At 43.7% G+C, this 71705-nt stretch overlaps 4 protein-coding genes across 14 annotated transcripts; 2 read left to right on the top strand and 2 right to left on the bottom strand.

Moving 5' to 3' along the window:
- Nucleotides 1–2379: 2379 nt before the first annotated feature.
- Nucleotides 2380–12420, bottom strand: LOC130203632 (heparan sulfate glucosamine 3-O-sulfotransferase 2-like). The gene is made up of 2 exons (XM_056429971.1): nt 11927–12420; nt 2380–2998 (listed from the first exon to the last, which is right to left on the bottom strand). Exons 1-2 carry the CDS (start codon nt 12418–12420, stop codon nt 2380–2382), a joined length of 1113 nt encoding a protein of 370 aa, XP_056285946.1.
- A 12275-nt stretch (nt 12421–24695) lies between these two features.
- Nucleotides 24696–28463, top strand: lrrc4bb (leucine rich repeat containing 4Bb). Of its 3 annotated transcripts, none has more exons than XM_056430063.1 (3): nt 24696–24938; nt 25054–26851; nt 26888–28463. In XM_056430063.1, exons 1-3 carry the CDS (start codon nt 24696–24698, stop codon nt 27028–27030), a joined length of 2184 nt encoding a protein of 727 aa, XP_056286038.1. In that variant the 3' UTR covers nt 27031–28463. The 3 variants fall into 3 exon arrangements, with proteins under 3 accessions (XP_056286038.1, XP_056286039.1, XP_056286037.1); XM_056430064.1 differs by having other exon boundaries at nt 25054–26811; nt 26941–28463; XM_056430062.1 differs by having other exon boundaries at nt 25054–28463.
- An 11587-nt stretch (nt 28464–40050) lies between these two features.
- Nucleotides 40051–46960, top strand: LOC130203916 (testicular acid phosphatase homolog). The gene is made up of 11 exons (XM_056430376.1): nt 40051–40140; nt 40957–41052; nt 41627–41713; nt 42701–42856; nt 43093–43191; nt 43285–43332; nt 44639–44734; nt 45078–45210; nt 45465–45547; nt 45682–45788; nt 46328–46960. The coding sequence occupies exons 1-11, from the start codon at nt 40051–40053 to the stop codon at nt 46533–46535; spliced, it is 1203 nt and encodes a 400-aa protein (XP_056286351.1). The 3' UTR covers nt 46536–46960.
- Nucleotides 46961–47064: 104 nt separating this feature from the next.
- mybpc2b (myosin binding protein Cb) lies at nt 47065–68751 on the bottom strand. Of its 9 annotated transcripts, XM_056429567.1 has the most exons (32): nt 68623–68751; nt 63450–63467; nt 63006–63023; nt 62071–62091; nt 61349–61369; nt 58435–58458; nt 56535–56603; nt 56234–56382; nt 55699–55816; nt 55559–55607; nt 55290–55349; nt 55000–55163; nt 54738–54870; nt 53364–53488; nt 53119–53224; nt 52564–52733; nt 52118–52283; nt 51897–52003; nt 51770–51799; nt 51534–51676; nt 50685–50844; nt 50435–50539; nt 50159–50347; nt 49911–50045; nt 49541–49708; nt 49342–49430; nt 48560–48755; nt 48316–48455; nt 48071–48230; nt 47755–47891; nt 47422–47608; nt 47065–47191 (listed from the first exon to the last, which is right to left on the bottom strand). In XM_056429567.1, the coding sequence occupies exons 1-32, from the start codon at nt 68642–68644 to the stop codon at nt 47166–47168; spliced, it is 3405 nt and encodes a 1134-aa protein (XP_056285542.1). In that variant the 5' UTR covers nt 68645–68751; the 3' UTR covers nt 47065–47165. The 9 variants fall into 9 exon arrangements, with proteins under 9 accessions (XP_056285542.1, XP_056285543.1, XP_056285544.1 ...); XM_056429568.1 differs by lacking the exon at nt 63006–63023; XM_056429569.1 differs by lacking the exon at nt 61349–61369.
- Between the last annotated feature and the right edge of the window lie 2954 nt (nt 68752–71705).

Genomic DNA, 71705 nt, shown 5'->3' on the forward strand with positions numbered 1-71705 from the left:
AAAGCTGAGTGTGTGTGTGTGTGTGTGTGTGTGTGTGGGAGAGCGAGAAAGAGAGCGAGGGAGGGAGAAAAAAAAAGATTGAGAGAGAGTTTTGACCTGCACAGAATCTCCAGAGAGCTGCTCACTGCAGAGTCTAATCCGGCTCTGACTGGTGCTTCTTCTTCTCGGGATGGCTCCTCTCCAGCCCCTCGGCCTAATGGGGACCCGTGTGGACGAGACGCAGAGCTGCAGCTCTCGGCGACGACTGCATACGAGCTCACCTGTGTGTGCTCAGAGAGCCAGAGAAACGAGCTGCAGAGAGCGTGATGACAAGACGCTGCCCAGACGCCCCACCTGTGACTTTAATGAAGGCTCGGAGGTGGAGAGAGGCGGCAGCTGAAAAAGGGGGAGGGAGAGAGAGAGAGAGAGAGAGAGAGAGAGAGAGACATCTGGGTGGAGCGAGGCTCCCAGAGAATGGGGCATGATCTTTCTGAGCAAATGATGCAGAGAATGAGGCGAGAGTCTCAACATATAGAGGAGTAAAAACAAAAGCAGATGTTGTGGCTTTCCGAGCTCTCTTTATTCGGATGTCAAACACCGAGACATCTTTAAAGTATTACATGTCAGTGGTGCTTCAGGTGAAGTTCTATTAAAAACAGATAAAAGTACCAGACTTGTGAGGTGTGTCGATAACACAGAGGACCGTCGTGTCCTACATTTCACTGGGAGAGAAATCATTATTGTTAGAAACAGATTCTCAGAGTCTATTACTCTGATATTAAAAGATGAGAAGCAGTGAGTTTGCTGCTGTTTTGTGTGTCTGTACTTTGAGTGAACCCTCTATGCTCCGTCAATACGGCTGCTTAAAATATAATGATACTGATATGATCATTGCTGAAATGCTCGCCGATTATGTAACAGGGAAGAAGTAGAGGGAGTAATTAGGTCATACATTAGCATTCAGAGCGGACGTAGAACTAGTGCACTTCATACATCGGCTGCACTAGAACTGACGTCGGGAGCAGAAGCAAAGACTAAACTATTAACATGTTCTCTTTACTTAAATAGGCACTGGTATAGTACATAATAACACTTTAATTTCAAGCGTAAATTTAAAGTGCAATCTAAAGCCTTACCTGTCCCGTCATGATGTGGAAAATCAAGTGCTGAATCTTTCATAACACACTGCTTAAGATAATAAAGAGCATCTCTTATATCCTTGTTTGTGTGTCACAAAGTAGTTTTTTAGTATTTGTAGTACAGTATTTTATCAGCTTTATTTAGTATTCATATAGCATGTTGCCAAATCCAAACTCATAGTCTCATACCCTGCAATCATGCGACATGCAGTCCCAGATTCTGTTTGATAAACTGCCTCGACGAGGTGTTCCCCGCTTTGTCTCTGAAAGCGATTGAAACTCCTTCCTCCTCCACGGAGGCACACGACTCGGCGCCGAGCGCGATACACTTCAAAAAGGTGTTTTCAGCAGCAACACTGGAAGAACCGTCAGTTGTCTAATCTGTTGAAAACAATCTTACCGGCTGGATCTGAAAAGGGAGGTTTATCGGAGAATCAACCATGTTCCAGGAGGCTCTCATTCCAGGACTGGAACGTCAAGGTCAAAGTTTCAGATAAGACAAAATAAGATGTGTGCTTCCGTTTCATTTGATGAAGCTCACGGAGAAGCATTGTGGCAAACGGACCGATTAAATAGTTTTCTAACAAATATATCAACATGTTTTTTTGTTGCAAAGAAAGCACAGAGCAAAGTGAAGCGCTGCATGTCACAGCGAAGACTAACGTACCCGATTCATGCAGGAAAGAACGACAGAAAATCTTCCACCCTGTCTAGAAACTGATGAGACCGACAGTGTGTGATATTAGGTGGTTCACACTTTGCTTCATGGCTTTACATTTCAGATTTACCACCACAGCGCTGCAGCTTAATTCTGCTCTCCTTGAAGACGTCACTGACATTTTCCAAGGTCTCGCTTTTCAAGCCCTGCCGTGATTAGTGCAGCAGGTTTGAAAGAGGAACTAATCCCATTTCCCTGGATTTTCCCGTTTCTTTCCTTTATAAACCAGTCAGCAAATGGGGAATCTAGTCAGCAATAACACACACAGGAAAAGAAATCATGTGATCCTGAGGCTGAAATGACGTCTGTATCCAGCAACAAACAGGATGCTGATGCTGGCCGATCGTTACCACGGAGAATGTTCATTAGTGTCAAAGAAATAATACCGCTTTTGCAATTTCACTCAAAAACATGTGTCTGGGGACGGCTGATAGTTGAACCGTGTCATATTAATGCAGGCAAAACGCTTTTTGAGTTTCGTGGAATACATAAATCTTTCTTTTTGCCGTTATCTTTGCCATTTAAAAAATATCTCTCAAAGCTCTACTCCCACTTGAAGTCGTGACCCACCATTTCATAGAACTTGACATTGTAAGGTCGATAGAAGTCTCGCAGCCGCTCGACGGCGTCTCGGTCGATCTGCACGTGAGTTCTGCCCTTGGACTTGCCCAGGCAGCGAGGCGAGCCGCTGCTCTCCGGCTTCTTAAGGCAGGGGAAGCCCTTGGTGCGGTTGAAATAGAAGTGTTTGTCTGTGACGATGCGCTTCAGCCCGAGGAAGTCTTGCACCCGAGCCAACTCCCCCGCCGGGTCCGTGATGAGCCGCTCGCCGCTCACAAAGTGAATCTGAGCCAGGGGGAAGTAGCGCAGCCAGTTCTCAAGGTGCAGAGCGTACAGGCCGATCCGGATGGCGTTCCAGGACACGTCCACAATGCCCAGGCTCTGGTTTCTAAAGGCCAGATCCTGGAAGCTCGGCAGGTCGGGGGTTTTGGATAAAGTCTGGGTGTAATCAGATATAGCACGGGTGACGGGGTCACGCACCACCACAATGAGCTTGGTATCTCGGGACATGGCAGAGATCCGTTGCGGCGTCTCTTTTGTCACAAAGTAGCTCGGCGTCTTCTCCATCGTGAGTTGGCTTTCAAGAGTCCTTGGCATTAAGCCTCTGATTGAAAGAAACACAAAGTTGTCAGTACATTTCAGTCAGAGAGAGGTTTCTCATTTACATTTCACATTTCTTAAAGTGTATTCTTATGCCATTTTCTTGCCGGTTTGAATTTCTCACATCAGCACAAAGGCCAACAGATTCAGAGGCAGAGGACACCACGTCCTTGCAGTCACTCCGTCGAAAAGAAAACGTGTGTATTAGATGTCTATTTAGAGCAGGGTTACAAAAGTTAGTTTTCAAAAAGGCACAAAACCACCGTGTATAACGGAGAAGCTCGAGTTTGGAGAGAAACCCAGTTTCTGGGTGTAAATAGTGGTCCGTTGTCACAGGAGACTTGTCTCGCAGACAGCCCTCCGCTGCGTCCGCCCGGCATGGTTCAGGAGTAATAAATCACGATGAAAGCATGAAGAACACATATAGCAGAGAGGCTCTGCTCGGCTACCTCTGGGTCTGCAAACTAGGTCAGTGTCGTCTTTGAAACAAACTAATTGATCAGGTGTGCCTTCAGAGTAAAAGTGGGAAGTATCATTGGAAACCATGACCAAGGACAGAGTTCAAAAAGAGCTACGAGTAGATTCAAAATTGAATAATAATGACTAAGCAGGATATATATTTGGTCTATATATAATAAGAAAGCAGAAACCTAAATATACTACATTTTCTATGTTGTTAAGACAAGGAAAAGGCAGACGATCACATTTCAGAAACTTAAGAGAATGTTTGGCTTTTGTAAAATTACTTCTTTAAATTTCCAAATACTTTTTTTTGTCGATCGACTAATTGATTAATCAACTAATCGTTCTACACGTAAATTAAAGCTCCTGCTCTTTTATAGCATCTAGGATTCTGATGGTTTTGGTTTGAAGAAAAAACAAAATACAGGTGCAGTCCGTGTGTCGTGTTCATTCCCATTGCCTCGATACCGATACGAGAAACGTCAAATTTGTGAATTTGAATGATGGAAAATGGAAACGAGCGGCTCGCGTCATGTTGTGTGTAAACGAGCTGGTTGGTCTTCTCCTCCTGCGTCTGTTTCCCACCCGTGTGATTGTTGGCCCCGCCCTCATTAGTTTCACCTGGTGCTCGTCAGCGCTGCTGTCACCTGTCTCTCGTTAGTGCCCTCTTTAGCTCGTTAGTGCCTCTTTAGCTCGTTAGTGCCTCTTTAGCTCGTTAGTGCCTTTCCTCCTGTTCTTCTGTGTCAGTTCCCCTTTCTGTATGTTGTGTTGCCGTGTGGAGTTGTGTTGGCCTGTTATCCGGCTGCCGTTTCCTGCCTTCATCTCAGACTCTCAGTGTGTGGAAGCCTTTTGTTTAATAAATCATGTAACTGCGCCAGTCTGCCTCCTTCTGTCTCTGCCTCTCCTGCAACCTGAACAATGTGCCAGTATGAAGACGTTTGAAAAAAAATGAATACTGGAGCCTCCGAATGGGAACAGATTCCTTGTGCTTACATTCTTGAAAGGCTTGTTGTACCCAAAAGAACCTGTGAAATATTTATTTTTGTTCTCCACTGGAGTGCCCATTCCAGTCTTCAGCACTGCCAACTCTGAGTCATTATTGCATTTATAATCATATGCATATGGAGAATAAGACTGCAAAACAATAGTTTGGTCTTTATTGATAGTTCAGAGAAATGATTCTTGAGAAGCAACTGTTTGTTTTCAAAGCAATCCTCAAAAGTCAAGCGAGTTAGGAGTTGACCTTTTCTCAGCAGCTTTGACAGCTGACAGTCAAACTCCACGGTAATGGGCGAGGGTTCTCAGATAAAAAGGGCTTCACCTCCCTGAAAAGAACCAATTAGTGTGGATTCTTTCAGTATATACTTGTGCAGTGATACTGATACCTACACATCCCTCATGTTAGCTGAACGGCAGCCAATTATCAGCATGAGTGAGTGTGTGTGAGTTGTATGTTCGGTTGTCTGCAGAACATTTCTGATCTCAATATCTAAATAAAGAGTGTGTGGCACAAAGTTAAAGATGCTTCATGTGGGGCTTTAGAAATCCTTTACTTTTACATTCATTTTAAGTTTAGTTTAATTACCATATAGAGACGAGACAGTAGCTGAGGGGCCCGCATGCTGCAGTTTATACCGTTTGCCTCGAGAGGTCGGATTTGATGACACATCTGGTGGATTGCTCGACAGAACATCGAAGCTCGAGGGGCACTTCTCTGCCGATGTAAACAGAGCTCAGGCCTCCAAATCAGAATCAGAATCAGAATCAGAAACAGGTTTATTGCCAAAGAATGAATGTTTTCACAAACAAACGAGGAATTTTTTTTGGTGGAAGGTGCAACATTTGGACATGACAAACAACAATCAACGCAAGGAGGGAGGAGGAGTGGGAGGAAGAGGGAGGAGGAGGAAGAGGAAGGAGCGGGAAGAAGGAGGAGAGAGGAAGGTGGAAGAAGAGGTGGTAGTCCTGGGGTGACAGTCAGTCAGTCCCGGGGTCCATTGATGAGCCCGACCGCCGGGAAAAGCTATTGGTGTGGCGGGAGGTCGTGGTCATGATGGACGCAGCCTCCTCCCGAGGGAGGGACTCGAACAGGGAGTGTCCAGGGTGGGAGGGTCGGCGACAATCTTTCTGGCCCGCTTCAGTGACCTGGAAGTGAACAGGACCTGGAGGAAGGCAGATTGCAACCGATAACCCTCTCGGCCGAGCGGATGATGCTCTGCAGCCTGCGCTTGTCTTTGGCTGTGGCTGCAGGGTGCCAGACGGTGATGGAGGAGCAGATGATGGACTCAACGATGGCCGTGTAGAACTGTACCATCATCTTCCTGGCAGGTTGAATTTCCTCAGCTGCCTCAGGAAGAACATCCTCTGCTGGGCCTTCTTGGTGATGGAGCCGATGTTCAGCTCCCACTTGAGGTCCTGGGAGATGATGGAGCCCAGGAAGCGGTAGGACTCCACAGCGTCGACGGGAGTCACACAGGATGAGAGGCGGGTGGGGCTGCATTCCTCCTGAAACCCACAACCATCTCCACTGTCTTCAGAGCGTTGAGCTCCAGGTTGTTCTGGCTGCACCAGGTCACCAGGTGGTCAGTCTCCCACCTGTAGGCGGTCTCGTCCCGCCAGAGATGAGTCCAATGAGGGTGGTGTCATCCGCGAACTTTAGGAGCTTGACGGACTGGTGACTGGAGGTGCAGCTGTTGGTGTACAGGGAGAACAGCAGAGGGGAGAGAACACAGCCTTGGGGGGAACCCGTGCTGGTGGTCCGGGAGCCTGAGACGTGTTTCCCCAGCCTCACGTGCTGCTTCCTGTCGGTCAGGAAGTCTGTGATCCACCTGCAGGTGGAGTCGGGCACGTGCAGCTGGGAGAGCTTGTCCTGCAGCAGGGACGGGATGATTGTATTGAAGGCAGAGCTGAAGTCCACAAACAGGATCCTGGCGTAGGTTCCTCGGGAGTCCAGATGCTGGAGGATGTAGTGAAGGGCCATGTTGACTGCATCGTCTGCAGACCTGTTGGCTCTGTAGGCGAACTGCAGGGGGTCCAGGAGTGGGTCGGTGATGGTCTTGAGGTGTGACAGGACCAAGCGTTCAAAGGACTTCATGACCACAGAGGTCAGGCGATGGGCCTGTAGTCATTGAGTCCTGTGATCTTGGGTTTTTGGGACGGGATGATGGTGGAGGCCTTGAAGCAGGCTGGAACGTGGCATGTCTCCAGGGAGGTGTTGAAGATGTCGGTGAACACCGGAGACAGCTGGTCAGCACAGTGCTTCAGGGTGGAGGGGGAGACGGAGTCCGGGCCCGCTGCTTTGGGGGTTCTGCTTTTAAACAGCCTGTTGACGGCTCTCTCCAGGATGACGAGGCGTCGCTGAGTTGATGGAGGGTGCTCAGAGGTGTGAGCCCCTGATGGGCTGGGGAAGGGTGGGCTGATGGTCTGTGGCTTGTTGGTGGGGCTGTGGGGGATTGTCTCAGGACTGCTCCATTGTCTTTCAAAGCGGCAGTAGAACTCATTTAGCTCATCTGCCAGAAGCACATTGTTCATGGAGTGGGGTGATTTGGGCTTGTAGTTGGTGATCTGCCTGAGCCCTCTCCAGACAGAAGCAGAGTCGTTTGCTGAGAGCTGCTGTTGCAGTTTCTCAGAGTACAGTCGTTTAGCATCTCTCACCGCCTTGCTAAACCTGTATTTGGACTCTGTGTACAGGTCCTTGTCCCCACTCCTGAATGCCTGGTCCTTCTGCAGTCTTAGCTTCCTGAGCTCCGCTGTGAACCAGGGTTTGTCGTTGTTATAACTCACCCTGGAGCTGGATGGAATACAGCTGTCCTCACAGAAGCTGATGTAGGAAGTTACAGCCTCTGTGTACTCATCCAGGCTGTTGGTAGCAGTCCTGAAGACATCCCAGTCAGTACAGTCAAAGCACGCCCGTAGATCCTCCAGAGCCTCACTGGTCCACTTCTTGAACTTCCTCACCACAGGTTTGCAGAGCTTTAGTCTCTGCCTGTATGAGGGAATCAGATGAACCATGACGTGGTCAGAGTTTCCCAGTGCAGCTCGAGGGACGGCGTGATAGGCCCTGCTGATTGTTGTGTAGCAGTGGTCCAGAATGCTCTTCTCTCTGGTAGGGCATTTAATTAACTGTCTATATTTAGGAGTTCGTGGCTGAGGTTTCCTTTGTTAAAATCCCGAGTACAATAACTAAAGAGTCCGGGAAGGTCCGCCCACACACCGTATCTGTTCGGCGAGGTCCGCTGTGCCTCGTGCACGTTCGCGGCGGCATGTAAACTCCGCCAGGATGAATGAAGCGAACTCACGTGGGGAGTAGAAGGGTTTGCAGTGGATGATAAAGATTCCAGGTCCGGCGAACAGTGCTGTAGAATCACCGTTACGTCGTTGCACCAGCCGTTGTTGAGGTAAAAGCAGATTCCTCCACCCTGTTTTACCGGAGAGCTCCGTGGCCCGGTCCGCTCGGAACAGCTGGAAGCCAGCGAGCTGGAGCGCAGAGTCTGGTATCGAGCCACTAAGCCATGATTCCGTGAAACACAGAACGGAGGATGAGGAGAAGTCTCTGTCTCTCCCCACCAGCAGCTGGAGTTCGTCCAGTTTGTTGCACAGTGAGCGGACGTTGGAGAGAAATATGCCCGGCAGCGCTGTACGAGATCCCCGTTTCCGTAGCCGTACAAGCGCTCCCGAACGTTTCCCTCTCCGCCGGCGTTTCACCACGTGGGCGAAGGTGAGCACACCTTTTACTAAAATGTCCAGTAACTCCACAGAAGTTAAAAACGTTGGAAGTAAATCCGCTGGAGTTGTTCCCCTGATGTTCAAGAGTTCTTCTCTGGTGAAAGAGCTCTGGGAATCCCAGCAGAAAACAGTATTTAAAACGAAAACAATAAAAAACATCGCGCACCAACACACCGAGGCGACCTTTCGCGGCGCCATCAGGAAACAATAGTTTCCTTCATTAAGAATGTGAAATGTGAGAATGCAGAAAGAAAAAAACCACATCCAGCTTGTTGATCCTCCTCAAAGATAAAGTACACAGAGAAGCTCCGAGGGGAGAAGGCAGTCACATTGTTGACAGTAATCAGATGATTTAATGTGATTTTCAGACTCCTGGAACTGGCAGAAGGCAGAGGCCACCATTTGTCTTTTAATTACCTTAAGTGTTCGCCTGGGAACACCCTCAGAAATAGCTTGTAAAGCCTTTTTTATTTTAAAAGAAGAAAACTACCAAGTGCCAATTACAATGAACTCCCTTTACATTTAACATATAAAAAAAATATTTAATTAGATATCCGTATTGGCCAAACATCGTCCTCATCTTCATGATCATTTTACATTATTTTAAATCATCATTTTATATCCCCATGCACATAAAATGAATACAAAAAATAATTCATGCTCCTAATTACTATTTACTACTAAATTACTTTTTACTGCAAAACAGTCACGTGGTGTAATTGAGTTTTAACTGTCTGAGAGTACAAACGTTTATAATTCCTCTCGGGTTTCTTGGCACATTATAACGGCACACGTTCTGCCATTTGCAGGTCCTCCACCATACTGCGGTCAACTCAGCCGACACTCGGATCTCCTTGGTCAACTCAGCCGACACTTAAATTTCTGTGCACCTATAGACTGATGTTCACGGTAAACGCATTCGATCGGGAGCGCGCAAGGGTTTTGATAAAGTTAGCGGCAGGATTCACGTGACACAACATCCGGTTTTACAAAGTTAGCGGATAGAACTACGTGAAACAACATCCGGTTTTCAAAATAAGATGTCGACAAATCATACACTAGCATATACACGTAAACAATTAACTGATTTTGAATCTTTCTAGATCGTTTCTGAGATTTAGCTTAAATTATGCTAACATTAAAACGTTTTATTGTACCAAGGAAGAGTTTATAAAAATAAAACTCAGACTTTGTATGATAAAAAATTCCTGTTTAAAGAAATCGGTCATTTCTTTCATGTTTGAAGTGCTTTATATATGTTTTTCCTCATAATGCCCGGCATTGACTGATGCAGCTGTGTTTAGGACAATCCAGACTTCCATTATCCTGGGAATCAGACATATTTACTGTCGCAATTGGGAGATATCTCAAATTAAAAGTCCAAAATGTTTAGAGAAATCGGTCATTTCTTTTATGTTTAAAGAAATCGGTCATTTCTTTCATGTTTGTAGTGCTTTATCTATGTTATTCCCCATAATGCCCGGCATTGACTGATGCAGCTGTGTTCAGGATAATCCAGACTTCCATTATCCTGGGAATCAGACATATTTACTGTCCCAATTTGGAGATATTTCAAATTAAAAGTCCAAAATGTTTAAAGAAATCGGTCATTTCTTACATGTTTGATGTGCTTTATTTATGTTTTTCCCCATAATGCCCGGCATTGACTGATGCAGCTGTATTCAGGACAATCCGGACTTCCATTATCCTGGGAATCAGACATATTTACTGTCGCAATTGGGAGATATCTCAAATTAAAAGTTCAAAATGTTTAGAGAAATCGGTCATTTCTTTCATGTTTAAAGAAATCGGTCATTTCTTTCATGTTTGAAGTGCTTTATCTATGTTTTTCCTCATAACCCCAGGAAATGACTGAGGCAGATGTGTTCAGGACGTCGTTTTTTATTCGACTAATCGTGTAAAAATTAGGGACACAGACAGCAGTTCCAGTTGGAATTTGCTGCTTCCTGAAGTGTTTGTGTGTTCATTCCAACGCACTGGCTGTGGAACCAGCGGGACCTTTAATTTGAAATATCTCCAAATTGGGACAGTAAATATGTCTGATTCCCAGGATAATGGATGTCTGGATTGTCCTGAACACAGCTGCATCAGTCAATGCCGGGCATTATGGGGAATAACATAGATAAAGCACTTCAAACATGAAAGAAATGACCGATTTCTCTAAACATTTTGGACTTTTAATTTGAAATATCTCCCAATTGCGACAGTAAATATGTCTGATTCCCAGGATAATGGAAGTCCGGATTGTCCTGAACACAGCTGCATCAGTCAATGCCGGGCATTACGGGGAATAATATAGATAAAGCACTTCAAACATGAAAGAAATGACCGATTTCTCTAAACATTTAGAACTTTTAATTTGAGATATCTCCCAATTGCGACAGTAAATATGTCTGATTCCCAGGATAATGGAAGTCCGGATTGTCCTGAATACAGCTGCATCAGTCAATGCCGGGCATTATGGGGAAAAACATATATAAAGCACTTCAAACATGTAAGAAATGACCGATTTCTTTAAACATTTTGGACTTTTAATTTGAAATATCTCCAAATTGGGACAGTAAATATGTCTGATTCCCAGGATAATGGATGTCTGGATTGTCCTGAATACAGCTGCACCAGTCAATGCCGGGCATTATGGGGAAAAACATAAATATAGCACTTCAAACATGAAAGAAATGACCGATTTCTTTAAACATGAAAGAAATGACCGATTTCTCTAAACATTTTGGACTTTTAATTTGAGATATCTCCCAATTGCGACAGTAAATATGTCTGATTCCCAGGATAATGGATGTCTGGATTGTCCTGAATACAGCTGCATCAGTCAATGCCGGGCATTATGGGGAAAAACATAAATAAAGCACTTCAAACATGAAAGAAATGACCGATTTCTTTAAACATTTTGGACTTTTAATTTGAAATATCTCCAAATTGGGACAGTAAATATGTCTGATTCCCAGGATAATGAAAGTCTGGATTATCCTGAACACAGCTGCATCAGTCAATGCCGGGCATTATGGGGAATAACATAGATAAAGCACTTCAAACATGAAAGAAATGACCGATTTCTTTAAACATAAAAGAAATGACCGATTTCTCTAAACATTTTGGACTTTTAATTTGAGATATCTCCCAATTGCGACAGTAAATATGTCTGATTCCCAGGATAATGGAAGTCTCGATTGTCCTAAACACAGCTGCATCAGTCAATGCCGGGCATTATGAGGAAAAACATATATAAAGCACTTCAAACATGAAAGAAATGACCGATTTCTTTAAACAGGAATTTTTTATCATACAAAGTCTGAGTTTTATTTTTATAAACTCTTCCTTGGTACAATAAAACGTTTTAATGTTAGCATAATTCAAGCTAAATCTCAGAAACGATCTAGAAAGATTCAAAATCAGTTAATTGTTTACGTGTATATGCTAGTGTATGATTTGTCGACATCTTATTTTGAAAACCGGATGTTGTTTCACGTAGTTCTATCCGCTAACTTTGTAAAACCGGATGTTGTGTCACGTGAATCCTGCCGCTAACTTTATCAAAACCCTTGCGCGCTCCCGATCGAATGCGTTTACCGTGAACATCAGTCTATAGGTGCACAGAAATTTAAGTGTCGGCTGAGTTGACCAAGGAGATCCGAGTGTCGGCTGAGTTGACCGCAGTTCCACCATTGCATTACGCGTGTACAGCTGTGCAGGTGAGGCTTGTGTTTACCTGTACCACTCCAGGCCTCGGCCATAGTTCCGGTCGAAGAAGTGCGTCTCTGTGCCAGCCGCGCGCACCTCCGGATGAATCCGGATGAACTCCAACACCGCTCTGGTGCCTCCCTTCTTCACCCCCACGATGATGGCGTTCGGTAACTTTTTATTGCCGAACTTTAAGTTCCCCATCGGAGGACTGGGCGTGTCGACGTGGAGAGTCGAAGGAGGTCTTTGGTCGGATTTCAACCGAGATGCCTCACTGCTGCTCGGTCTGGCGTCCAACGGCAACGCGCACGACGGTGGTTTCTGAACGCGCCTTTTGGCTCCATCGGCCGGCGCGCGCTGACAGCCGGGCGTCGGATCACCTGCCTTCTGCATGATGCTGTCGGCCGGGAACAGTGTACAGTAGCACAGGTAACACAGGAACATCGACAGGAAGCAAATGGATGTCCGCGTGAGCCGGTGCGAGAAGGGAGGGATTCGACTGAAGAGGAGCACGCATGCCATCTCTCCATGGGTCTGAGCAGCGCATGGTTTTCTAATGGATTTGTGCGTTCCGTCCTTTCTGATTGCTCAAGTCGTCAAAGTGGCGGAAGTGCCCACTGTCTCCAGAGCAGGAAGAAATAAGACAACTTGTGCGTCTTGCCAGTTGGGAGTCACATTGACACCCTCCATCCCTCCAGCGCTGTGGTTGAACCGCATCCTTCCGCTGCGCACTGACGTTGGAAACGACATCCAGCTGTAAAACGCACGGACGTCTCCATGGGCACCACGCGCCAGTGGGAAGCAGTGGGAGTGCTCTCTCTCTCTCTCTCTCTCTCTCTCTCTCTCTCTCTCTCTCTCTCTCTCTCTCTCTCTCTCTCTCTCTCTCTCTCTCTCTCTCTCTGAGTCTGACAAGCTCCGAACCAGCCGAGCGGCACACGAATAATTCAACAGGGTGACGTCACAGCATCTTTGCATAAAAGTATTCGGCTCCTTCCTCATTCATCGGACTGCACAGGAACTTTCCATCGTGCGGGTTCTACTCTTCTCGGTACTTTATGGAGGCTGCTGCAGTAAACATGGCAGCTTTGGGTTATTTTCCAGTTAAATGCACCATATGTGCATTTCAGCGTGATGAGATTGCGCGCGCAATTTGAATATGTGTAATGTTGCAGAGTAACACACATCAGAGTTGTGACATTTGATTAAGGATTTAACACATTTACACCAAATGTCATGTGAGAACCCAAAGATTCAGGATGAAAAACATTCCTAAACATTCATAACTGAACATGTTGCATAACCTGCATCAACCCAGAGGGGCATCCGGTGTTTCCTCTTTTCTGTTTATGTTAATAATCTGAATATTGAACTTCATCAATTAGCTGTCAGTTGAGTTTTACTTGATGTATTTCGCAGCTTGAAATATGTCCTCAAAGTGCTAAAAAAACCTGATATCTTGAACATCAGCAATTCAACATCAATAATTCAACAACTGGGTGAACTCCATCTGCGGATGAAGATCATGAAATGTGATCAAAAGCGTGAGAATGTCCACAACAACAGAAGAATGGTGAGATGGGTTTAAAAAATAATAAATAAAGCTTGGACCTCAGGTTGTCATTTTATTAGAGCTTAAACAATAAGATAACCAACAAGTAATCTCCATCTATTCTAAGTGGAAGTGATTAATTATTGAAGTTATATTTTAAGCATAAAAATGCCCAGAAATTCCCAGATTCAATTTTAAAATGATAACATTTCAAGTTTTTTTGACAAATAATTCAACAAACCATGATATTTTTCACGACTGTCTGACATGTTATCACACAAAACGAATGCATTTCCACTTGATACCACGGCGTGAGAGAAAAAGCACTCGAACCTCAACAGGAAGATAACAAACAACGACAAGGCAAGTGTTCCCACATGTTTCCATGTCAGATGAACTTCCTGTGACGAAGGTTTTGATTCATTAACACCTATTGTCCTCAAGCGAGAAAATTAATTGTTGCCTCACTTGAGTTTGCAGATAACAAGAACAAACTCTCAGAGTGGTCCACCGTCTAGTGATTCATTTCGTCATAGCAAAAGAATTTACAGGAATTTCTTGGAGGCCCGCTCCCCCCATTTCGGAAACCAAAGCATGGCCGGATTACCTTGGGGGACCTTGGAGCATAACATGGCCCCCATCACCCCCCTGTTCCTCCCACTCGAACCTGTGATCTCGTCCCGGGTCTCCTGGAAGTGTTCGGGGGGCTCAGAGTGCACGGCGATCATCACTCTTAGTTTCCTCCTGACCGATACACATGCAGACAAGCCCGGGGAGGAGGAGACAGAAGAGGATCCGAACTCCCCGGACTCAGAGACGCACACGGGAGGAGTCGAGGTGTCACAGCGGCGCTCCCGCGGGTGTCAGAGGCCTCTGATTAAAAAATGATTTATGGGGGCCGGTCGCAGAGGCCCGCTCGGCAATCCGTCTCGTGAATGAGATATATATTTTTTTTCCTCAGGAAGAGGACGGGTAAATCAAACCTCGGGGCGAGAAGCCGGCAAAAGCTTTGGCGATAGTGCTCGGTGATTAAATGTTATAATCACCTCTGCTGACTGCGGCTTGGTCACGTCGCTTATTTTTTTTTATTGGTGTTGCTCAAATCCGCTTAAACGTAGTTTAATTTACGGCACATATGTCTTGTTTTAGGTTATTACAGAATAGAGTCGTCGTTTTTAGACTGATGCACTGGGACACAGGAACATTGAGAACCCATTTATTTCGACGTATACACAGATCGTAGCGGAAAGGGCACACAGCCCCCGTAGAACACCATTAATGATGAGGCAATTACACTCTAAAGAGAACCAATGTGTACGCCCTTTGCAGATAAGGTATTAACCAACTAAGCAATATTACATTTAGAAGAAAAGAAAGTTGTTTTTTACAACAAGGAAGTCTTGCTCTGACATGAAGTGGGTTTTATGGAAAACTATGTCCGTGAAAGCTTAACATCCTGAATATTGCTGCTCGTCTTTTGCAGATGAAGGCCGTGGTCGGCCCGCTGACCGCTCCATCAGCACCACCCACCGCTCATCCGTCAGAGGGAAGTGACGCCTGAGGATGGAGCGGCAGCGCGTCCCGACACAATCAGCGCGGATACACACGACCCAGACAACTTCACACTGCAGACGTGTGAAGGATCACCCTCTCTGCACACTGCACTGCTTTTGTTTAGTGACAGTCACAGTGATGTGTGTGTGTGTGTGTGTGTGTGTGTGTGTGTCCGTGGTATGATGGGAATGCAGCTTGAAAAGAGACTACTCAAATGAAAGATTTATTCCTGACCGCAGGCAGTCAAGTGGTTTAGTCGTACAGATACTGAGAATATGAACATAATAATTAATAATTAATCTTAATAATGCTGAAGCCAGACATACATATAGTGCATTTGGTATCTGCAGTGGAAGATTGTAGGTCCTGTAATAATCAGAGATATAGAGAGCTGCTATGTGTCACCACACGTTATGTTTTAATTAAGAAGACACCTCTTAAAATATGCTATGATATAGGTCTTTATTTCTGAATTGGATATAGGCTTGGGCTACTGTTTCGGTCAAATAACTACATCCCAACAACCCTACTACACTGACACCTGCTGGGCAGATCGCAGCACTGCAGCTCTGTTTCAAATCTTCTCGGAAGTGAAAGTGAACATAATAGTTTTTCCTGTACACTTCAGAGCCGGTGGGTCCAGAAAAACAACAATTCGATTATGAAACAGTAAGTTGACTCGACTGAATTATTAAAGATACGATGCATGCTCCAGAGAGAAGTCTTGGTCAAGTGGTCATCAACAAATGAGAACATAGATGGTGATTTTGGTGCATCTACTTATTTCATTGCCTTTTGTGAAAAACAACAACTTTCAAACCTTTTATGTCGCTGTGTTATTGAAAGAGTTGATGATGATGTGGAGAATACGACTAGAACTTTACCTCCTCATTGTTTGGGCTCTCTCACTGCTGTTAGATTAACAAAATATAGTATATCCAAAGAACTGACGTGGTAACGGTAATTTGGCAAAATGGTATTGCTCAAAATAAGGAAATATTTCATGTTTTATTTTCTATTATATCTACGAACAAATATAATAAACATTAATTCATTATTTCATGAACTCATTCACAGGCAGATACATGTACTGCACATTATCCTGCGTAGTTAGCACATCCAGTGTCTTTGAGGGAAGTCATGAACACACTAGAGCTGCAGCACACATCTGGAGCATGTGACCACATCTGCAGCTCGGCTCTTTTCTGGAGCAGATGTTAGAGACATGACATCAGTGTTTGTTAGAAATTCTCATCAAATTAAGGAAAGTAGTCTAATACAATTATATTTAGCATTGTATTTTGACAAGTTAAAGAGAATCCTGTTTGAATTTTGCCATGAATCCCACACGGGATGTTTGTAATTTTAAAATATACTTGTGCAAGTCAAGAAAGTCGCCGTTTGTCATAGATTTGTCGTTGCCGATCATCTCTCGGCTCTATCCATGCGTCACGTTATCTCACCTGATCCAGGGACTAACCCGACTATTTTTTTATTGTGAAAAATTGTGTTTTATATTAAACTGGGCCTAGTGCCATGTATAAACACACCTTGATATTGTGCATTCATATTTGTATTTTGAAAATAAACATGAGGTACAGTGAGTATGGTCGTACCACTGCCATTTATAACATTTATAGACACAAATGCCAACGTCAACATTGTCTGTCCATTGCATAATGATCATGCATACACGCCATTCAGAATGCCTATTAGTGCCAGTGCCGTGCATAAACACCGATTCATGTGTCTGTTAAACAGCAATCTTCAATCTTCAAGCCGTGTGCACGGCACACTAAAGGCCCAGTCCCACATTTAGTGAGAGGCGTGGCCCCGGTGAGTAGCACACTACTTATGTATCCTCGTTGCCAGGCAGAGGGTCCTATCAGCCCCAGGCTGGCCTCGCTGTGAGTGAGCTGGGGCCCGGCTCCAGAGCGTCTGCGTGCATCTGAAAGATAACATCTTCTGCCTCCACTTATCCATTCGCTAAAATATTTTGGATTCATCAATAATGTGTATTTAAAGACATTTACATTTGTGAGAAGAAGAAAAAACAGTCGGAAAAAAAGAATATTCCAAATATATTAACCAAAAATGTCACGACCCCCCCTGCAGTACCTCCGCGGACCCCCTAGGGGTTGTAGACTCCCTGTTGAAGACCTCTGCTTTAGAGGCAAATACTATGGGGCCGTTGTGTTGTTGTTAAAATAACACTCAGCTTTACATGCGCCCATGTGCCGTGACCTTTCAGGAAAAGGTCACGACAGAAAAGGTCTTGAAGAAATTATCATATTTGCTGCTTTATAAACCGCTGGCAGCACCCGGTGCCTCCTAACAGAGCGAGGCGGGTCCATCACACACAGTACGTCAGTATATATTATAATAATATTCAACAACATCTATGATGCTTGTCTCATAAAAATAACATGATCAGTGGAGAGAGGGTTCATTTCTGGTTGCACTTCACTCCTCTGCTCACAAGGTGGCAGTTGAAGATGACAATTTCAACAGACAGTATGGCTCCTCCATCACCGCTGTTATTAAAACCATTTTCTAAAATGATAATTCAATTAAATAACAAACGGACGTAAAAGTATTTAAGAGTGGAAATCAATGGCAGGAACACTTTTGTGGAAGAAAATAACAGACGTTGTAGTTTTTTTATTGACTTCAAATAGAGCGACATTTTTGCGTTGCGTTCAAGAATGTCTTGGTGCAATGTCTTGGTGCATTGGTGCACACACAGGCACATCTGCATATGAACATGGACACAGGCCAACACTCTCTCACACACACACACACGCACACGCAAACACATGGCCGTATGCTCATAAGCACAAACACACCGTCCCAAAGTAAGTTCTCTCAGACAGGAAATGATGTCAGCTCTTGTCTCCAAGGAGATGGAGGCAGTTGCTAAGATACTGTGACACCAGGATTTTTCTCTCTATTTTCTGTCCCTCTCTGTCTCTCGAACACACACAGAAACACACACAGACGCACACACACATGCAGAGATGTCACCATGAATAAATGGAAACTCTCCCTTGCATCTCTTTATTCTCCTGCACGGATGGCAATGAGCACAATGTTTCAAATATTTCTCAAAATAACCATCAGAAAACCTTCACTTTGTTCACAACTCTCACCGGACGCCCGGGGCCCTTCAACAGGTCAACTAATGCTCGTCACCCAAATCAGCGCTACTGCTTCAGAAATTATCCACGTTTTTAATCTTGGCTTTGAACTCTGTGCAATTACTCAACTACCCACTTCCAGAGCGGCGAGGCCCGCAGCTCTGGTATCCCGACACGATGGAAGTGATGGATGTGTGAGCTGCACCTCTCTGGCGCTATCAGCATGCCACATATGTCTCTGCACTAGCATGTTGCTGCCAAATGCTCGTCGCCCTCCCCCTCCTCTCCCCCGTGGCTCCTCACACGGCATTAAGAGTTTATGGGGTTTGGGTTGTATTGGAAATGCCACGCACTCGTCCTCTGGATGGAGGGATTAGCTCTCTCTCTCTCTCTCCGCTGTATTTCTCCTCCAAGGGTCTGTACTGATGACACAAGCAATACAGTGATGCGTGTTTGTTCATTTGCTGTGCACAGACACATGTCTCTCTACCGCCCTCCACTCCAGCACTCTCTCACACACTCAAGGGTGCCAGCACACACACACACACACACACACACTCACACACAGACACACACACTATACATGCATCCGGGGAATATCAGATTCAATGTACAATGACACAGTGAGGACATAGAGGAAGAGGGGGAGGAGGAGGAGGAAGGAGAGCCGACGCACAGGGCGGCGGGGAATCATTTTATGTGGCGCGGGGGTTGGATGGCAAAAAGATGGACAGGGAGAGGAGACGGCGAGCGGCGAGCGGCGCTGAAAGGCAGCCAGGGTCGGGGCGAGAGACGGGTTGTGGGCTAAGATTCCAGAGCGAGTGAAAGGGAACGAGGGAAGAGCGAGAAAGAGAGGGGAAAGGAGGAATATCCTCTGCACCACTGTGTGACTGGAAATTTAATAGAGGCGGCGAGATAGAGGGAGAAGGAGAGGGAAGGAGAGAGAGAGGTAGACGGGTGAGAGAGAGAGAGGTAGGGGAGGGGAGGGGGAGGGGAGAGGAAGAGCGAGGCGAAAGGCACAGAGACCTCATTACTGTGCAGCTTTCAGCAAAAGCTAGTGGTCGTGAACAATGCTCACTACGGCATTCACGGAGAGGGAGGGGAGGAGCGAGGGAGGGAGAGAGAGAGAGAGTATATATCTTGGGGGTCTTTCTGAAGCATAACTGGCCTTCTCTGTCCTTTGACCTTTAGTGTGAGCTGAGACGGAGCAAAGATGTACTGGGATTTATTTATACCGACAAAGCCTTTGGTGGCAGACACAAGGCAACAAGAGATGCCTCTCTTCTTCTTCTGCGCTGAATTAAATGTCTGTGAAGGGCAAATGATGATATAGGAGCTCAAGCACTTGCCACATGTGGACCTACACATGACACATGCAGATCAATATGCCACTTAGGGAGAAAGACTCACTCGGGCTTTCTTTAATGACTCGCTGGCCTTCGTTAACATCCACTTCCACACCCCTTCGCTGCTGATCTCCGCAACACCAAATACATCATATGGACATTTAGGCTTTTGTGAAATGTTTGTGGAAACCTCCCAGAGTGTTTTGCTCTCGACGTCTAGATCGTGATTCGCGAAGGAAAAGGTGTCGGCAGCTTCCTTATGTACAGCTTTAAATCCATGGCTGAGAACTACTTTAGGGAGCCACTTCACCTGCGTTAAAGCTCAATGGAGCAGCAACGTGTGCTGCTGCAGATGTTTATGCCTGTTGCTTCAACAGTGAACAGGTGTCTCATCATGACCGAACCCTGAAGAGGGACACACATGCACGAGATGTCAAAGAAACACACTCTGACTCAATTCACCCAATCAGTGCTGCTGAGCCTATACTGAATATGTGCCATGCATAGAGCCCATGCTGCACCAGAGAAACACCTCCAACAAAACAAAAAACACCTCTAAAACCAAACCAGACTGCAATGCAACATGCAGAGTTTAACACGTTTAAATCATCTCCATCCATAAGTGGTCGGTGCATCTATTTCCTCTCGTGCTCCCTGAGTGGGATTCAGACTGGAACATACGGAATGTGCGTAAAGAGGCTCTGATGCTGGACGCACAATGCTCTGCCCACCGGGCGCCGTGCGTTGCTGCCTCTCCAAGGATGATAAGGCGCGCGGATGCGCTCGCCCCAGACCTCGTTCTCTAAACGCGATCATACTAACATCGTGTTCTCCGGCGATCCTTAACCCGATCTCTGTTTATTCTTCTTCTCCATCTTCTTCTTCTTCCGTCTGTGTGTGTACGTGTGTGTGTGTGTGTGTGTGTTCATCTTTAACCTGCCATCACTGTAGCCCCCCGCGTTGCGTTGGCGCTGCGGAATAGCCTATACAAGAACAAGAGCCAGCTCACAGCCGAGGAAACAAGCGAATCAATTTAGAGAAAGGGGAGAGATAGACAGCGAGGTTGGAAAAGCTGGCGACCGGGAGAAGGGACGAGTGGAGAGAAAACATCGAGCTGAAGGTACGTGTGTGTATATATAAATATATTGTACAGATAGAAATAAGGACTGACATGGTCGGCGTAATTATTGCATATGTTACCTAATCTGCGCGCATGCTGCAATAAATCACCAGACGACAAAGATTGGATAACGAATTGGGATAACGGCTGCACGGATTTATAATAACGTAAAGTAAATAAATAAATAATAAGATACGGTCGATGTCAGTGGAATAAAGCTGCGGTAGGACTTGCAATTGTATTGAAATAGGATGCTTCCTTATGGAAACCTGCGTGTTTCACATGTCCACCAAGAAAACCACAACAACACCAACACCTTAATCTATGGATTGTTTTTTTTTGGGTGCAGTCGTGTTGTCATTAGGCTGAAGAGAGAATGGATGCAAGCCATTTTGTAATGCAGCATGTGCAGAATTAGGCCTATTCAGAATTTCAATTGCGTCCCCAAGAAGGTGCGCCGTGAGCGCAGCTGCACAGATGAATAAGGCCATTCTGTTGAATTGTAGGAGATATAATGCAAGAGGCTATAAAATGAGCAGAGATGGCAGATTAGAGGTTGCGACTGTCAGAGGAATGGTCAAGTTATGGCTGTTTTTTCTCTCTCCTCCATATCAGAGAAATTGGAGAATAAAACTGTCGTCAGATGGAAATGTATATGAGAAGAGTACGAGAACATATTTGCCATGAAGCTGAAATGTTCCTCTCTTCAAAGTGCCAGTTGTTACTGGTAAAAATAAAGTGTCTCATTCTATCCTGATTCCCACGTCCTGAATCAATCTAGTGTTGTCATAGTTACAGCAGATGATGTTGGCCCTGCTGCACCTGTGTGGCTTTGTGTGCATCTCGACCATCTGTAAATGCATGAGGTCTAATTGGGCCTTGTGTCGGCATACAGGAGGCGTCCCACAGCCCTGAGCCTCGGTGTTTATTGAAAAGCACACCACAGTCGTTGCCTCTTCATAAACCTTGATGACTCTGTTGGGGGAGAGCAAGGCATTGATACAATCAGGTGCTTATGATGTGATTGGTTTGTAGCAATTGGTCAGCAGCTTGCAGCTAATTTGTCTTTTCACGACTGAGCGCTTTCTCAGGCCTGATTGAATAATCAATATCTACATGGTTGCAATCGGCTCTTGACAGGGGGGGGGGGGAAACGACTGAGATCAATAAAGAGAAATACCTCGGAGTGAAATTGGTTTGAATAAATACAACGTAGCCAACGTCTCGACCACGCCATTAACCTCGAGGAAAGAGATGCGATGAGGATGAAGGCCTCTGGCGAAGGAACTGGCCCTCAGATAAGGTGTGATAATCTAAATTAAAATATAGCTGTTGTATGCTATTATTCTTAGAGAACTTGACGATAGGAGGCCAAGGCAACAGGAGATTTAAGGTCCGTCACTCGATATAATTTCTTATTTCCATAGATTATTTGGACTATTTCGCCCCTGTGTCTTTTGCAGCATTATGCAAAGAAAAGGTGACGCTCAATTCCTTCAATTTTTGTTCAAAACATACACACAACTCAACTCCCAACGGCTTCTGTTCAATATGATGCAATGGAGTAAACCATTTTTTATTTGTGCAGCATCAGATGCATCGTTGCTGAATACAACTAATCATCTCTTATATTTACATATAGGGAAAACAAACATTTCAGGAATGGTGGAAGTAGCACAATAAATTAGGGAATAGCTTTCTTGAAATCACATTCACCTGCTGAGACAGCCCCATCTGACATAAAATCTAACAGTGTAAATAATGAATTTCCAGTGAAAAACCAATACTGTTCTGAGAACACTGCATAATCAATTCTTGCAGCTAGACATTAGTGACGTTGTGTTTTGATGCTCCCATGAATCATTTTCTGTCGAGCTAAATGTTTTAGCGATCAGACCGTCATACGATTGTGACGTCTATCGAGAAAACATTTGATTTTCAATTTAGTCAGATTATTGAAATCCCTAAAAACCTGCTGGATGAAAAGACTCTTCAGGGACTGATGGCAGTGTAAAGAACACCATAATGAGGAGCGCTGCATGGGGCTGCATCCAGCAACACTTAGGTTTTACATTTATATTCATGAAAGTACATTTTGTCATTGGAGTTTGGTAATATGTTGTTATTTCTCAGTGGCAGATACAGATACAGAGAAAGAGAGAGAGAGAGAGAGAGAGAGAGAGAGAGAGAGAGTCTGTGGGATGAACAGAGCATCTACAATTTCTATTTTTAGCATACTCTCACATTTGAGCTTATTTATTAGTTGCTTTCAAAGTTATCAGAGCTATGTATTTCATAAAAATGTATGTAATTCTAAACCTTAGACCTTGTAGATATTGAAATTCATGGCAAATGTATTCCTTCTGTTGTGATATTGAAGGCCAAGGTTCAAATGTTTGCGTTTTTACGTCCCCCTTCCCTTTTGTGAATATAATTTATTCACCCCTCTAAATAAAGGTATCCATCGAGTAAACAACAGTTTATTTTACATCTAGTCTAACACCGAGTGTCGTGAATAATCCCTCACACTTGAAGTCAAATGAAAGCTGATTAGGACCACAGAAGTGCTGCTGATCACTTCTGAACAGCAACTGTTCATCCGGCTCTGCTAAACACAGTAATGTGGAATAGGGCACTGGACAGTAAAAACACAAGATGGTGAGGGAGCAGGTTGCCACAGCAACCGTGTTTCTAGGAGCGCGTGCATCGTCGCTGCAAAGGAGAGGCAATGCTGAGGACTGCCATGGAGCCTTTTTGGAAAAAACAACCTGTTTATTAAGAGTAAAATAATTTGAAATAATGTATCCCAGAGTTATATTATGTACAAAATCAATAAGGGTAACGCAGCGGTCATATAAGTGACAGGTAACAGAGATATCGTTTATCATTTGTATAACAGACAGCACTGCGAGAGTCGAACATAACCATCTTTGAAAACAATCAACACTCTTTTCCTTGTCTAATCGTTGAAAAAGAAACAGCCCAACCGTTTCCCTAAATTTAGTGAGTCTGCTGATGCTTGCAGCCATTTCTGTGCGACACCTTCTTAACCGAAGACACACACATACTCATTTAGCTTCAACAGAAGCCAGGAAAGAATAAATCTTCACCATACTTTTTTCATTTTTCACAATCTACATTTTTGGTTCGTCAACTTTATAGTTGCTGGGGATCTCGTGTTGTTTGTTGCACCCGGCATGTGCATTGCAGTCACATTTCAGGAGTCAATGAGCATTCCTTCATATCTTAATTGCTAGATTACTGCTGCTGCCTCATGATGGATTGCAAACATGTTTGCATTAACCTTCGGTCTGGATGAATCCCAACAGCAGTTGTAATTGCGCTCAACATCTTGGCCTAATTTTACCTAGGAGACTCTACTTGTATGTATCCGACTAGAAGCATACCCGCATCATAAAGTGGACGATGAGCCTCATCCTAACGGGCCTGCCTCAGCACTTCTGACCCAGCTTGTGGCCATTTCAGACAATGACCCAGATGTCAACCTATGAAGAAAATGGCAGCTGACTCACCAGTTAGTCTACAGGCCACAATTTGAGAGGCACCTCTTTGGAAAAACAATCCAGACCCAGCTCGTCACACACTGGTGATAGGGCATTGTCATATTTCGAGGCTTAAATTCAATTCTGGTATTACATGCATGTATGTGTTCTAATATTTTAAAGCTACTGCACCGTGTACTTACGTGACCTCCTTCCTGTCTCTCCTTTTCTTTCTTTCCCCTACAGTGAGAAGCAACAACATCCACAGAGACAACATATCCAAGAGCAATCCCTCCCCACGATTGGATTTCTATTCTACTAATTGTCATGGGAATAGACGCTACAGAGTTCACGAAAATGAGTTGTTGAAAAGAACAAGGAGTTTGATAGTCAAAAAAGCATGAGCAGAGTGAAATAAGAATATATTAATGATAAGTGTTTAATATAACATTTCACTTTTCCCTCTCTATTTTTAAAGGGAAAGAGAATCCGAGCATAAAATATGAATATAAAGATAAGCACTTAAATTCCCTCGTTTGGAGGAGACTTATCAACATACTTATAGGGGTGGGTCATGACTCAGTTGCCATGCATGTTGTCATGGTGACCAGCCCCTGTACCCCTTCCCCCCTCCTCTGGTTGGTCCAGCTGTTGTTGTGGTTTCACAACCATGGACCACAGCTGACAGAGGCAGCATCCCCATGCCCCACCCCCTGTAGCTGCTCCAATCAGGCGAGCCGTGTCATCTGTACGAGGAAGACTTTAGAACAAGTCCCAGACAGCATTTCAGAAAACACAAGATACCTCAATCTTCAAGAGAACACAATCCAGGTACATGTGACTTTGTCTTCAAACCCATAATGCAGTCAGACTGAATGCAAATGTGTTGACAGCAGTGGTTCTGATGTTGTTCCAACATGCCTCCATGTTTTTGTTTCCACACCAGGTGATCAAGTCTGATACATTCAAACACCTGCGGCATCTGGAAATCCTCCAGCTCTCCAAGAACCACATCCGGCAAATTGAGGTGGGAGCTTTCAATGGCCTTCCCAACCTCAACACGCTGGAGCTTTTTGACAACCGTCTTACGGTGGTCCCGTCACAAGCCTTCGAGTACCTCAGCAAGCTAAGGGAACTATGGCTACGGAACAACCCCATCGAGACACTGCCGGCGTTTGCCTTTCACCGCATTCCCTCATTACGCCGTCTCGATCTAGGGGAACTCAGGAAGCTGGATTTCATCTCGGAGGCTGCTTTCGAAGGTCTGGTCAACTTGCGCTTCTTGAATCTCGGCATGTGCAGCTTGAAGGACATCCCCAACCTCAGCCCGCTCGTACGATTAGAGGAGTTGGAGCTGTCAGGGAACCAGCTGGGGATAATCAGGCCTGGATCCTTCCAGGGCCTAGTGTCGCTCCGCAAGCTGTGGCTCATGCACTCCAGGGTGTCAGTCATTGAACGCAATGCTTTTGATGACCTCAAAAATTTGGAGGAGCTCAACCTCTCCCACAACTCCCTGCATTCCCTGCCCCATGACCTTTTCACCCCTTTGCACCAGTTGGAGAGGGTACATCTGAACCACAACCCTTGGGTGTGCAACTGTGATGTTCTGTGGCTCAGCTGGTGGCTGAAAGAAACGGTTCCCAGCAACACCACGTGCTGTGCTCGATGCCACGCGCCACCAGGTATAAAGGGAAAATACATCGGGGAACTCGACCAGAGCCACTTCACCTGCTATGCCCCAGTGATTGTTGAGCCACCCACGGACCTCAATGTCACCGAGGGCATGGCTGCCGAGCTGAAATGTCGTACTGGAACCTCGATGACCTCTGTGAATTGGTTTACTCCGAATGGCACTCTGATGACCCACGGATCTTACCGAGTTAGGATCTCAGTGCTTCACGACGGAACGCTGAACTTCACAAACGTGACCGTGCAGGACACAGGGCAGTACACTTGCATGGTATCCAACTCCGCGGGAAACACCACTGCGACCGCCGTGCTCAATGTGTCCGCTTCAGACCCCAGCAACAGCTACAGCTATTTCACCACCGTCACTGTGGAAACAGTGGACACGGTGAGAGGAGATGAGGAAAACTCAGCACGACAGTTCATTAACGAAACCTTCATAGAGTTTCCTAATCCTACCGTTCAAAGAGGAGTAATAGAGGGCCGACCTGGCATCACTATATCACCGTCTCTATCCTCTCTTTCCTCATTGTCCCCACGAGCTGAAAATGCAGTGACTGTGTCCATAATGGATGTAACTAACATTCCTGGCCTAGATGATGTCATGAAAACAACTAAGATCATCATAGGTTGCTTCGTGGCCATTACCTTTATGGCAGCTGTAATGTTGGTTGCATTCTATAAACTGCGTAAGCAGCATCAGCTACACAAGCACCACGGCCCGGCCAGAGCCATCGAGATTGTCAACGTGGAAGATGAGATTGGAGCCGGGAGTGGCATCTCAGGCGGTTCAACGATGAATTCTGGCAGCGGAGAAGGAACCCTGAGGATGCATCATCCAGAAATGGTCAACCTCCCCAACATCGGTCGTACAGATACTCTCAACCATTACTACAAGACCCACCATTTCAACAACAACGTGATGGGCCTCAATATCGGCTCCGACGGGATGGGACCGGGAATGATGCTCAATAGCAAGAACCAGCAAATGCACGACATGCCCATCTCCTGTACCTCAGTTCCGATCTCTACGTCTAATATGCTCTCCTCATCCGGCAATGGAACCAACCACAACCCCTGTTCTATGTCCCCACCGCTGCCGATGTCTCTCCCCATGCCCACCATGGGCTTACACGGATCGATCAAGGGTTTCATGGGCCAACACCAGAATCCCCAAATGGAGCCACTTCTCTTCAAGGGCAACTCAAAGGAAAACGTCCAAGAGACTCAGATCTAAAAACAAAAGAGAGAGTATAGAGAGAGAGAGAGAGAGCAAGAGTTGGAGACAGAGAGGGGATTGATGTTGGTTTATGCGCAGAATGATTCGACACTAGAGTGCATTGACATTACACCAGGAGAGAGGATAGACTGACACGGCAATACACAAACACATAGACTTATCTGTGACAGTGTACTGAGCCAAGGATTACTACAATGAGCCACTTGTGTGTGGAGTAACGATCATGGCCATGGAGATCAAGGAACGGACATTGCTACAATGTAAATCTGTGCCAAAGCAAATCTTTTTTTGCAGTTTCTACAAGCTGTGTTCTCATAGGGAAAAACGAGCCTTTCAGAGTTATCAGTCCCCAAATCGTTGTTGGCCAGCCGAGATGAAAGACATGCACAGCACTTACCACACTGAAGACCGGAGATATTACCCAACAGAATCCAAGAGACATTTTTCTTCCACACAAACCACAAGCCACACTCTCTCTCAAGTGACTCAACAGACTCCCTCAAGGTGACACTTATGTAGGCATAACTAGATGGACAAAAAGGTACAGTGCAGTACAAACTACTGTGAAAAATCCACAAATTATATAAATATATTTTCATTTAAATATGTATCATTGCAGACTCCGATGCAGAGATATTTTGGGGTGGATGTAGTTTGTTTCTTTGTGGATAATCAGGGGCGGTGATAGTGGAGGTTGGTTATGATACATGTTTTAAGTTTGGCTACTTCTCAGAAACATAAGGGCTCAATTGCAACACTCATTGTGAATCTTTGAATTGGCTTTGTGACATGACGTCCATTTTGGTTGTAGAACAGTAAATGCAGATCTCTGTTTGACAAACTTTCTTTTGTTGCTTCAGTAATAATCATGACAAACTTTTGTGTTCTGAGAGTGTATTATGTATTTTGTAAAAGCCAGCTACTTGGTATTTGAATTGAAAATTCTGATACTTAAATGCCAGCATCAAATAATTGTTAAAACGATGTTCCACAGCTAACCCATTGCAAAGACCTGTATGGGTAAAATAAAGTGTTGACAATGTGTTATTTGAATCAGATCAGAAGCCAGATATTTGCTTTTAGACAGGAATTTGATATGATCTCCTTGCTCATGGTTACCATAATCATGCCATTAAATGCTGTCATAAGGATGATTAGAAATCTATCTGCAACAGCATTCAAGAAGGGATTAAACATCCATATTAGGATGATTGGAATGAATGGAAATGTACAGTATATTAATAATAATAATGTCTGGTTGTATGACAATTGTAAGATCCACATTTCTACTGTGTAACTTTCATATGTTAAATGCCATTTGCGCTTCTTGCGTTTCAACTATGTATTTCTTTATTTTTGTTAGTTTGATATAATGTGTACAGTTGTCTAGCCATGTATCATTACGTGTGAAATAAATCAATCATATATTGGGTTGTGGCGGGTCAATATGGCAACCACATTAGTAAAGAGTGAGACATTATGCAGGCCTCTGTGCTAAACCCAGATTGAATGTATGGTTTGTGGCTTAGCCATTAGTCATGCCGGTAATGATAGGTGCTGCTTTATTAACATGTCCAGACAGGCTTTTAGATGTTCCACAGACACCACTGGTTTTGCAAAATGAGTGTTTTTAACAGAACCCGATGATAAGTTATTCGTAATGAAGGCGCTTTTGTCTGAAATTCAACCCCAGGACGCTTCTCTCATGGTGGTTCTTTTGTGCTGGTCTGCAAATGGGTAGAAAAATGGAGAAAAGAAGTATATTGAATACATTCTCTCTCTTTTTTATTTATTTATCAAGCAGGAACCTAAAATGTTTGTTGCAATTGAGCACAAACTGGACCAGTTATTCCAGATAAATGTACCTGAGACAGTATTATCAACAAAGTCACATCAACAAGGTTTCCGAGTGTAAAGCAGCTCCGTATGGGATCGCTTCTGTTGCACCCCTGCCTCACAACTGCATCGCTTATATATATATATATAGGAGCTGTTTTATGTGATTAATGATGGTTTTCCTTATCAACAACAAGTCCCCACTTATTGGAAGAAGAGGACACTGAGGAACAGTAATAATAGTGACGATAATACGAGTGGTGGTATCAGACAAAACCCGCCCAGACTGTCACAGAGGTTAATTGAAAGGATTTCCTATTCCATGAAAGGAACAGTTTCTGCACCAACACACACCGTGTTCATCCTGTTTAATGATCTATAATAATATGTCTGGTTATACTTGCGATACAACACGTCAACGGATTGATCAAACAACTGTCGAAATTGTCGAAATTAGTGTTTTTCGGTTGTGAGTGTCATTGAGAAGCGTATAAATGTAAATGTATCGCAACCCCACAGGGTTCAACTGTAGCCCCACAGAGACACAAATAGAATATAAATGAAGGCTCAAGACACAACATACGGGCCGCTCCCTTGATGTGCTACTCTTAGTGGCTCTGCCGACAGATTTGAAAGAGCATACCAGATCCCTCCGCGTGGTGGAGGGTGCATTGCTGCATGTTAACGGTGCAAGAAATATTTTTACCTGAACACTGGCAGTGTTTTATTACAATGGTGACTCAACTAATGGGCACAGAAATGTTCCTTTCATACCTCTGGACATCCGTTATGTGCAACACGCACAATTATCATCATTATTATTCACATTTTGAGGAACATGCAGAAGCGCTTTGTTACATCTTAGTGTAGTGGCTGCCATTGTACACGTTGATGCGATTTAAAAGGAGGCTCATTGTGCAGCAGTGATGCATGACCCCTTTTAATGAAGATCACGAGCTTGAATCAGAATTATGTGCATATTGGGCAACTGTACCTCACTATTTTATATAGTATATGGTGTTGAATTGAGGCGGTTTGGATACAGATGGAGTATGGCATATGTGTATCCTCTGCAACATCCATTGCTTTTAATGGATGCTTCAGCCCAGATTAAATTTTTTGGTTTGTTGGAAGCGAAGCTCCCAAATGAAAAGGGATTATCAAATCTGAGACACCAAATTGCAAGACAAGAAAAAGGACTGAACTTTTGGTCTTTTAAAGGTAAGCTGGTTTGATAAAAACAATGTACAAAATGACCTGGGTCTGTTTTGAAAGATTTTTAGAGAAAGAGAGAGAGAGAGAGAGGGATAGAGAAAGAGAGAGAGAGCAGTGTTATGCTCGAGAAGAAATTAGATTTCTTAATTACAAAATAATTATAAAAAAAAGAAATGTTGTGTTTTTTTGTTTCTTTTTTTATTTTCCAGTTGTTGGTTGTATCTCGGTATGTGATATTATCAATTTGGGTCTTTATGTATTGTCATTAAATGTCATTTTTTTTCATGCCTTCATCCAGGTACACAGTGTGGCAGAAGAGTGTATTTCTTCAATTATAGCAAAATCAACATGTGCTGCACTTGCACTTCAATGGTATTTTATTTCATTGTCTGCTACTTCTGTGATTTCAGTAACGAGTTATTCTGCGATTAGAAACGTGCCAATTTCATTCTTTGTTGTGATTTCGATCAACAAAGCCCCATAAACTAACTAAATCAGAAGTTTAACATCATGATGTTTCAAATAAGTTATTGCGTGACATTTTATAAAAACAAAATGTACAAAGTCCTAACATTTCCTGTGTTTACACTGTATTGTGTTACTTCATTTGTTGTCTTCTCACACTCATTTCTCAAATCAGGAAACAGGAAACACACTTTCAAAATAAGATGGCCCCTCGTCTGCCTGCTGTGTCCACGATTATATCGTGAAAGCTAGTAGTTTGTTTCATAAACAACATGCAAATGTTACGCTACTACGGCAAATGTAGCCGGGGAATTAATACAAGTGCCGGCAGCTAAAGAACGGCTAAAGACTCAACAGTTGGCCGATGGTGTAAATACATTTCTTGAAGCGTAAACATCTGTTTTTCATGAAAAATTAACAAACACAAACTGATATTACTGATTGAAATCCTAATCACAAATTGATTTAGAGCTGCGGCTGTAGAAGTAGAACATGCTCTAATCGCTGCAGCATGGCAACCGCCTTAATAAATGAAGTGGGCCATCATGTTACATTAGTGTAACTGCACCGCCGTCTTCTCATTAACGTATGTTGGGAATTTGCAAAAATCCAACAAATAGGTAAACGGCAACAAATAATATTTTTTTATGATATGATATGATATAATATGTTATGATATGATATGTTATGATATGATATAATATGATATGATATGATATTCCTTTATTTGTCACACAGTGGGGAAATTTCAAAAATCACAGCAGCGGTGCACATCAGAGCATCAATGAAAATAAATATAAAACACAAAACACAATACTAAAAAACTAAATACTAATACTAAATACTAAATATACAGGGGTAAAAACTTTATTTCCCCCCCTTTTTTCCCTGAATAGGTAATTATTTCCTCTGCCAGGCAAGTGTAAACATCTCCTCCGTCCTCTCAGGGCGTTGCTCCTGACATCTCAAATACAATAAATCCTTTCTATGCTGGCTGCTAATGTGCAGCGCTTCATTAGCGTAACAGTATCACCGGTTCTTATCTTGAACGCCTGCTTCCCTCCACCGTGTTCTCTTCCGTTCGTCCGTTCTTCTTCATCTTTATGTCCCAGAGTTGATTTTTTAAACTTACTTCGCACCCCGAGGTGAGGTGAACCTCGATCGACAGACGTCCCCCGGCGCAGCGCTCGTCCGACACTCGTTACCAACCGGCGGCCTCGAGGGATTCATGTAAAAAACAAATGCGTGAGCCATGAACCATGACAGCGAATTTGAATGATATGTTTAGATCAAATGTGTGGGCCTTACAGCGCAGATTGGATTTGAGATGTCTTCGGGGGCACTATGTAAAGTCATTTTCTTGAATGTAATTGTACTTGGCTTGTACTTCGGTTCCCAATGAGCTCAGAGCCCATGAGACTTCTTGTAAATAAAGGCCTGGATGCTGGAACGGCAATAGAAACGACAGCTAGAGTATATAACGGTTGCATCGTGGTACTTTATTCAGACTTAAAGCCAAAGGATTGACACAACACTAAATGTTCTGTAACACCTTGAGGTGACTCCCTTTCAAACTGATTATTAATACCTCTGTTTTGCAGCTTTTTGCTGTTCCTTCGCTTGAACATAGGAACACACAATAGATGCTGTGATTGAAAGGGTGATTTGAAGTGAGGGTGTGTGAGCAGCAGCAAGATAATTACATTCATATGCACTAAAGATGAAGGAGAAATGCTCAAATGCAAATACATTTTGAGCCTTCTGTGATGTAGACATGGATGTATTGTGATGGAGGAGGGTAAATTTAGAATAATAAAAAAAGGGGAAATTTAAAAAGGCCACTTTTAGCCCTGGCAGCATGAGAGCATATCCACAGGAGACACGGTTATCAACATAGACTCCACCTTGTACTTCCAAACTACACAGTGTGTTAAAAAGTCTCCTCCAGCATGCCTATGGTGCAGTCTCTCCTTTCCCCTGTGCTGTCTTCTCCCTTCAAATTCAATAACCTCCCAGCTGTGCGTTCCTCCAGGGATTCCCCAGCTCCCCTGGCCCTCAGACAGACTGCAGTCTGTGGGGAACCTGACACAACATCCACTCCACTGTGAAGCTCCGGCGTCGGGCTGTGGGCTGCATCTCCGCTGATCCAGGAGCAGTGGAAAATGTGACAGCCTTTTATTTGTGCGGTAAAACAAAAAGGTGTTTGACATGAACGTAGTGTGTTCCACACGGCCGCGTGGGCTGCAGCCACGTAATACCAAACTGAGTAGAGATTATGTGGCGAATTCAGGATTATTTTTTAACATGAGGATGGACTCAACAGAACTGAAGCTTGGACTGAGAATCCAAAGAATAATGGAAAGTGTGAGGGAAAAAGATGACAATGACCCAGTTGGACCTACAGTACTTTGTGTCGATGGATAAAAGGAAACCAGAAGCCTTTAAAGTCGGCTCTTTGTTCAAAGAATCAGCCGATGCCTGTTATTACATGAAACTATGTTGGTGAATCCTCAGGGGGCTTTTTCATTCTGTACTGAGCACACTTTTGCTTTTGTTTCAGTCTATATTTAGATTCCCCCTCTCTCCCCCCAATATAATTAAGAGCCATGCGGCAGATCATTTGGACTGAGGAATATTGTTTCTTTCCTCACCCAAATATCTCAATTAACAATCCAAAGAGAGAGGATACACTTACATGCTTTGGGGAGTCGATATGCATGGAGTGTACTTAGAAAGCACTCAGGAGCCCTTGTAACCTCGGACCGTTTCCCCCTCTTGTGGGGATAAAGCACTCCGCCTGACCAACAAGGCATGTCACCCGGAAGAAAAGACGTGTGTTTCTCTTCCCGCTAAATGCTGCTGAGGTGTGTGTGCAATGGACTTTACTGTAATATCGGTTTTATTTGTCAACGTGTATTATTGCGTAACTTACATGTTCACCGTTAAAGTTATTTAAAAATGAACTTAGTCTTTATTTCACAGACTCTAAGTGGCTGCAATGGGACACAGATATTCCTCTTGATGCCAAAATTATGTTTTTTTTAAACGAGCTACTTTGTAATGCAGTCAAATCAGATTACATGGAAGCAGAAATGAACATAAAAGAAAACTGTGTCTCAATATCTCACCAATAATTCTTGTTTCACTGTGGGACAATGGTAGACAGGGAGATTTAAAGTAATTACTTCCCTATGAATATTTAGTTCCCAACATGTATTATGAAGGGACACTTTCCTTGTAATTACCAGAGGGAGGTTTTGTGTATGGCACATTGTTCCCCAGAGCATGCACTCACACACATAAACACACTTTTTAGCCACTGTGCTGATGTGGTTACTGACTTGAGTATTGATTTACCATAACAGCAGATCGGGGTAATGCATATACTTTGCTTGGTTAATGTTGTGTGTGTGTGGTAATGGTGTCTTCATTTTACGGCCCTCTGAACCGTGTTGTGACTTTCACTTGCCCTGTTGATGCTTCACTGATGTTGACTTAGTCAGATCTGGCACTCATTGTTAAATTAATTGTCATTCTGGGAAATATAGTAGTTTGCGTTCTTGCTTAGGGTTGGATGAGATGATTGAAACGGCTCTTATAGCTGGAGAATAAATATCAGCAGCAGGTTATCCGAGCTTAGCATACAGACTGGAAACAGCTAGCCTGGCTTTGTGCAAAGGCTAATACATCTATTCTAATTAGAATTAAATAATCTTTACCTCTGGTTAATCTGGATCAAAGCTCAAACAAATAAATAATCAACAACACATGGAGCCTCCAATAAGTTACTGGTCCTGTCCCAAAAATAGTCCAACTTATTAAAATCACAACCTGCTATTCTTACATTTGAGCTTTTGTACAGTACGGACAAAACAAATGAGATATAATGTGTTACTTAGTGAGCGTTAGAGGTGCTCGTATAGGTGTTCTTAACTTCAGTTTACACTTTTTATGTTATGCTAACTCGCTTGCTACAGACACGACATTGGTTCAGTATAAATCTTCTCATTTAACCAAATATATGTGGGTTTGTTTTGGCTTTAAAAGTATTTTTTCTAAGTGTAAGATTAGATGAGAGCTGAATTCAGAGGACAATTCTTGCCAATAATTACAAAGCGAAAAAGCTATATTTCCTGTTGTTATTTTTTAGTACTTTTACTCATATTTTGCTTTGCAAATGGGAACATATGGCTTCACCATATATGATATGAACCATGTCTCATGAACTTGTTTTGAGACATTCGCTTTTGGTATTTTAATGGACCTTGGCCAACGAAAAATAAAATCCAGGAGATTCCTTACATGGATAAAATGATGATATATGAAGGCAGAACAAACTAATCTTTCTATTTCTCACATTCTCTTCCTCCCATCTTGCATATCCTTCTTTTGTCCTAAAGAAGGACATTGGTGTCCTACCGGGAAAACAATATTGATGTCCACAGATGAGTTATTGATTGAGAGGAAAGAAAGCTAAACAGTTGACATGCTGCAGATTACATAGGTACCGAGAAGCTTCAACATGCATATGCGTATGTGGCATGAATGGCTGAATATCATTTCAGCCTGTGCTGATGCATCTACTGAGTTTTGAACAACATGTCCAGCCAGACAAACGTGTACTGAGGAAAGAGGAAGAGAATGTGGGTGTTGATGCAACAATGCTTCTGATATATATATATATATATATATATATATATATACATACATATTTATATATATACAGTATATACTTTTTTAAATAAATATTATATATATTAATATATATATATATATATATATATATTTTAAATATATATATATATATATATATATATATATATCTGTGGAGATAAGGAGATTGTGTGGTGTCCTGATTAAATGGGATGATGACATCAATATGAAATAGCTCTTGTCTCTGGCTTCTGTGTTTTTTTGACCTGCATTGATTTGAGCTGATTGATTTATTGGAAAAGAAGCACAGAGGAGCCCGGCTCCAAACGGCCTTCTATTAAGATTCACACTGGTCCGTTTCATTTTACTCCGGGGTGATACTCAATAAATTGGACGCGAGCTTTGCAGAGTTGGTCAATGTCAAAGGGAAAAACTCAAAGAGTCAAATGTCTCGGCGGAGACGGTCCTCGTGGATCATCTTATGGATCCCATGCAACGTATCGAGCAAATTGATTCCTGCTTCAGCAAATGTGTGTGTGACATGTGAGTCCGCCAAGAGGAGAACCGACACTGTGGCTGCTCTGTCGCTGCTGCCACCATTAGCATTAGCATTGTTCACACATCCCCTCATCTTAGGCCGCTTCCACACCCCTCCCCCTCCCTCCCTCCCTCCCTCCCTCCCTCCCTCCCTGCGTCCTCTCTTTCCTGTTCTCGCTGCGGCGTTGCTATAGCAACGGAGAAATGTGGGAATACCTCCGTCCTTCAGAGCGCAGGGGAGAGAGAGAGGGAGGGGGGGAGATGGAGGCAGGCGGAGAGGCAGAGGGTGGGAGACAGATAGAGAGGGAAGAGGTAGACGCAGACGAAGAGACAAGAGGAGAGAAGGGAAGGGAAGGAAGTGTGGAAAAGACTGTTAATTAAAAGACGGAGGAGGGCGAGTGGCTGAAATGGACACCATTGGCTGTCACTTAGCCCCCTCCTCCACCGCTCACTCCCTAAAAGCGACCCTCCCATTGATATTCAGCCTCTGCGATGGTGAAGACGCCACCGTTTTCTGACTGGAGGGGTGGGTGGGTTTGACTGAGATGGCACGGTGTTGCGCAGCCGTGGCGTAGCTCCACATTTGGCCCGACGCACGCCATTTATTTGACGATCCATGTGTTCTGGATGTCTCCATTTGTAGTGAGGCTGCAGTTTCCATGACAACGCCCGGACTGAAATAGCACCCCTGTTTCCTCCCTCTCTCCCTCTTGCTCTCCCTCTCCTCCGCTCACACTCACAACGGTTCATTCCTGATCTTAGGCCTTCTTCTATCAGTCTAAGATGTCTCATGCCGCTCATCTCCACTCATCGTTTGGATAGTACATGAGCCCCACCGCCCCCCAAAACCAGCCACCACCACCATCTCCCTAACACACACACACACACACACACACACACACACACACACACACGTGAGCGCACACAGACACAGGCATCACTTCTCCTCCCGCCTCTTATCTCCCATTTTCAGTCTCTCGGTCGCCCTGCAACACATTCTGTCAACATGCATCAACCTCTGTGTTGCCATGACAACGGTCTTGAAAATCCCTGACATTTTTACAACAAAGACAAAAACACTACAGTCACTTGGGGGAGAGGGAGGAAAAAGGATGGTGTGTGTGTGTACGTGTGTGTGTGTGTGTGTTTCTATTTATGCTTGTCTCACTGAAAAAGAGAAAGAGATGCGGGGCTGTGTGTCTGTGCGTGTTCATGTTTAATGAACCTTCGATGAACTAGTGTGTAACTGTTGCACAAACAGGCATACAGTATGGTGTGTGTGTGTGTGTGTAGAGTATATTGTGTATCTTGGCTCATAAAGTGAAACTCCTTTTTTCTACCTACTCAGTCGGTGGATGTTTGTTTAGTAGATCATTTGTACACACATATGGTTTTATAAAGCCGTGGTGTATCACCAACGGTGCCACATGTCTGTGTGTGTGTGTATGTGTGTGTGTTGTGTGTAAGGGTGTGCGCATGTGTGTGTGTGTGTGTGTGTGTGCTATAGACAGTACAAGCATTCCTTAGCACTGCTGTGATATGAAGAGAAACATTGAAACAGATGGAGATCTGCACAGTGGTGGAAAGTTAACTATATCTCCCCAAGTACTTTGATGTACCTGTACTTTACACAACAATTTACATGTTATGCTATTAATAGACAATTCCACGATATATTTAATATCAATTCTAATGACAAGTTTGACTATCACACAAGGCTAATGATATTCTTTATTTTTGGTATTGTAAACAAATCCCATAAAAAGACCTACTATGTTATGTATAATATATGTATATATATATTTATTTATATATATAAATATGTATATATATATAATATAATTTAAAAAAAATCTAAATATATATATATATATATGCAAAAAATATATACATATGTATATATATATATTTATTTATATATATATATATAATATATATATATAAATAAATATATATATATACATATGTATATACAGGACTGTCTCAGAAAATTAGAATATTGTGATAAAGTTCTTTATTTTCTGTAATGCAATTAAAAAAACAAAAATGTCATGCATTTTGGATTCATTACAAATCAACTGAAATATTGCAAGCCTTTTATTCTTTTAATATAGCTGATTATGGCTTACAGCTTAAGAAAACTCTAAAATCCTATCTCATAAAATTTTAATATTTCCTCAGACCAAGTAAAAAAAAGATTTATAACAGCTGAGTGTTTGTCAAGGCTCAGGAAACCCTTGCAGGTGTTTCGAGTGAATTAGACAATTCAAGTGATTTGTTTAATACCCTACTAGTATACTTTTTCATGATATTCTAATATTTAGAGATAGGATATTTGAGTTTTCTTAAGCTGTAAGCCATAATCAGCAATAAATCAGAATAAAAGGCTTGCAATATTTCAGTTGATTTGTAATGAATCCAGAATGCATGACATTTTTGTTTTTTTAATTGCATTACAGAAAATAAAGAACTTCATCACAATATTCTAATTTTCTGAGACAGTCCTGTATGTATTTTTTTGCATATATATACAGTATATATATATTATATATATATTTATTTTATGGACATTATGGGCTGACAGAAATATTTTTGTCGTCCCCTAATGTCCATAAGCTCCGAGCAAAGATGTAAACAGGGCACACACATATATAGTATATTCATTTATTTTTTAAATGCTGGGCATTTTAGTTGTTACCATTAACCAAACATAAATACAGAATCTATTTGTTTCACACTTTTTTTCAGCCACAGATTTGGTGCATTATTTACAGCAACATGACACGTGTGTGTGTGGGAATGACGCCAAACTAATACGATGCCATTGTCCCGCAGTCCGGCGCTGTGGTTTATTCCAGTGCCTTTAATAGTTTTGGGATGATGACGGTGCAGAGGAAGCCACATCAGGCAAAGAGGGATTTGTTGACAATAAGAAAATCATAAAATATCACCGGACGTAATTATACTATTCGTCATGTGTGCTCTTTTGCTTCAAATGTAATTGTAGTCTTCATTTAATTTGTCGAACATCCACGTGACGCTGACATCCACGCTTTTAAATATTGAACTGTGTATCACTTAGTACAATATATCCCATCTTACACTTCAAGTCTGACGTCTGTGCGCCGTCTGGCTCTAAGTCTTCACACCCACTGATCCCATTGTGTCCCATGAAGCTGCTTTGATGCTAACAGATACTTACATGTGTGTCGAGTCAGGGGAAACCCTCCAGGCCCTGTAATTTTGGGGCCAAACCCACGGCGGATGACATAGCAAGTTATAATGAGTGTTTGTGGCCCAGAGCCAGTGTGTACGTGTGTGTGTGTGTGTGTATGTGTGCAATTTAAGAAGCCAGGTGGGCAGATCTTCACTTAACCCATTTCTTTGTCACACTGTTACTCTAAACCCAATGTCCTTTAGAATATGGGGCTTGAGAGTGGACTTATCCACATTAAAGAGCCAAATATGTGTCCTTCATTTTAAAACATGACTCAAATAGGGGGTATGGAGGGGGTGGAGGAGAAGGGGGGGGGGGGTTGTCATCCCACTGCACAGCAGGGGGGACCGGAAGAGACGGCGATTTGGACTTCAGTCGACGATGAGAGAGAGAGAGAGAGAGAGAGAGAGAGAGGTGGGTTCAGGTCAGGTGGGAGGGCTATAAAAGCACGCCTTCTTTAACTGGGACAGACACTTCATGTCAACCCGGGTGAGGCTGTAGATTTGGGATGCTCAGCAACATGAGAGGACCAGCGTGCTGAGGTAAGTGTTCATTCACAGGGTCTGTTAGTCCTCCTTTAACACTCTGCTGGACATAAATACTACAAACATACACATTTAACATAAATACTACAAACATTTAAGATAAATACTACAAACATACACATTTGACATAAAGACTATAAACATACACGTTTAAGATAAATACTACAAACATACACATTTAACATAAATACTACAAACATACACATTTAACATAAATACTACAAACATACACATTTAACATAAATACTACAAACATACACGTTTAAGATAAATACTACAAACATACACATTTGACATAAAGACTATAAACATACACATTTAACATAAATACTACAAACATACACATTAAACATAAATACTACAAACATACACATTAAACATAAATACTATACACATACACATTCGACAGGTTATTTGAGGACATTTGAGCGTTCCTTGACAGGTGTTCATCTCATATTCTGTTCCTGAAGACTCTTTTTCAATGGACAGTTCTCAACAACACGTGTTCTCCCTCCCGTGTGCAGGGAACTCTGGGAAGGAAAGAACAAGATGTGGAAGTTCCAGGAAAGTTTGGGCTGTTTGTTGCTCCTCTGCTGCGTCTGCTTCAACGAGTGCCGGGTCCTGAAGTTTGTTGTGGCTGTAAGTCAGTCTCTCTCTCTCTCTCTCTCTCTCTCTCTCTGAAATCATCTAGCGCTATACACACTTTCTTTAGATCACACACGACTGACATTACCACACGTTGTCTCTGTTTACACTGCATGTCCTGCTCACTGAGCATAATTAAATTTACACTTTAAGCCTGAACTCCAGTGTGAGCATATCTCACTGAGACAGACCTCAGCACATCTTTCTTCCACAGCTCAATGAATAATTGAAGGATTTCTGTGAAAATCTCAAATGTTTTGATGCAACCTCATATATTGAAGTAGTGTATATATATTTAGACACACACAACAGACATACGGTAGCTTGAAAGTTACTTATCCTACCAAAGTCAGGATAGGTTCACGATGCGGTCTAGGTGTTACATTTGAGTGTTAACTGTCTCATAAATCTGTTATTATCCTGGTTAATTGAATTATTTTATGTAAATGTAACTTTTTTGCGAACAATGTATTGTTTAAATCAGTTTGGACTATTCTTATGTGTCAAGTTTAGTTTGGATTAGCTCAGGTTTTAATCTCATGAAGCTGTTATGCATCATTTTTGAAAACATCATTTATCTCTAAGCTTGTTGACTTGGTGACACAGAGGAGTGACTCAGATGTTTTCATAGTCGAGTTCATCCGACCTGCGTTCAGGTCCATGATACCGATGGAGCATCTCAAATCCAGAGCTCCAGGTCTCAGGTGTTTCTTTCCTTACGTACACAGTGAAGAGGCCCAGCAGCTTTATCGTCGACTCATGACAGAGTTACATCTGGATCCATGGGATATTATTATTTTGACTTTCCAGGTGTTCCGACATGGCGATCGATCGGCCGTTGAATCGTATCCCAGAGATCCTCATGGGGAGAAAGTGTGGGCTCAAGGCTTCGGACAGCTGACTGAGGTACTGGGTGTTACTGCGTGTGTGTGTGCGTGTGTGTGAGTGTGTGTCATAGATATTTTGTCAAGCAGGATTTGGCAAACAAACAACCAAATATGAAGAACTTTTAGATGTATATAGTGTATACAATCCATCACATTTTCTGGATTACTTACAGAAACCAACAAGAAAAAACAAAATATAACAATAAAAACTAAAACAAGAGTAGTTTATATCAGAATTGTGTTTTGCAAAACACTGGTTTGTTTTGCACCTCAGGGCCCCTGTGCCGTACACCTCAGGGCCCCTGCACCGTACACCTCAGGGCCCCTGCACCGTACACCTCAGGGCCCCTGTACCGTACACCTCAGGGCCCCTGCACTGGAGCCGGTGACACACTGACGTACACGTTCATGGCCTAAAATGCGAAATGAAAATTAATCTTCATCTGAAATTTGAGAAGCGATTGACTTCCAGAGTAAACGCACCAACGGCTCAGATCTTCTCTGGTGTCCCCGTCTGTTTCCCTGCTGACCAAACCAGTTAATTGTTGAGATGAAAGACGTGTTTGTTTAACATATGTCTCTCTTCCGTTCAGCTGGGCATGAAACAACAGTTTGAGCTGGGCCGGTTCCTCCAGAGGCGCTATGGAAACTTCCTGAGTGAGGAATACAACTACAAGGAGGTGTGTTTGTGTCTGGAGACGTACACACACACATGTGTGTGTGTAATTAGATGTTTTCTCTGTGCTTCAGTGTCACATAATGCTGCTGCATGTGCCCAACAGCTGAAATCATGCGCCAGCCACCGTCTGTGTTATTAGCCGCTACAACACACACTCTGCTAATGAGCCTGACTCATGTTCGTGATATCACTGCCGGGGCCTTTATGGCGTGAGACATGTGGGGTCATGTGACCCCTGAGCACCATGTACACCCCCGATGGCAACAGGGGTCGTGTCTGCATGTTCAGTATTCCCTGATTTCCCTGATTTCCCCGTCTCTGTTGTCTTGACTCTCACCGTCTCCTTGCGTCCAGTCGTCTTCTCCATCTCTTAAATAATAACGCGCAATTATCACGAAAGTAGCAGCTCTTCTCAGGACCCGTCGCTTGTGATTTGTCGCGACCGCGTCTCCGTCAACTTGCTCTGTCCCCCCCCCCGCGTTGCCATGTCTGTGTTAATTTTACAAAAAAGGGGGTAAAAAAAAGAAGAAGCATTCTTGGTATCACAGGAACATCCGACCGTCTCAGTGTGATTCACTACCTGACGCGGGGCGACGGAGAGACAGAGATGTGCGAAGGCTGTTGTCAGGAGAGATCACATGTAGGATGCATCTCCCCCCCCCCCCTTTTTCTCACCCGTTTGCATCTCCTCCTCTTCATGCGGGAATACCTCCGTTGACTCGTGATACACTGCTGCTTTGCTCGGGTTCAGTTATTTTTTTGCATCTTTATTAATAAACACGTAGAGAGAAAATAAATACAGAAACGTAAGCACTCTCCGAATGCAATCCTTTTGATTTCCCAAGTGCATTTTCCCCTTTCTCCAAAATGTGAGGCACACTGTCCCGTGTTGCAGACCAGAGCGTTGGAGTCAATGGCGGCCATATGGATGCTTTTTGATATGGATGCTTTGTGTTATGGATGCTTTCCTATGCCGTGTCTCCAACAGGTATATGTGAGGAGCACAGACTACGACCGCACTCTGATGAGTAGCCAGGCGTGCCTCGCTGGGATGTTCCCCCCAACCAGTCGCCCGCCTCCCATCATGCCCCAGTTACTGTGGAGGCCTATTCCAGTGCACACCGTCCCCAGGGCCCAGGAGAAGGTGGGCCAGCCACAGACACGTCTCCTTTCACATCGAAACGGAATAGAAACGTGTCCAACTTAACCCGAGTCCCTGAGTTGCCGCCTGCATTCACCTGAGCTGTGACCCGCCATGCTGAAATTCACTGTTTTAAAGTGGGAAATGAACATTTGATTCTGCCCAGATGACTGCAGTATACCTGCAGTAAATGTGCATTATTTCAACTTATGTTGTGCTGCTGTTTTCAATCTTTCAAGCTGTTGAGGACTCCAGGCAAAGAATGTCCAAGGTTCACAGCTCTGATGAAGGAGACCTTTGCGAGCGAGCGCTACCAGAGTTTCCTCAGGGCTCACAAGGTAAGAGAAACCACAGAAGAAGACGGTACTCCAAAAAATACACCGTAGCTCATCCTCAGTATCTGTTCTGTGACGCGAACGTTCGTCTCTCAGTTTGTGTTGAACGCCGTGATTCATGCGCCCGTTAACCACCAACAACCTGTTTGTGTGTCTGTTGCTTCTTTAATCGTCAGAATTACATCATCGCAATGTGAATAATGCTTTTCCTCGCCACACGCCGCTTCTTTTTCTGCTCATCTGTGCTTTTTAAAAATTTGTAAACGAACAAACGCTGTGAAATGCACAGCTGTAAGTGAGTGACGTGCACGGGTCACGGTTGCCGGTGCCAATGTTATCGGCGCCTCCCGCCGACGTGACGGCTCCGCTGCAGACATCGCGTCCTCTCGGTTCTGTTCTCAGGCTCGGTGACTCCAGAGCCTCGGAGGGAAAGAAAGCTGAACCGTGCAATCTCTCTCACATTCTCAGGGACGCTAATTAACGCTCGGATTGAATTAGATTAAGAATTACAATGAAAGGGTTTAATTAAACAGAGTCCCATGTGCTGCCTGTGAAGGTGGCGTGTGAGATGGAGGGCCTCCTGCGTTGCATTTTCACACCCTCTGCTGGAGGCAGTGCACCTGCAGGTGGGATGCAGTCACACAAGGTGGTCATTTTTAATCACTTGTGTTGTCTGACCAACACCACTGAATCAATAAACAATACAAATACTGTGAGCTAACCAACTAATGTCTGCACTTCTGTGGTTATCTACAGTGCATCTGCAAAAACATTACTCATATAAATGGTAATTTATGTATTTTCTTCTCTATTTTCCTTGAGAATGATGAATGAAGGTTGGGCGCTGTACTTTTGTGCAATTTCGAGATGCTTATACTTGACTTGAGTTTTTTCATTTGATGGTACTTTACACTTGTACCCCACAACATTTCAGGTCGAAATATTGTACATTTTAGTCCGTTATGTTTATTTAACAGCTGGCTACATCACAAGATCACACGTGTACAATGTAGTGTTGAAATGAGTGGGTTCAACCTTTCTGTTCACTTCATGGCGCCTTGCAAAGAAGGCATATGGTTTAAATTGAGCCCCTTGTCAGGTTTCACATGTTCCTCTCACCTTCTCACAGATTTTTGATTCCAATGACGTGATGAAGTCCATAATATTGATTTTAAACCAATCTATCATTGATCAGCTCGTAACCTGCTAGTTTGATGTTATTACCTTTTGAAAGCCCGACCAGTGGACTAAACTACCAAACTGTATACACAGTAGTTCAAACTAACTCCACCTCGGGACAACTTTAACACTAAAATGTCACATTATGTGATTTTTATTGCTCTTCTACTTGTAATGGAGTATTTGTAAATCATGGTTTGTCAACTTTAAATGAGTAAAGACTCTGATCATGTATCCCGCCCCTGGTTCTCGCCTCTTCTACACGTCGCAGCACTTCCTGGAGGCACTTTCCAACCACACCGGCTACCCCGTCTCCAAACTGGTTGGCAAAAAGATATGGGGGGTCTACGACACTCTTACCTGTCAGGTAAACTTGATGTTTCGCACACACACACACACACACACACACTGTGTTCTTCCGCCGAGAAATGGAGAGTGGGCCGGAGGGTGGAGAAATCTTTTTTATGCACACAGTGAGACATGAATAGGACAACATATTGAAATGATAATTAAAGCGTTGTGCGACGGGTGAAGCCGAGGCTGAATCCGCTCATTCACACTTGCAAAATGAGCATCTGTTATCTTCCGACCGGCGCTAAAAATAGAAACGGTGAAATGCAGCCATTTAAAACCCTTTGGTTGGCATCCGTGTGTTGTGTAATGCCATTATTAGCGTGACGTATGGGAGCGAATGCTATTTTCTTGTGCAGCGGATCCATAACTTGACTCTCCCACCCTGGGCCACCCAAGATGTCCAGGACATCCTGAAGAGGATTGTGTCATTTGAGGCCATGTACAGCTTCCTCAGCCACAAGCGCAAAGAGAAGGCCCGGCTCTCGGGAGGTGAGGATCCCCACTAGAGGCGATGCATTGACATCACTGCTGTGTTATCTGAATACAGGAATCCGAGTGTTGGCACAGGCTTTGTTTATGCCTCAGACGATGCTGGGCCGGGACTCCCAGAAGCACATTAGCACATATGAGCTAATGGGACAAGGATGATTACAGCACTAAGACATGATGCTCATAAGGTCAAAACAATCGTGTTGGTGGGAAAATGTATTTACACTGTTGACACTTATGTGTTAAATTACCAGGGGTGCTGCTGAATGCCATTCTGCTGAATTTCTCCAGGGCTGTAGAGCAAGGGAGCTCTCTCAAATTCATTATGTACTCGGCTGTAAGTTCAATTTCAGACACAAACACACACACACACACACACACACACACACACACACACACACACACACACATCTATCGTGCAAACCGCGGTTTCACAAACTCCATCTTCTCCCTTCCTCTGTCTGGTTCCAGCATGACTCGACCCTCGTCACCCTCCAGGCGGCTCTGGACGTCTACAACGGCATCCTTCCTCCTTATGCTGCCTGTCAACTCTTTGAGTTCTACCAGGAGTATGATGGGTAATGACGTCCGGCCTTCCCTTTGCATATTCAACCACACTATCTAGGTCAGACGGCGGCCATATATATATATATATATCACATCCCACTTTTTAGCCGCACCGAACCCCACTCACCCTCGCCTTCATCGCGCCTCTACTGGACGACTGCAGCAGCGTCCTGCAGGGCACATCCTCCAGAACCATCAACACATCCAAAACTCAGCTGCATGCCCGCTCTCCCACTGCAGGCGGGCACCAGAGACCACATCTTCCCTCCACTGGTTCCCCATACAGCAGAGAATACAGTTCAGGATTCTCAAAAGAGCCCTTCACAAACTAGCCCCCCCCCCCTCCATAACTCACCAACTGCATTCAAAACTCTACTTTTTAAAATCTGCTTTCAACATGTGATGCTGATTCTTTATTTATTTATATATATATATATTTGGTATTTTCTTAATGTCATCTCTCTGCCTCGTTTGTATTGTTATTGCTTTCATTGTTTCTGTTCTCAAAGTGTGTGTGTGTGTGTGTCATCTCATTGTGTTCATCCCCCAGTTCCTATTCTCTGGAGCTGCATTACCGTAATGAGTCCTGGCGCGACCCGTACCCTAACCCCGTGGCGGGCTGCAGTGGGATGACCCCCTGCCCTCTGGCCATGTTCACTGAGCTGGTGCGGGACGTGGTGGCCGACAACAGGGAGGCCGAGTGCGGGTTCAGGACCAGGTTGTCAAGCACAAGTGAGTTAAAAACAATATTCCCATGACTTCTATTCCAACTAATACGTTTTGGCCTGGTTAAATGCTGCAATATGTTTATTCCTGCATTTACTTTGGGCCCCAGTGGGGGGGGGGGGGGATTTCCAGCAGAGAATGTCTGATTTAAAAATATCTTGGCTTTTTGGAAATCTTCCACATACACGCACACACACACACACACACACACACACACACACTCACACACCTAAACAGGGTTGTGTCTCCCACAGGTGTCATCACAGCTCTTGCAGTGACTGTCGGTCTCCTGGCGGTGGCGCTGTTGTTCAGCATTCTCGTGACAATCAAAAGGAGGCGAGCCCACTACTCCAGGGAGGTGTAGTCCAGATGACACACGTGTGCCAACACACACAGATCGGTGCTTCTCTCATAATAATAATAATAATGTGCCATGTAGTTAAAATGTTGATGTCTGATTAGCTGTGTGTGTGTGGAGAGGTCGTGAACTATTTTCCTCTATGAATAATGTGTGTATGAGTAACACAATATACATAAAAAGTTAAACACATTCAAAATATAGTTATTTATACCAAGCATCACTACCTTTTATTAGATTAAGCCTTCACAGTGTGTACGCATTCACTGTCGTATGGTTTCACATTCTTTGCTGTTCGGTTTTCTCACTTCTTGTCTGGGTCTGTGGCCACTGTGGGAGGACAGAGGAGGAGAGATAGATTTCATAGGAATAATTTTGTTTTCATATCCACATTTAGACGATTCAATCCTGTCGCGGCGGTCATAACACAGTTATCACATGATCAGAACTAACCACGGACCAATCGTTTCCATTCCACCCATCTTGGACTCACATCACCAATGCCCCCTCCCCCTCCCCTCATCCCGCCCATCTGCCTCCAGCCTCTCGTCCCCTCTCACCTCGGATGTCCAGCTTGCACTCCACTTCGTCCGTGCCCAGCTCGTTGACCGCCATGCAGGAGTATTTGCCTCCGTCGAAGGTGCCCGGCTTGCGAATGTTGAGGGTCAGCACTCCCTGGTTGTTCCGCATCAAGAACTTGGGATCCTGACCGATGATCATCTTGTTCTTCATCCAGACAATCTTAGGCTGAGACGCGAGAAAGACACATTAGTAAATAATCAGGTGCAACGCATCCAATTCTGAGAAAGAAGATTTTCATTTCATGAGAACCGGCACGGTCGGCCTCCTGCTGTGACTCGCACTCCTCAGGCTCTTTCCACATGCGCGTTTACCTTGGGGTAGCCTTTCACGGAGCAGCTGATGGTGGTGCTGTAACCGGCCACGATGGATCTGTCAATCAGAGGCTGGGTAAACTTGGGCACACAGCTCGTGTCTTTCTCCTTGAAGGGGCTTCGTTTGTGGGCCAGGTCTACGGAGCAGCAGGAAAACACGGTCAAGCCCCATAAGTCAGAGCAGAGATGTGACACGTTTGGCTTTGACATCTCCAATAATGGCATAAAAGGCAATCCACAACAAATGCATACTGTACTGTACACACACACACACACACACACACACACACACACACACACACACACGTGCACACACCCGTCTTGGCGATGACCGCCGTGTTCTTGCTCGGGCCGGCCTCATCGCTCAGGCCGCAGAGGTTTTCGCTGTAGACGCGGAACATGAACTCGTTGCCAATGATCAGATCGGACGCCGTGCAGTTTGTGCGTCTGTTGTGCTCGTACACGGTGAACCACTCCTGAAGCGGGAGGAACACGTGGAACGCCGACTGTTAGTGTCGATCGACTGCGAGTCTGAAACGCTACCGCCGCTTCCTCCCTCACCTTCGTCTTCATGTCCGCCTTCTGGATGGTGTATCCAATGATCTCACAGTTGCCGTCGTCCTTGGGGGCTTCCCACTCCAGAGCCGCGTTGAAGCCCCAGACGTCCGTCACCTTCATCTTCGTAGGAGGTCCGGGTTTATCTGAATGGAATAACGTGTCAGATGTTCTCGCTGAAACGCAGACGCTGGCAAAGATAAAGTAGAAGCGGACCTCCCCGGTTGTAAAATAAAGCTGACAACCGTACCCACTATTCTGATGACGAGGCTGGCCCGGTCCTCCATGTTCTCGATCTTCAGCACCAGCTCGTACGTCCCGGAGTGCTCTCGCTCTGCCTCGCGGATGAAGAGGATGGTGTCCACGTTTGTGCTGCGGACGTTGACCATCTTGGGGTCAATGGGTTCACCGTCTTTGAACCAGGTAGCGACCGGACGTGGCTTACCCTGTGAGACGGAAAAGTAAGAGGAAGAGGATTTCCTCATAATTATCTGTATTTTTTTGGATGTAATGTTTACACTTCCAAAATGATGAGACCAAATAACAAAATAATCTTTGTTTTTAAGAGCTGGATGATACCTTGATGAATATACATTAATATGTTAGCTGACACAATACGACACAGAAACAACCACTGTGTATGCTATAAGCCACTGTTTTAAAGGAAAATTAGAAAATTGTTTTTTCTCACTAAAGTAAGCTGGGTCGTAAAATAGACTCTCCTAGAAGAAATAATATTGTTAAAAACATTTTCTCATGACATTTTGCATTGAACTCCTATACCACGAATGGTGGGAATTAAAAAAGAATATAAAAGATGATGCAGCTGAACCAGCGACGTCATTTCTTCAATGGAGCCACAAAAGGCTTTATTAATCATTTCTGATCTGCATCAAACCTGTAAACAGTCTCCCGTCAAAGACATAACGCCTATATTTGCTTAAGTATATTCCACTCATATGTATAGTTTATTTTAGTACGCTGTAACACAGCTTCAGATACAACATACGAAAGATGAAGTTGGTTTCTAACCTGGAAGGGGATGGTCAGGTTGATCTTTTCTCCAACTTTCCTGACGTACTTTGTCCTCAGCTCGCGAGGGATGCGGATCTTCGGATACTCTGTAGCGTGAAGAGACATCGGAGAGTGAAGGACTCGCCTATGTGAACCGTAGTGAGCTCGCTGTGCTCTCTGACTCCAACCTGTCCACGGCGTATTGTGACCGACTCACCCATGATCTCGCGGATGGTGACGGGCTGCGACAGCACAGCTGGAGGACTGTGTCCGGCGATGTTTACGGCCTTCACCCTGAAGTTGATCTTCTCTCCCACGGGGAGGCCACGCACCACAAATCCCTGCTTTTCACAAAGCTCCTGGTTTGCCACCTCCCACTCAGTGCCTGAAACGAAAGAGAATTACATGCAGTACATCTCAGTAATGAGGGGTTGAATCGTGTTGCTTTTGAGGGTTTTTGTCCTCTTATTGGACATAAATCCGGTTAAAAAAAATACATTCAGCTCTCAAATCCATATCTATAAGTTATATTGTGATTCAAGAGTGTTGAATTGTATTTTTGTATACAGAACTGCTGGTTTCATCACCTCCTTCTTTGCAGTATTCAATAATATAGCCATCCAGGCCTCCAGCTCCAATCTTCTCGGGGGCTTGCCACTTCAGGGTGCACGTGCTGTCGGTCACATCGTGCACGTTCAGGCGTATCGGCTCGCTAGTCGGGGCTGAGGGCGACGGGACGAGAGAAAACCAGAGAATCACAAAGGAGTTGACGAAGGGTGAGGGCTGCGCAGAGGGAGGACGCCGAGACTCCGGGAGGACGGCTGCCATGACGTACCGATCGGCATGAAGGGCTTGGAGCTGAGACTTGGCTGAGACATGCCGATGCTGTTGATGGCAAACACCCTCATCTCATACATGACGCCTTCAATCATCCTCTTGGCCTCATATGTCGACGCTTCATAGACATCAAAGTTGAGCTTCGTCCATCTGGAGGAGCCCTTCTTCTTCCTCTCCATGAGATAACCTGACGGGAGAAAAATCTCAATCAGAATTTAAGACGCCCAGAAACCCGATTAAATATGAAGAGGTTAGAACAAGACGGATCCTTTACCTTTGAGTGGTACGCCGCCATCAAACGCAGGAGGATCCCAAATGATGCTGGCACAGTCCTCTCCCACCGATGTGCATCTCAGGTTCTCAGGGGGGTCGGGCACATCTACAACAAGAGGGCACTTAGTTTGAACGCACATCAGAAAGGTTTAAAATGCTGAGCAAATATTTAAAAAGTGTTGGATGTGTAAACCACGTGGCGGCACTTCAGTTCCCACCGGCGGACTTTATTCCAGAATATCTTGACTTACCCACGATCTTCACAAACAGCATGGCCTTGTCCTCTCCGGCCACGTTGTTGACACAGATGGTGTAGTTGCCCTCATCCTCCCTCTCTGCCCCCTCGATGACGAAGCAGCTCAGGTCTTTCCTGGCCTCCACCCTTATGCGCCCTTCGGTGGCTGTGATTGGCTAACAAAAGGGAAAGTGCAGCGTTTAAGCGCCCTGGGTGCGTTTGCACTCGACATTCAAATCGACGCAGTAAATCTGATGCGTTAAAGATGCAATACGCATTTCATCTTGAGGAAGCAACTTTCTGGGTCAAGCGGAGCTAAACTAAACGGGAGGGATTAAGAGAGACATTTTAATTTCACAAAATGTCGGTCGCTTGTCACTAAAATGCACATATTACGGTTATCTTTAGTCCGGGTTGTGCAAAGACGCTCTGGGGCTGGAGGTGTGACAATTAAATGAAGGTCAGAAGCAGGGTTCAAGCTAAAAGCCGAGCGGAGCCGCACACTGGCTTCAGAGAGGCTGCAGGGCAAATAACAAAAGGAAAAGGGCATCCATGAGACCGGCTGACCGGAGGGCGCCACTTCCACTGACCAGGGGTCGCCGAAGCATTGTAGTGAATATAAAACATGAGGTTATCACACTAAGACACAGGCAAATCCTGTTTCCAAAAAAAGGCACTTTGGCACTCTGACCGCATACACCAGGGTCTCTTTTGCCCCCCAGCATCTCTCTTTCTTGGTGAGGTAGCATTTAAACTAAAGCTGAGGAGATAAAGTCTGATAATAAAACAGGCCACGCTGCACCAGCAGGTTCGTCCGACCTTCCAACATCATGCCAAGGTCGTGAAATGGTAAGTGACCCTTTACTTGGTCTCCTTTGGTCCACACGACGGTGGGTGCTGGCTCTCCTGTGATCTCCACATCCAGGCGGAGCTTGTTGCCTGCCACCACGATGATGGTGTTTTGTGAGACCATATTCCCGCTGGTGTCCAGGTGGATCTTTGGAGGATCTGGTTAATGTACAACGCACAAAGAAAGAGTGAATTTGGGATATGACGATTTTATATATCTGTGAGGTGATGTAATGCAAGGCTCCATCCTACCTTGTCTTGGCACGTAGTCGACCTTAATTTCTGTTTTGAGGAGAGAGAAAAAGAAGTTGACAGTATTATGTAGGCCGCTGATGATTAATAAATCCACGATACGACCTTTGGGATATTTTTTTCTCACCCAAGAAGTTGAGCTTGGCAGATATGGACAGAGCGTATCCATCAGGAATAAATGTGTAGTCTCCAGCATCCTCTGGTTTCACATTTTCAATAAGCAGACGATGGAACCTGAAACACGCAACGCAGAAAGAAAGACGTGGAGGCAAAACTATTCAAGATGTGTTCAGTCCTGAGACACATATCCTCCAAAAGACATTTTAACATATTAATTTGTCCTCATACCTTCCGATGTGAGTCATTTTGATGCGTTCGGTTGGCAGGACCTCCACGCCGTCTTTGAACCACTTTCCTGTGACCTTATCGTCGGACACCTCGCACTTGAACAGAGCCTGGTCTGTTGCCCTGACGGTCAGATCTGCAATGTCCTGCAACACCTGCAGTTGTTTTTCTGAATCAGACATTGGAAACCAGTTCAGCTACGGGGGAGAGGGGGAATAAGGTTCACGATTGCAACATCTTGACACCCGCTGCCATGAGTTGTTAGTCGGTTGGTAAAGCGAGGCTTGAAGCCCTCGGGCCGGCACTTACATCCAGCTGCATCCTCAGCTCTGGATTTACATGGCAGAAAACCCAGACTAAATATAGCAAATCTACATAAAATAAAGTCTGTTTTAAAAACACTTCACACAGTAAAAGACACATTTGAATATAAGATCTTCTCGTGGTACCTTCCACCTCCAGCTCTCCTTTGGTATGACCCCCGTTTGTCCAAGCATGGTACATTCCAATGTATTCCAGCGTGGCCTCCTGGATGATGAGCGTGTGCTTCTTTCCATCCTTCTTGAAGCGATACTTGGTGGAGTCTTTGTCTTTGACGAGCTCGATATCCTCAAAGAACCTGGAAAATAATGGAAAATAATGGAAAATGAATAGAAAAATGTTAAACACGTCACTGCTAAATATTCATAGTAACATTCATCGTGTGATTCATAGTGTGATGTGAAATTACGCTATGATGTTGACACCGTTCAGTCACTGCTAAAATATGCTTAGGAAACTATGAATTTCCATATTTTTTGTATTCATCTATTGTAAAACTGTGTTGACTCAGTCTGTGTTTAATAAAGATAAGACAATGATACACCTTGTACATGTGTTATGGTTCATACAGGCCATACAGTACCGGTGATGCCTTCCTCATAATCTAGAACTGAGTGTAACAGAGATATTCGTCCGCCCGAAACTCGATTGAGCCATCACTGCTAAAGTACAGAAATACTGACCACATGACGTGGGCGCCCTCCTCCGACACCTCGACCTCAAACTCCACTCTCTCTCCAACAACCACATGATAGTCATCCATCAGCTTGGTGATGGTCACAGGGGGCTCTGGGAAGAGCGGAGAGGGGCGTCATGAGCCATGCATTCAGCAGAAACTCAATGCAGTCGACACAAGGTGCACAACCTCACATGAATGATGTCATATGTGTAGCGTTGATGAACTGTAAAAAAGAAAAAGATGCTGCACCTTTGATGAAGATCTCTGTGAAACACTTTTCCTCTCCGACCACGCACTCATACGCAGCGTCGTCAGCCAGGGACGTCTTGTTGATGGTGAGTGTTCGGACATTCCCGTTGGTCTCCATGATGTACCTTAAAAAAGGAAAAATAGATTACAAGTATTCCTTTATCAAGCAAGTGATATGTTTTTGACAAAAGATGTTTAAATAATCATATAAAGAAAAGAAAAATTCGGTCTTATTTGAAATGTTGGCCTAATTTAAGGTGGTGTTGCATTTAAAAAAAAAAAGATGGACAGAACCATTTCATATGGCCAAACGGGGGATGTGGGCGGGGCACCAAATGACTGTATTACCTCTCCATAATACAGGAAATATACAAACAGGCATAGTCACCGGCAGCTTCTATAGGGTCCTATCGCTTATCTATTACAGGGAATAACAGGTATGTTTATTGTTTTAACCTGAATTAATTTAACAATTCAAGAAAACAGTTGGTCTTTAAATAAAGTGATCGCTGCTCGAGTCCTTCCACTTCTTCTAAACCTTTCCCGAGTGCAATTGATGTCATGTTTGGGAACTCAACCGCCTATTATTGATAAGTGCTTGTGTAACAAAAGGCAACCTATTGCCTCCAACCTAGTGTCTTTTTTTATGTATGTGCTAGAAAGAAGTCCTCATAGATATGCACTTTAAAGCTGGCCCCCGGCATCAGGGTCGGAGTGTCGGAGCGCAGGCAGCGATGCCACGTTCACGTTTCCCCTGGAGCCAGAGAGTTTTCCACACCCAGACGTTGAAATGCAGAAAGGAGTTCTTCTTCTCCCCGGGGGGCGTCTCTGCATCGGGTTGCATAAGGCATCCGATGTCTCGTCAGTGATACTTGCTTAAAGGGCCAGTGTGTAGGATTTAGCGGTATCTTTTGGCAGAAATGGAATCTAATAGTCACATTCTCATTCGTGTAAGATCACCTAAAACTAATTATTGTTGTGATTTTGTTAGCTTAGAATATCCACATGTGCGTCGTCTAATGGAGACCCCCCATGTTGCACCGCCATGTTTCTTCTTGCACCGCCGTCGACAGGCCTGGAGATGCTTGATGCCACTAAATCCGTCACACTGGTCCTTTCACCCTCTGGAGGGCCACAAATAAAACATGTTGACGGCAGCATCGTGAACATGACTTCGTGGCACAGCTAATTATAAACACCGCCAATCAAGCCCATCGATGCATGATTGAATGAAATGGAGCCCAAATTAAGCAAACGGCATGTCGCTGAGCGGGGTGAAAAAAGACACTCAAGGCTAATGATAACTGTGTGTGTGTGTGTGTGTGTGTGTGTGTGTGTAGAGGTGTGTGCGTGCTCATGCTTTTAAGAATGTACTTGGCTGAGGGTTTGATCTCCTGGCCATTCTTCAACCATTTGACCGTCACGTTGGGATCGACCACCTCACATCTCAGGACGATCTTCTTGCCCTTTTCCACTGAGTAGCAATTCTCCAGCCTCTTCAGGAAAGCTGGGGTTGTGGAGCGACAGCAAAACATTCAGGATTAGCGACTCATCCGTCGGTGAAAACCTCCCGCGGGTTACTTCCTGCGTCCAGCTTCACGGTGCCCTTCCTCCTCTGGGGTTGAATCTGACTTACCCTCGCAATGCTTGGGCTCGACGACCTTCATCTTCTTCAGGCGTTTTAGCATGCCCCTCAGGTCAGTGATGCCATACTCAAAGGCAATTTTCTCATACTCGCTCGGATGGGCGTTCTTAAGCAATTCCCACACGTCGATCACCGGCTCCTCTTTCACCTTCCTCCTGTTAGCCGAGACGAAGGGACAGGTATGCAATTGATACTGGAGAAGAACACATCTTTTGTTTCCCCTCAAGGACACAATCATATTGTGTGCTCGCTATATGTGCACACAATGCAAAGCTTCTCACTTCTTTGCGGTTTTCAGCAGAGCACTGAAATCCAGATCTCCGTCGTCCTCTCCAGCATCCCTGTGTGCACGGAAACAGACATCCAGTGGAATCAAGACAAGGCCTGCTGTCTGACGTGGCACATTTACTTTACTGTGCTGTCATCTACCACCTATGCTGAACCACACACACACACACACACTACTAATAGTCTATGTATGCTTTTTCCATGTTGTGCATTCACATATTCCACTGGGACTGGCTGAAATGTAAACACATGGTGTCCTTACGATCTCTTGAAGGCAGAGAAGATATCTGCCTGCGCCTCCTGCTGTGAAGCTGTAAGAAGAGAAGTTGCAGATCGTCTCGATCAGACGGAAACATCAGCGCGTTTGGAATCTGTGGCGGGCCGGAGTCCGTTTCCACTCACCCTCCACGGAGATCTCAAAGCTGGAGCTGTCACACTTGTCTTTCACCGTGACTTCACACCTGTAGACCCCGGCATGTCCGACTTTCGCCTTGATGATCTTCATTTCATAAGTATAGATCTGGGGGGGAGTGGCGGTATTGCTTAATTCAGGGTTCTTACACATTTTGCCGATGGGTTTCCAGGACTTTCCCATGACTTTAAACCAAATGTCCATGACCAAACTGAAATCTCGGTATAAACATGAACGATTTTGAACATGTTGCGTATTGAGAGCGTAGGCCGGCTTATATTTTGAGTCTTTCTTTAAAAAACATATTCATTAATTTAAACTCGGCGTAAATGAACATGTGATTATAACACATTACCCTAACTTTTCCAAAACTTTTATGATTTACGTTTTTTTCATGACTTTTCCAGGCCTGGAAATGACCATTATAAAATTCCATGACTTTTCCAGGTTTTCCATGACCGTACGAACCCTGTTAATTACTGCTTTCCGGTCTTAGTCGTCTCAGATTCTCCGTCCAACACACACCTTAGTATTCCTGTCGTAGGTTTCTTTAAACTGCATATGTTTTCCAGCCTTGCTGCCGAGGTCCATCCACTTTCCCTTCAGCCATTTCATGGTGGGTTTTCTCGTCAGGTTGGTGGAATCCACCTTGGCTATGATAGTGAGATCCGATCCTGCCGTTTACAAAAAAAAACTTAAATCATATGACATTATGTAAGCGGCACACTCCGTATGGATCGCTGCTGTTTCCTGATCCCTCTGATCCCAGACCCGAAGGAGGAGGCCTGTTCATTACATGCCGGATTCATCCATTCGCGTTTCTTACCTACAACAACATCGAGATTTTCTTTCGGCTTCTCGACGAAGAGCCCGGTGAGCTCAGTCGACATGTTCTCTGAAAAAGAGGAGAAAGATATTAGTTAACTTACCCTGGGGGGAAAAAGCCCTTCAGTGTTATTGGCAATGTCCTCAGTGTGCATCGAACCAAAATGCAAATGTACATTTTTGGGACATTTCTACGAACAATTCTGAAAAAAGTCTGACTCACAAGACTCACACACAGTATATATGACACACAATACACACTAAATATATAAGCAACAGTATTTGGCTAAAAGACGGATGGAGAAGTATGACAAGTAAACCGTTTCTGAAAAAATAAATCTACATATTGAGGTAAAAAGCAACATTTACTTGCTTGTTATGTTCAGTGTTTTACTGTTATGTCATTTATCCGCCTGATATTTTGTATTGTTTCTGTTTTTACCACGTTAAGTGCATTTGAGCACTTTTTTTTATATGCTCTACAAATACGTATTATTATTGTTATTCACTAATATTCACAATCTAGCATTTAATTAAATCTGTGTCTAATATTTCAAACCCTGTTGTATCATTGCAGATTTAGGCTTCTTCCATTCCATTATCCAAACTGCTCTTCCCATTTAGGGTTGAGAGGTTGCTGGAGCCAATCCCAGCTCCATTGGGTGAAGGCGGGGTTCCCCATAGACAGGTCGCCAGTTTATCACAGAGCACACAACACACTCACACCTATACGGGCAATTTAGAGTCCACAATTAACCTGAGCCGCATGTCTTTGGACTGTGGGAGGAAGCCGGAGAACCCGGAGGGAACCCACGCTGCCACGGGGAGAACGTGCACAGCCCTCACAGAGGGAGCGCCTGATCGGGGATCACACCTGGGCCCTCCTGCTGCGAGGGGACAGCGCTGCAGCCATGCCCCCCGAGCAGCCCGTCGGCTGATCATTGGCTGTCAGTGCTGCTTATCACCAATAGAACCACTTCCTGCAGGTTTGCACTTGACTTTAAGGAGGATTAGCCATGTTCTGACGTCTCTTAACCAATGACATTAGAAATATGCAAAGTAAATGTTCTGGGGGGGCTATTGTTTTGTACTTTGACATAAAAATAAAAAGCAAATTATTTTATATCGTGTTACTTTTTTTTTGCCTCTGTAAAGCGTCTTTAAGTACCTAGAAAAGCCTTTTATAAAATGAAATAAAAGTGTTATTACTTTGCTGTATTGTATGGACACTGCCCAATACCATCCCTATAGCAGATTAAAGTGTACTTTTTAATATTTTGTAACTTGCTCCAAACAACAAATCACAAGATGACATGCTCTCCTGTTTGTCCATTGGACGTACGATGCTTCAGAACACAAAGTCCCGACCAGTAAAACACTTCAGGTCCACAGTTTACAGCGCACACAAGGTCACGGTCACGGTCAGGGCGTGTTTCATGTATTCAGGCCAGCAACAGAGCCAGTGGCACGTACTTGCTCTAGCAGAGTATCAGAACTAATTAGAGGGTCCAGAATGCAATAATTGGACTCCAACTGTGCTAAATATAAAACGTCTAGCAAGATCAAGTGCACCTGTTGGGCTCCATGCGTCAGCACTCACCACCCACATCAAAGATTTAGCATTCAGGTTGCAAAACAGTAAACAATGCATACCCCATTAACATGGGCATCTAGCTGAAGTCATACAATACAGTGCAGGTCTGTGTGGAGTTTAGACACGTAAACATCCCTCTGTTCATTCTGTGCTCTCACAAATCCAATCAGTTGATATTTTCATTTGCATTGATATATGACGGATACATGAGAACACATAGGATGCATACAACTGCATTTCATAACATCACATGTGCATGCAGTGCATGTGGTCCCCTTCCCGCACTGTGCCTCCAGCTCCGCCTTACCCTCCTCTGCAGGGTTTGCTTTTGCTAGGAAAAACAAACACCCCTGTTTAACATATGCAAGTATAACAATTTGCAGTTATACTGTGTCATACGTCTGTGTACACTCTGGAGTTAAGTGAACAGCAATTACAGAAAGATCATTCTGTAGAATTATTACATTAATATCACCACACAGTGAAACACAAAACAAGAAAACAAAAACAAGATTGTGAATGTTATCAATCAAAACAATAAAGTAATCAAATTAGTTGATTACTGCACTTTTAATCACCAATTGTGTGACACATTGAAACAACCATGATTACTTCTTTTGGACTGATATTGCAAGGCTGCTTGTCACCGAGCCGGCGATTACTTTACCCGCACAGAACCGGAGCCCCGGGCCGGCGAAGAGACCACTGAAGTGTGAAGACATTTTTCTTTACAGGGCGTCGACGTGTGATGAATTTAATACTGTGGTTCAAGGTCGGATTTTCCTCTAGAAATACCCAAAGACCAGTATAGTTCTGAGGAAACTGTACATTTATGCTCGAATAACATTATAAATATATTTCCAATACTGGTGCAAGAAGTGCCTCGAAACAAGTGATGGCAAGCTGCCTCCCCCCCCCCCCCCACACACACACACACATACGTTATATCCCTTATCATACCATGGCTTACCATAGCATGCTATGATAAGAGGCAATTTCCCCTCTGGACTCCATCCATGTGATATGAAGTAGATATATCCTCACGCTGTGTTTACAGGATACTTTTTCAATCTATCCCAAGAGTAACTGGATATGATCTCATTAAACGAAGGTAAATGGCAGGTTAGTCTTTGTATGAGCCGACTCCCGAAACTCAAATTGGATATGGATGTCCTGGCATCCAGCCTGGGCTGAGTTCTGACCAAATAATAGTCCTCGGGTTTCCCTGTGAACGTTCCTCAGCTGCTGTCTTTGGATTAGGTCTCGGGGGCGTGCTGCTAGCCACGCTATCGACTCGCTCTAGTGTTGAATTAAATTTCCCCACCATGTAAAATTAGCACTTTGCGAAGCCTCGAGAGAAACAGCTGTGCTCCGACTGCGGGAGGCGCATGGGGGGCGATGGAGACAACCACGAGGTGTTTGCACGGCGCGGCGAAACTTCTTTGTTCCACGCTCCAGTTTTCCTCTAATCATGCGCCGCTCGTCTTTTCTTTCCACTTTAAATGTGTCGCCGCTTATGCTGAGGATCGTGTCTGGTACGCCTGCAGAGCCGTCTACCTGTCTCCCCTCTGGGCAACCAATGCATCTCGATCTGTAGCCCACTGCAGGAGGAGCCTGCGGAGGCCCAACATGCAGCGAAGGACATTCATGAAAGGCAAACATTGAGATCTCGTAAATGCTAGGACGAGATGCCGCTTCCCGGAAGCATCACAGGACTCATTCCACACAGACTTCATGGTCGTGTCCTCCATAGCAGTAACCAAACAGCGCTTGGTGACCTCTCCCTGGCTGCTTGACCTCTTCCTTGCTCATCAGGTCATATTTTAGGGTGAGTTTCAGTTCACCCACCCAAATATAGCAATAGACACAAACCAGCCACGCCACCTTTGGTCTTTGCCTCTACAGAGCTGAGGAATGCTACATATCTCTCCTCAGCATTTGATAATATGCACCGCACAGAAGATTATGGACTTGTGTGCCAGTGGGGGGAAAGGTTATCAGTCGGTGATTCCCCTCAGGCTCACCAGGTACAGGACATTTCACATACAATTTGAAGGGCACCAGAAGGAAGCGGCCGCCTTCAGCTCCCCGGCGTCTCGGCACATCTCTAACCTTTCTCCATCCTGTCCGCCTCTTATCAGTCCAGACGAACTCCAGATTGGGAGCCGTGGCCTTGAAAGACCCGCGGCAGGGAAGGACGACTTTGTACCATGAATAAAAAGCTCTTGAATATCAAGAACATTTTTAGATGGCTGACTTCTGAATCACGCTGCATCGCTGTGATTTACAACCATGTTTTATTCTTTGGCCATCAGATAGAAGATAAAACCTGACCTCTGATGTTCCCACAGTGCGGTATGGCGGCATCTATGTACCGGCTAAGATCCCTTGGATGACCTCACTGTTTGAGCTCTCCTTGCCATTTCACTGTTCAACATAATGTTCATAAAAGTGTCAGATCAGATGGCACTCGGTATGTTTGCAGCAACAGCTGCCATTGTTCCACGAGAGACACTCCAAATAAACCACAGCTGTGTTTCCATTCTCATTGTTCAGATTGCCAGAGGGACAGAGGCAAAAGAGAGCTGGTGTCATGGGAGGGGTAGCACTCTTCAGGATTGCGAAAAATGACATAATCGGCATCATCCGGTCAGTGGGATGGAGCAGCGGTGACTGAGAGCAGAGGAACGTCACGCTGCTTTGTTCCTCCCTTACACAGAGGAGCGTATGGGGAGTTGTGGGTGTGGCTTATTCTGCAGAGCAAAGCTCTCAGGGTGGGTTTTTTAGCCATGATTTTTATGGGATCTGTAAGATACGAGTGGGAAGCAAGCATACTTATATTAGGATGTAGCTAGCGGCTTTGTGACACACCACTGCAGAGACAACTGCAGTCAGTCAGCAATTAAAATAAAAATGTTAAGTTGTCTACAGAGCAAAGTAAGCACTTAAATATAACTATGGGAACCACATTGAATTCATTTTGTTGTTGTAAAATGACGTTTTAACCGTTTTTTAATGTCGTCATTTCAGTCCAAATTGAAGTAATCAAAAGTATTTCAAATAATAAGCGGTCCATTTAATCTTTCATATATTATGTGACATCTTGACGAACACATAATACCACAGTTATACATAAACGTAAAACACTCAAAGCATACTTTTGGAAGGGCAAAAGTAAATAATCAACAGACATGTGACTATGAGCGCCGTTCTGTCCTTACCATCGTCACCATCTGAATATGCTGCAGACAGGGAAGCAAACTCAACTGAAAAAAGCAGCTAGGAAGCAGAATGCTTGTTGCACAGGACAAACGATTGCAACGGAGACCAATAAACAAAAAACAGAAGCACCATGCACCATCACATTTAATACAGAGTTGACTTGTTGACACGTGTAGAGCTACTTACTACATGCAATCATAAATATATCAGTTGATGAATATAACACAGAAATATCTACAATTACAATAAAAACACCCAGAAACCAGAAAATACAATTAGGTTTTTATACTGTACCTGGAAATAGAACAATATATATGTCAAACCAAACCAGGATTAAGTTCACACATAGCATATACTATAAAGTATATGCACATATCAGTCCAGTGATGACAAAAAACACCAGGCATTCAACATTACTTCAATGTTATCCTGTTATTTGGCAGCATATCAGTCATTGACGAGCATATTTATAATGTTCTCAATTTATTCAAAGTTTGTATATGAAGTCATGTATTTGTTGGGTGTTAAAAAACACAACAAACAGGATGCAGGTCACCGGAGTCAAACAGGAAACAGCTTTGACATTAAAATGTTCAGTCATGCAGATATCGTGTTGTCACACTGACTGGCGCATGTATGCACTTCTACGTGAATACATGTGATGGATTATTGAGACGGACATATCGAACCGGGACATTCAAAGCACAGGATTTATTCTTACCTCCATCTGGTAGGAGTGGCTCTAAAGAGAATGAATGACTGTCGTTATTCACTTCATCTCCTCATAATTGAGGGTGCTGAGGCAACACTTAATAGAACAAGTGTATTATTCCCTGACACTGAGAGGTGGCTACCATCTTTATTTTCCTGCAGTTCAGCTGGGCAAATAAAAATCATGGTTAAGCGGTTGGCAACGGGAGGGTCTCCGGTTAAACTTCACGAGAACATGTAAGCAGACCACAGATACTGCGTGTGATGCCCGCAGTGGAGTGGAACCCAAAGGGCATCGTGGGAGTTAACAGATGTTGAGAATGCATTAAGTTGTTCCGTTAGTTCAGTTTGTATTAACATCCATACAGATGGTCTATCGTGTCTGCCTCATACATGTAGATACTTCAGTCCAACATGCAGAACAACTCAAAAAATCAACAAGATGATTCCACTCACAAAACACCAAACGGGAAACAAGAACATGAATTCCCATTAGGCAGGTCGTCAACACAATATACCAACACGTACAGACACACTGTACGCTACCTACATGTGCACAACGCACTTTGACCATTTCTGACATTAGATTGTCACAATAAACTGAGGAAATTAAACCTGTTGCTCCACCGTGGAGATGTAGAGATGTAGAGTGACGCATGCTGTCGGCTCACTGAGAAACACAAACACGCTGCATGGAAGCAGCAGACTAACGGCTTCATGTTGTCTGTGATGTGTGGTCGACTTACAGGGCGAATCGTGATTGTAATTTACTTATTATCTAAAGCTACGCTATTATTATTCAGGTAATTACCCTGACTGATGAGCTCAAATGCACAACACTCAAACCCACTGCATGTCACATGAGAACATGTGAATGCTCTGAATCACTCAAAATCCCCCCCCAAAAAAGGGGGAGAAAGTAAAAAGCAAATCATTATCCCTCACCCTCTTCCGCTGACTCCTCTGGGGATACAATTAACGGATTTTTGTTAGACATAAAATTAAAAGAAATACAGTGGTAGCCACTTTGGTAAACATATATTAATACACCCCGACAGCTGAGCAAATGGACGGCATCGGTGTGTCACATAAAATCCAGATTGGTATCACATGACCCAGTCCGTCCTGTTCCGTCATCTGAGTAACCGGATCATTTCAGTGCAACACATTCCGAGTGAAAATGCCTGAAGGTAAACATATAATATATAAACATTATGCTGGCATACAGAAAGTTAAATCCAAAGTTTGTGCGGATTACACTCCCTCGGAGTCAGAGCGTTTGCTCGACACGGGCAGTTGACATGATATGCGAGCAAAAAGTGAAAATGTGAGCGCCATAATCAAGTCACGAAAGGTCAGCAGGCTGATGTTGAGGAGCAGCTGACTTACCCGGACCCTCCGGTTTCTCTGAGGAGGAGAAACAGAGTAAGGAGATGATTAGAAACTGTATTTATAATAATAATAATAATACAACATTTATTTATCTAGCACCTTTAAAAACAATGTTTACAAAGTGCTCTACAGAGAGTCAAGGCAAAACAAATGGAATAGTAAGAAAACATAGAATTGTTTTTAATAATAATAATATATATATATAATATTTAAAAAAAAATTAAAAAAATAATAATATATATATATATATATAAATTTAAATAAAAAATAAAAAAACAGACAAACTAAATTTGGGGAACCAAAGTTCAGCATAAAAGGACGAGATCACTTAAAAGCTGTTCTTGAAAAATGATTTTTAAGAAGTGATTTAAAAGAAGTTACTGATTCTGCGAGCCTTATCGTAATCCCCTTTATACACTTATTAACAACGTATACATCCTTTTTATATTAAATCATTTTGAGTGGTCATGGATCTGGATCCATATAATTACAAATCGGTTTACGACATCCAACTGGATGTTTGTCTGAAAATGATGGCGTGATATACAACGGTTGTTCCAGGAATGTTTAGTTATCTGAAGCTGCTCGTTTTGGTCCGTAAATCTAAAATAGGCCTTTTACCAACCAGGTAAAACACGTGAAGTTTCTATTAAGCCGCTTCACAACAGATATCTATGGCCCAATTGGAGCTATAGAGGATGAGTGGGTGGGATAGTTGAGGCCCAAATCTGGCAAAAGTAAATTCTGAACTGAAATAGATGCATATAATATACCCAACTGCTCAGGTGTCTGCCTGGGGGCCACCGCCATGCGGCTAAAGGCCAGACGCGGTGTCTTGTGACCTCCCTGATGCCGTGCCACATTCTTTCAACTTGAACAGTTTCCTTGAATAGTCCAACCACTTGACCTTGCTGGCTTAACCGGTCACTTAAGGTTTGTCTTCAATTACATGAATTTACAATGTATTCACTTGGCTGTTAGCTAAAGTTAGACGAGTTCTTTTTACTATTCCGTCTCTCTATTCCGTCCTAATCCACAGCACATATGTTGTATTCTCTCTCACAGAGCAGTGTGTGTGCAGCACCTCGTGGAAACAGCTGACATCTTAATAGAACTGTTTAATGCCACACATTGGTGTAGGACTGTGTAGCCCACATGGCGTCTTACAGAACAGGAGTCTCCGAACAATAAGGAACAAAACAGTTTCCGCCTGTTGCTTTTCGTGTTAATTAACTGGAAGACTTCGGTATGAATACTTCACACTTCCTGCGAGACGTTTTCACAGCTACATTGAGTGTAAATCTGAATTAATATCTGCTAAGTCAATCTACTTGGGCGTGAATCTTGATCATCTCCAACAAGTTTTTGATCCGCATCGGTGTTCTTTGGGGTCAATTTGACCCAGGCTGTTATTCACTGTGTAAAACATATAAGAAATATCAACTTTTTCATTTATTTAAAGGGCTATTTAGGTATCAACAAACACACATAAAGTACCTCAAACTTAAACTTGGGAAACAATATTCATTAAAATAATTTACTGGAGGTTTTAATTGCTGTGGTCAAAAAGGGTAAAAGATGTTATACATCTGAAGGTAACGGAGGGTTAAATGTCCCCTCAGAGACAGGCCATGGTTTCATATATATATATATACATTATCAAAGTAGTAAAAGGTGTTGTAGATTTGTTTTAGGTATGCTTGTTTTTGTTGTTACCTTCGCATTGAAAATGCGGAAGGTTATGTTTTGATCGCCGTGTATTTATTTATTTATTTATTTGTATGCGTGTTACTCGCATAACTCAAAAAGTATTAAACCAAATCGCATAAACTTTGGTGGGATGATTGGTTATTATCCGGGGACCATTTGATTAGATTTTGGGATCAATCGGGTCAAAGATCAAGGTCAAGGTCATGAAAAGGTCAAAATCTTCTTTTTACCATAGCGCGGTCAATTTGTATCCAATTAGCATGCAACTAATGCCAACATGTTCATAATTCAATGCCCAATCTTGTGATATGCGAAGGTATGCGCTCTACCGAGTGCCCATTCTAGTTTATTTGTGGGATACTTCTTTCCGTATTTTGTTCACACAAGGTCTCCGTGAAATGATCTGCTCTACCTATTTGTCTGAAGTTATGTTCCTGTTTATTTCTGGAAGCATAATGATGTGTGCGTCTGTTTTATACGGTTGCTCTATCCTAAATATAACCTGGAGTTCAGCTGAGGTACTGCGGGTCTTCCCCTCACTGTGTTGACCTCTCTGTGTTCACCACTGACAGCTTGATTTACCAAGTGTGCGACGACCCAGACATAAAGCAGGAGGGTCAGTCTGACCGGGCCACGCCTTTAAGGACGTCCGGGTGGTTTTAGACAGCAGGATAACAAGTTTATGAAGATATTTCGGTAGCACATCATTCAATAGCTTTTATCTGCCATAACAAACTGTTTGTAGTGTGTGTGTTTATGGCCTTTACAGTGTGCTACACAGGAACATTACAGTGGGTTTGAACAAACACATGTTCCCACGGATATCTGGTCTGCATTCTCCAAATTCTAAAGATGATTTGCAACCTGCTCTGGAACTTTTTTGTATGTAAAACTGAGATTATGATTAGAGCACAATGAAATCATTTTAAAGATAATACAAACTTGTACTTGAGTGGATATATAAATAACTCAAAAGAACAATATCAGACAAAAAATATGAAGAGTCATCATTGATATAACATCAATAGGAACTTTTTTTCGTGATGGGTTCTTCAGTTTGTATATTGGCGTTATAGTTTATTATCTGAGAGGCTTCATTCTTCCATCATTTCATGTCAGGGTTGGGACATGAATGATAAACTTCTCACAGCTCGTCTGGTTCAACTTGCCCTCATTACGTTTTTTCAGGCGAAAGGAATTGTGAACATGAATCATAACTATAGGTTGCAACCACTAGACCAGAAGACGGTCATGTGCTTGATGGAGTCCGTTGGAACAACAGCACATTGAAGGCATCGCAGGCCTGATGACCATGAGGGAACTTTCTGATAGATTCCTCACATGGAATGACTTATCTAACGTGGGATTGCAACCAAATCGAATACACTCGGGTGCGAAACTCTATAATCTAAGGAGGAATGGGAAAAAGAAAACGTGAAAAAGATCATGGGTGAGTATTTTTAGCTGTCAGCTGAGGGTGGGAAAACAGCTCAACTCGTACCGCGAGTAAATACAGACGAAACAAATGGCGAGAGACTCTAAGTTCAGGGTGAAGATGTCTCATGGGAGTGTAAGACACATATAGTTGTGGAGCCGTTTGAATCACAGTGTCTAGTTATCTGACCCCCAGTTGGAATGAAAGAGAGGTGCTGACCAGCCGAAAGGAAAGTGGGATCGACATTACAGGGATTAACTCTGAGGCTGTATATGGTAAATAAAAGCAGTGCCCGGTTATGTCTGTCGGTTAAAAATAAAAAAGGGCCTGACTTAGATCTACAAAACCATCAGCTCGGGGACGGATACAGCAAAAAATTAAATTAAATGCATAGTATAATTTGCGAGTAAGGAGCAAAGCTGGCAAAGAAAGTCCATCAAAGCCCATTTACTACTCCAGCGTGGGCGGAGGAGACGTTAAACTGAAGAGGTTTGGGCTCAACTTCTTCTCCGAGACTCCGCTGTGACTTTCACTCGCCTGTCTGTCAGTGATTTAGAGCCACAGGGTCAACGTGGAGGATGGAGGCTCCACGAGGACACACACAGGCGGCCAAATCAGTTTCATGGAGGAAAGAATATTTAAAAATAAATTTTAAGCAACAAGATAAATATATATATATATATATATATATATATATATTTAAAATGTATATATTTTTTTAACAAGGCTTATATCATCTGACACACTAAAGACAGATAACCCAGTGAGGGTGAGGATGAGGATGAACGGTGAGGATGAAGAGTGAGGATAAAGGGTGAGGATGAAGATGAAGGGTGTGTGTGTCAGCTGCAGATCAGAAATAGTTTTTTTAACTATAAATGTATGTGTATATATATATATACACATACATTTATATATATATATATAATTTATTATTATAGAACTTGAATATGCAAAATCATGTTAAGTCAAACTTTAACTTTGTCTTGTTTGCTTTTTGCAATATAATAAACAATTTTGAAAAGCACACTTCTATGAGGATACAGGTTTTAAGGGTAATGTAATAATTAACGTGTTTATTAGCCCACTAATGTTGGCTTTTGTTAAAAAGCATAACAAACTGTGAATATTGTGTTCAAAATGTTATCGTGTTAACTTCTGTAAAGTACAGTAAACAGCACGCATATCACTGCCGGCAGGTATACGTAGCGCGTACCTGCTGTCCTTGCTGTAGTGACTGTTTGTGGAAGCTTTTCAGCATGAGGTAATGTCATTAACATACCGATGATGTCATATCAGCTGGTTGTGCTAATTTATGACCTTTAAAATATTCTCCGTGGACGGATGACAAACAGGAGCCAAATCGCCAAATGTTTGTATTTATGAGACGCCCAATCCGTCTAGCCAGTCATTTAAATGTCACGTGAATCTTTAGCAGAGACGAACAGTCATTCGTATCATTTGTAGGTTATATTTTCAAGTATTTGGTCTGTTTTGGTTCATTGTCATTGTGATATCACAATTTTGGAACGTGTGAAACTGTCTGCTAAATTAAATTGAACACGTGGCATTAAGCGTTGAGGTCATCTGATATTTTGGGTTTGCTTCAGTTGGGCTGCAAAACTCTTCTGTGGGTCAGACGGGGTAACATTATTAAGACTGAATATTAAACACTATATTATTACAGCATAACAGCTCTTAGATACATCTACTCTCCACTTCAAAACTTAAGATACATATATTTACTTGCATCAGATCGTTTTATTCTTTTCATCACTTTACAAAAACATAATGAATAATTAATTGATGTTAGACTTAGACCAGAAAAAGAAACAAAAATTAACAAGAAATCTGACATTATATATAAGCCATCAATTTCTGCAACATCCTGAGATATATAAGTAATATGCAACTATATCTCCAAAACAACCAGGCAACCCAAATTCAAGCATCCACATCACCAATGTAACTTAAACCCCAAACTAATTAAAACAAATGATGTCTTCACAAAAAGTATCTGCATACCTGCAGGGACTGGCTCGGGCATGGTTATTCCTGTGTCTCCTCTTTGCTGCAGTGAGACTGAGAGCTTGTGCTGCTTATTCCTTTTATTTCTTCCCTCTCTCTCTTTCTGTTATTCAAATCTCCTCTGGCACTCAAAGTCACCCACACCCTCCAGTGAGCGAGGAGGGCTGGAGAGGCTGACGACACCCCTAAGGAGTTGAAAAGGAGAAGCACTCAGAGAGAGAGAGAGAGAGAGAGAGAGAGAGAGCATGATATGGTGAGGTCAAAGGTCAGGGATGTCTATATGTACAGACTGTAAAGCACTCTGAGACACATTTCTAATTTGTGAAAATGGGCTCAACAAATAAACTGAATTGGTCACAACTCCCTCCAGCGCTCAGACAAAGCGAGGCATCAACCAATCACATGTCTTCGTTTCACCGTGTTCTGTTGCGAGGTCAGAGTTCACATCCCTGCAAACAAAGCACATGCATGTGTTGGAGAAAAACATGAATTTGAATAAAACTATAACAAAAGACTCCATTACAAGTAAAAGTCCTGCACTCACATTCTTACTTCCAGACAAAGTACAAAGTACATAAGTGTAATCAGCTAGATGAACTTTAAGTATTGACAGGAATATGTGGCTGAATTAAGTACGTGATTGTTGTAAGCATCACTAAAACTAATAACACTTTGGTTGTTATTGATTCAGTAATTCAGATGTAGAATGTTATAGTTTTTTGGTAGTTTAATCTATAAGAAGCTCACACCATCTTTAGTATGCAATGTGTTTGTAAGCAACTAACCTCAGCTATAGATGCATCAGAGTAACAAATATTATTGAAACTTTTTTTTAAAATACAAATTGTACATCAGTGCATCTCTTGAGTAAATGAAGGCCTAGATAGAAGGCCTACTTCCAACCATTTCTGTTTGATTTCCCAAATGCCGCCTAACGCTCCCAGGTCCTATTTGAGGCCGACTGGGCCGGCGGCCACAGGCGGGAACAGTGTTCTTTCCTAATGTCGCGCTATGCAGAAGCGCCCGCCTCATTCCCCGTGGCATCTCGTGGTGAATATTCAAGTCTTCGCCACATCTTCATTACCATTCGTCATCTCCTTCTTCATCGGTCAAGAAATGTGCATGCGTCAGCAGCCGCAGTGGAGACACTGCTGGTGTCAACGTGTCGGTCTACAGCAGGGGTGTCAAACTCATTTTCACCGAGGGCCACATCGGCCTCATGGCGGCCCTCAAAGGGCCGGTTGTCACTAACACGGTATAATTCTAACTACTCCAGAACATATTGTTAAATAACTGTCTTTGCATTTGTTTCTTGTTTATTTAGGTGTACTTGTATGAATGTATAACTATATATGCAAATGTATTTAAGATTATAAAATAAATCTATTTAATTTCATTATACTTATTTTAACCTACATTACTTTATCAAAGATCAAACAAACATTATTACATTAACTTTGTTAAAAGCTTTTTCACAGTTGAGACAGGTGGTTCTCCACTGGTCTGGGTAGTGGTTCTCTACTGGTCTGGGCAGTGGTTCTCCACTGGTCTGGGCAGTGGTTCTCCACTGGTCTGGGTAGTGGTTCTCTACTGGTCTGGGCAGTGGTTCTCCACTGGTCTAGGCAGTGGTTCTCCACTGGTCTGGGCAGTGGTTCTCTACTGGTCTGGGGCTGTGGTTCTCTACTGGTCTGGGCAGTGGTTCTCCACTGGTCTGGGCAGTGGTTCTCTACTGGTCTGGGGCTGTGGTTCTCTACTGGTCTGGGGCTGTGGTTCTCTACTGGTCTGGGCTGTGGTTCTCTACTGGTCTGGGCAGTGGTTCTCCACTGGTCTGGGTAGTGGTTCTCCACTGGTCTGGGCAGTGGTTCTCTACTGGTCTGGGCAGTGGTTCTCCACTGGTCTGGGTAGTGGTTCTCCACTGGTCTGGGCAGTGGTTCTCTACTGGTCTGGGCAGTGGTTCTCCACTGGTCTGGGTAGTGGTTCTCCACTGGTCTAGGCAGTGGTTCTCCACTGGTCTGGGTAGTGGTTCTCCACTGGTCTGGGGCTGTGGTTCTCTACTGGTCTGGCTTTGGGACGCACTATCACCCCTGCATGACAAGCTGAGACCTAAATCGAGGGACATTTTTAACTTCTCAAATGTATTTAATGAAAAGATGGTGCAGTTTGAACATGAGAGTTCAGAATATCACAGTATGCACAACACAACTATTTAGTAATATTCCCTTTTACAGTCAATTATGAACCAACAAGTGAATCTTAAGGACACAAGGTAATACAACATACATTACTACTCAGTAACTTCAGACTTTAAAACATGTCTAAACAGTGCTTTCATGCATAAACATGAAATAAAAAAGTCTGGTTTTAAAAAGCCTCAAAAGATGTAATTCATGTCTCACTGAACCTCTGACACATAAAGCTGCTCTACAAGTCAGAGTCTTGAGGAGCAGCTTTTATACACAAATATAAATAAATTAAACAAGGGTAATTAAAAAAGATTCACATATTCAACATTAACTTTTCTTCTGACTATATTATAAATACTGAACAACATGAAGCAGCACTCACTTCAACCTTAGTGACCACTGACATAGACCTGATGGAGGAATTCATAATAGGGGAACTGGGGATGTTTGTTAATACAAAGTCAATGTGGTCACACACACGCACGCACGCCTGGATGTCCGCCGGGCGCGTAAATGACAGGACGCGAAAAATGCGCCTCATTCGGGCTGATTTTTTAAACTCGGGCGGTAAAAGTAGGTGAGACTGTTGAAATGCTCCGCGTGACGTCACTGACGTCATCCCGTTGAATCAGAACCTCCGGAGGATATCGATCGTCTGGAAGCGGCCGTCATCCAGACGAGAAGCTGCGTGCGGCTACAGATAATATAATATGTAATATTTATATTATTAACCCAGACTCGAGGGCTTGATGGTCCGACGTGTGTGGGACTTCCTCAACAGAACAAAGAGTGTGTATTTCTTCCGTGGTGGATGGTGGTAACGAGCTGTTATATGCCACGATAAGCCACGCCCCCTCTCCGGCGCGAGTGAAGAAAACGGGACAAATAGTCCGGGGA

The sequence above is a fragment of the Pseudoliparis swirei genome, chromosome 13 (assembly GCF_029220125.1).
Source record: "Pseudoliparis swirei isolate HS2019 ecotype Mariana Trench chromosome 13, NWPU_hadal_v1, whole genome shotgun sequence".
Taxonomy (NCBI): Eukaryota; Metazoa; Chordata; class Actinopteri; order Perciformes; family Liparidae; genus Pseudoliparis; species Pseudoliparis swirei.

Coding starts and splice junctions, on each gene's coding strand:
- LOC130203632 (XM_056429971.1), bottom strand. CDS start 12,420: ATGGCATGCGTGCTCCTCTTCAGTCGAATCCCTCCCTTCTCGCACCGG. Junction 2,999..11,926: donor CGAGGCCTGGAGTGGTACAG/GTAAACACAAGC, acceptor TCTTTCAATCAG/AGGCTTAATGCCAAGGACTC.
- lrrc4bb (XM_056430062.1), top strand. CDS start 24,696: ATGCATGTTGTCATGGTGACCAGCCCCTGTACCCCTTCCCCCCTCCTC. Junction 24,939..25,053: donor TTCAAGAGAACACAATCCAG/GTACATGTGACT, acceptor TTTCCACACCAG/GTGATCAAGTCTGATACATT.
- LOC130203916 (XM_056430376.1), top strand. CDS start 40,051: ATGTGGAAGTTCCAGGAAAGTTTGGGCTGTTTGTTGCTCCTCTGCTGC. Junction 40,141..40,956: donor TCCTGAAGTTTGTTGTGGCT/GTAAGTCAGTCT, acceptor TTGACTTTCCAG/GTGTTCCGACATGGCGATCG. Junction 41,714..42,700: donor AGGAATACAACTACAAGGAG/GTGTGTTTGTGT, acceptor TGTCTCCAACAG/GTATATGTGAGGAGCACAGA.
- mybpc2b (XM_056429567.1), bottom strand. CDS start 68,644: ATGCCCGAGCCAGTCCCTGCAG. Junction 53,225..53,363: donor CACAGAGATCTTCATCAAAG/GTGCAGCATCTT, acceptor CGCTCTTCCCAG/AGCCCCCTGTGACCATCACC. Junction 51,677..51,769: donor CGACTACGTGCCAAGACAAG/GTAGGATGGAGC, acceptor TACATTAACCAG/ATCCTCCAAAGATCCACCTG.